A 70,308-nucleotide genomic window follows, 5' to 3' on the forward strand; every position below is an offset into this window, starting at 1 on the left:
GCGCTCGCTAAATTAGACTCCACTTCTTGAAATCGGAGCTCTCTGCTTTCCCTGCCTGCTGTTCTATTTTTCACTTTCTTCTTGCAATTGCCCATATTAAAATGAAGATTTTTTTTATTTAAATTCATTTTCATGGTGGAGCTGTAACCGAATCCAAAACTCACACTTCTGGGAATCCAGCACCAATGTTGTATGAAGGTTTTAAAGGTGTGCAGTTTTTTTCTCTCCCCTGAATTTTACTTTCTCAGTAATTTTTATGAAGTGGGTTTGGGCTTGACACAACTGGCACGGTTTGGGATGTAATGACTTGTTCTTCTGGTTTATTTGGGAGCTGTTTAACCATTTGCTCACCTTTCTCACGTTGTAGGCTGACTTCTAACTGAAAAATCTCATTTTGAAACAAAACCAAACCTGAAAATCTTTTGATTCAGTAGCACTGAAATGCAGTGCTTTATTTCCCTGTTTTATTTTTCAGCTGTTTTTCCTGGCTTAAACCACTCACCAGATTTTTTTCCAATTTAATGAAAAGTTTTGGCATTCCGAAATGGCATCTTTTGCAGGACTGTTAACTGATTTTTTTTCCCTGGTACTGTTTACTACATTGACTTTTTCACATCAGTGCAGACCACGAACAACCATAGCTACCCCTATATATTAGGGAAGTGATTTTTCATCAATATGCAGGCCATTCAAAACTTTACAGAGAAAACGTAGATCCATGGATATTCAGTTTCAGGCTGTTAAGGGCTGAAACCTTTTCTCCTATCTCTGTGGACTCCCTGAAGTCTCCAGCCCCCCAGGAGTTCACAGAGCACAGCTAAAAAACGCTTTAGGTTTGCTCCCACTTGCTCACATAATGCAGTAGTTTAGCAAATACGTGCTGCCCCATTGGTGTTCCTTCAGTGGAGCCAGCCTCAGACAGAAATAAAGGCAGGCTCTATTTTTTTTCTTCTGTAAGTATGTTCAAAACATGAATTTCCATGAGTTTCCAACATAAGACCTACATCTGCATGGTAAGTAGAGTCACTTTCACTTGCAAATGAGGTTGGATCTGTTAAAAAAATCTGCTAATTTGCAATAAAAATAGCATCCATCTTGCTCGGCAAATATAGCCTATTTGAAAACTGTCCCATTTTCAGAACTGCAGCAGCTTGTAGGATGGGAGAAGGAGGAAGGAGGAAATACCTTGCATTTGAAGTCACTTCGCATTTCTCCAGGACTATTTCACACACCTTTAGTCATCATGTTGCGTTTTGTGTTGTCACATTAATTTTCCCAGCAACAGATTGATATAAACAGTGTGACTGCACTGCAGGAGCAAGGGAAGCTGGATTGACTGGGAGGGAGAAGGATTTGTTCAGACATAAATATCTCCTGCCATATTGAGGGGAGTTAAAAAATAGCCAGCCAAGAAATTGCTTTTTTGTAGGAACGTTCTGTTTCTCTATCTTTTTTTCTTTCTTTTCTCTTTTTAATGTGTGCTTCAGTGAGAGACCCAGAACAAGGGGGAACCAAGTGGTTTAATGAGCCTGGGATGCAGAATGCGGCTGCTCTTTCAGGAACTGCAAGGAATGGAAGACAAGGCAGGTGAATGTGTGTGCAGAAGAGGCCTGGTCATGTAAGGTCTTGTTGGGGAAACTGCTGACTTTCTTGCAGGTTAAATGCTTGAAGGAATTGCAGAGTCAGGCTCTAAGAAAACGAGGGCATGCACCAAAAAATCAGCACCTTGGAGCACAAACAGGTGAAAATACCAGGTGCAGAGATGAACGGCAGTGCTGAGCTGCTTCTGTCCCAATCTTCCTGCACCCAATGAAGGATGCAGAGAGAAGAGCAGGTATTGTTGTACCTAAAGAGCAACACCTACCTGCCCATCACTGTCTTTCCCTAGGTATTGCATGTCTCTAGGCCTCCAGACTTCCAGAAACCTCTCATGAGGGCTCAATGAAATTAATTTCTTGCTGTATAGTTTTTCACCTCACCTGTTGGTGATTTTTTCCTATGAGGAACTCAGTGCTTTGGGGGACTAGAAAACACGTGGCATCAATCTAGGATGTAGCATAGAAAGTGTCAGTAGTATCTTCTGAGGTGATGTTTGTAGGACTAAGACCTTCCCTGTTCTAGTACCTCCATCTGCGTGGCTTGGCAACGCTGCTTGTGACACCCAGTGCGGGCTGGACACTTGTCCTGTGCTCCTGTGGCTTTTCCTGTGAGCTGATGATTTGATGATTGAGCACCCATCAGTCCTTGACTGTTTTGGGGTAGAGCCTGTGGACTGGTGCGAGAAAATAAATCAATCAGTAAGGAGGCATGAGGAAGAGTCCCAGTATCTGAGCGCAGGTTTTGCCCGTGAGGACGGGGTGGATGGGCTGCAGCTCTGTGATGCGGTATTCCTCGCACTGCTCTCGCGCTAAGGCCAGCTGTGGTGGGTCACACCAGGCTTCACGCAGCATCTGAGCCTTGAATTGAGGTTTCCACGTGGTATGTCCAAGTTTCTGACACCAAGAGCCTTGGGTGGAAACTTTTTATGTCTGGATGGTTTGCAGCAGGCAAAGCTCTTAAAAGAAGAACAGCTAATTGCATATTCATAATGGCATATACAGTACTTGAAAGAAGCCATTAATTTCTGCTGTGGTGGATCTGGAAATTCATCTCTGGCCACACTCAGCAACATCTATCCCCAGTCTCTGAACAGGGTGGATCAAGAGGAGCTTTTTGGCCCTTTTTCCTCTGAGAAAGAACCACCAACTTCTTCAGTTTGAGCACGTTATTTTTTTTAACAAAAGAGCATGGTACAGCTCTATATACCAGTTGGAAGCAATGCGATTTGTGTCATGAATACTAATATGGGTTTGACAGTATCCTATAAATTCAACGTGTTTTGAAGATCATTAACAAGAGTTGTAGGAACCATACTTAAATTATTCCCCTACATTTTTTCAATTAAAAGGAAGCTAGCAAGAGTCTGTATTTGTGTCCAAAACAAATATGGCTTGGGTCACAGCAAGACTTCTGCATGTCGTGCTAGACCTGGGTCTACAGCACATTCATTGATTATTGTCTCCATGAATCACCCTAAAGCTATAGGCAACAAAAGCTGGAGCGATGTAGATGTGATTTCTAGTTCATTTGTTGTTCATTAGAAATATTTTCTCTCTCTTATTTGCGGCACCCCTGCTGCTGCGTGTTCATTAGGAGAATGGAATGTATTCCAAATATTTCCTAGCTCTGGCAGGGCAGATGGTGGAAAGTAATTTTCCAAACTCTTCTGGAAAAGGGGGGAAGAAACCACCCAAATAACCCCGAGTCACCCCTGCACATCAGAAGGATTTGGTATTTGTGAGTGCAGACGTGCTGTACGCTTTCTGTCTCTCTGGTTGTACAGTGCGGTGTGTCAGGGTGGTGGGAAGTATGTATGAATGGGAATGTATCACGTTACATGGGGGATGTTAGCAAGGCTGGGATTTTTTCACAGGAAATGGCTTTTGCAAAGAACACACGGCAACATGCAGTTCCCTGGAAGATGGGTGTGAAGGAGTGAGCAAGATTCATTTCCCTAAGTCTTCTGGGCAAGCCAGTGCCTCAGGGAACCCCGGGGAGGGGGGACAGAGCCTGGGCAACGCTCTGGTTCCTCTGTCCAGCCCTGCAGAAGCACCAAGCAAACTGGAAGCTCCTCGGACGCCCCATCCCCTGCAGCAGCGCGGGCAGAGGATGTCCCAGTGCTCACACAATGGTGGAGGAAGCGGCTCTGGCTGCGTTTCTCTCCCGCTCCCTGGGGAATCGGGGGAGTGCACAAGCCAGGGCCAGATTTAGTTCTTGGATCCACATGAAACGTCTCTGTGCCGACTGCTCCCTTCCTTCGTGCTCAGCCTCTTGTCACGGGAGTGGAAGTCGCGCGCACACGCACACAAGGGGAACAGAAAAGCCGAGTCAATATGCGGCAGGCAGAGCTGGGAACACAATGTGGGTGAAACAAAGAGCGCGGCTGTATTTACTGCCTTCCTGGTGGCATTCGCTTCTCGTGCTTGGAGCCGCTTTCCTCTTTTCATGAGCCTCTTGACCTGCAGATCCCTCTCCTCAGCAGACAGACCCCAAAGCCCGCAGCTGGATTCTTGTGCCTCTTCAGATCAAACCAGTAAACACTTTGGATACAGAGCCTGAACTGTGTGTTTGCATCCAGGCTTTAAGCTCCTTGGCGCTGGCATCCGGGGTTCCTATTTGTTTTCTGATTCCTGAGAACAATGCAAACAAACCAAGAGAGGCTTGGAGCAGCATGGCAGAGCTTCCCAAGTGCTGCCGGCTCCGGCCCCGAAGGTGCCTCCGGTGCCGATTTGCACTGTTGGCTCAGGCCGGCACCCCCAAGATATCACACACAGAGACCTGGCAGAACAAGGAGCTGCCTCAGAAAAATGGCATTGCATGTCTTGTTTGTGCCAGCAAGACACCTAGCTTTGGAGGGAGGCATTTTGACAGCTGCTGTAAAACCCCATCAGATTTTCAAAACCCGCTCGTAGTGGTGGATTTTCAAGCCCCCTCTTTCTCCAGGCACTCTCGTGTTGCAGAGTGTGTGGGTGGAGGTGGTGGTGTTGGGACCTCTTATTTGATTAATTTCTATAGCTGGGCCTTTGGGTGCAGACGTATGAGCAAGAGGTTCATGAGACATTTAAAAAGGCACTGAGAAAGGGAGCCCGAGGCAGGAGACCCCTCCGAGCCTGCGTTCAGCTTTCAGGCAACTCTATCCCGCGGCATCCGCCCTTGGGGCAGGCTCGGTTAAGCGTCTGTACCGCAGGGCCGTGCACGCTGTGTGACGGCTTTGCGGAAGCGGGGTGGTGAAGCGGATGCCTTCGGTAGCCACCGTGACCTTAAAACCCGGCGCTCGGTCACCCAGCGGAAAAAATGAGGAGAATTCCTTCCGAGCAGCCGAGTGCCGGTGCTCTTCAGAAAGGGCTTTTCCTCCTGGGCCAGCGGGATCTGCCGCCAGCCGGGACCGTCTCACCGTGCTCTGTCTGCTGGGATTCAGCAATTTGTCTGAACGACATCTAATCCTAAACCTGCATTTTTCACAGCCTGATGGAGTTTTAAGCTCCTCTCATCAGCTACGGCCAGGAGCCTTCAGAGAGGAGCAGCGGCTATAATTGATTCATCAAGACTCCTGTTAATTTGTTTTTGCTCAGTTTTGCAATATATTTGATTCCCAGTTATTATGCTCTGGAGTGAACTTCCTTTAGGTAATTTACAGTGAAGACTACATATGTCTAAAAAAATTATAACAATCATGTTTTTAATTAAAATGCATATGATAATACCAAAAGGAGAGAAAGGGAGGAAGGAAGGGAACCCAGATTAAGTTTTTAATTGTTTTAATAGTGAGATTTGGTTCAGTAAGAACAGGGCATATTGGTTTCCTTGGAAACATTGGCGATGTATTAGCTGTATAAAATCTAGCATAAAAGATTTGTGAAAGTGAAGCCTTTAGGTTTTAACTGATATTATAACTCATTTCATTAGGAAAATCAGATTCACCCATGGCCCCTGGAGTCCCAAAAAGGTGTCTTTTTTGTGTTTTCTCTTTAGCCTTAGAATTAATAATTTCACAGATTATCAGAGTCATTAAGAATCTACGACTGCAATAACAACAACCAAAAAAAACCTTCAACAATTTGATACCCCTAATTCATACTATTTAATTAGATGTGCCTGTAAATTCTCCTTGTGCCAAGTGGTACCAAGCTCAGGCAAGACTTCATGTGATTTGAGAAAGAAGTATAAAAATTTGGCTTTTAAAATGTTCCAATAAAACTACAGATTATTGGTAATGGAGCAGTAGCCGATGTTGTATACACATCCCATGTTCAGCTATTTCACTGTACATGACTCTGACACCTGGATATACAAAGTACTACGCTCTCTAGCCAGCTTCAAGTTCAGAGAGTTGCTGTAGCTGCTGCTCATGATCTGGCCTCACACAAAGTCAACGATGCCTCTGTTTTTCCTGGCATGTGTCTTTGTAAACAGGGTATCCCCCAAGAGCCTCGACCCCAGAGACAGCACACTGGGTTTGGGGCCACAGCACCCCAAGGCGCCACAGGAGGTCAAATGTACATTTTAAGGTTGTTCTCATCTGAAGTTAAAGCATTTTCTTTTACTTCTCTTTGAAAATTGGGCTCTCAAATTGTCAATTTTGTCTCTTTCCTGTTAGAAAATAAAGCCTTGTGAGGGAGGATTCAACTCTCTGCAGTCGAGTGGGATTGAAACAACTGATTTTAATATCTGTGATTCACCTCTGAGCCCAAACTGTGATGATGATATCGTGCATCTGGGGATCAAATACTGCAGAAACTCTCTCTCAAACAAAAGGGGGGAAAAAGACTGCAGATAAAGTACCAGATGTAGGATTTTGGACTATCAGAGAAAAGAATGGATGGCTTGGTTTTAGCATGTAAGACTAATCACTCAGTTGAAATCATTTCAGCAGCTGAGTAAATAGACTTATGGAAAAGGCATTTATGGGAGCATTTGTATTCCAGGATCCTCCCTCTTTCCTAGTCCTCCTGTTTGTTTTTCTGTCTCTTTGGTGTTGAAGCGTCTCAGTTAACAGGTTTATTAGGTAGCAATGACGATGTCAAATGTGCAGCTCAGGCAATCCACATGGCCCCTGGACCGACTGCGCCGCAGCCGCGCGGGCTGAGCAAATGGAGTGCAAGTTCAGCCGCCCGGCGGGAACAATGGGCCTCTCTGCGGCAGCGGGGCCTTCAGCTGCGCCTGGCTCAACGCCACCCGCAGCCGGGACCGCTCCAGCTCAAGCTCAGCCTGTACCACGCACACCAATTCCGACGACTTTTTGTTTTCTGCCCCAGGGCGGTTCACACCAGCAGCCCCGATGTCGCTGTCCGTCCGTCCCAGGTGCCGTTCCTCATCGGTGTTCTCCGGGGTGTCACAGAGAGATGCTTTGAGGGTGTAAAATAGCTAAAGCCTGAAGGAAAAGAGTTTAAGGGCAGGGTAGCTGATGGCTGTGCGCAGAGAGGGCCGCGACAGGATCCCCTGAAAAGGGAACATGTGAGTTCATGGCCAAGGTGGGTGCAGGCAGAGCCCTGGCCGTCCTGCTGCTGCTGGGCACAGTCACAGCTCCAGAGTCCCCAGGAGATGCTGGTGCCCACTGTGTGCTATGGACCTGCGAGCTGGATTTATCACCCTGTGCAGGTGGGTGCAGTGACGCCCCCCTGCACACACAACGTTCGACTTGCCCCCAGTGCGGGTGCGACAAACACCCCAGCTCTGCAGCTCCTGGCGGCCGTGACAGCCCCGTCACCCGCCCGCGGACCCGAGCGCCCCGGGTTCTGTGTGTGGGTGCGGGGCGCGCCACCACCGGCACTGGCCCTTTAAGGCGGCGCCGCGGGAAGGCGCGAGCTGCGCCTTTGTCATGGCACCGGGTCACCGCGCGGTCACGGCCCCGCCCCACGTGGAGTTGGAGCCCACATGGTCGGGCGCGCCCCGCCTCCCTCCGCTGATTGGCTGTCTTGCCCCCGGCGGCCGGGTCCTCCACTTCTGACTGGCTGACCCCGCGCGTCATTTACATGCAGTGGGCGGGGCAACGCCTGTCCGTGACACCGGGCGCCGTCTGGAGCCGCCCCCGCGACGTCTGGGGGGATTTAAAGGGCCAGAGCCCCGCGGAACGTGGGGTACCCGTGGGAGGTGGTTTCGGTTCTGCGGGAGCAGGCTGCCAGGAGCGTGTTCTAGGTCGCCCTATTCCGCGGGTTTTCGGGGGGAGCCTCCATTTCAAGATCTCTCACGGGCATGGGGGGCTCCATGGGGCGATCCTGGGGTGTCAGGCTGCGGTGGCTGCGGAGCAATTGCAGCAGTTGGGTCTGATCGGAGTCGTCCCCGTGTGTCCCCCACAGGGCAGGGCTGCCCGGCCTCCCCAGAGCTCAGTTCGCCTGTGTCAAGGCAGAAAAATGCAAACCAGAGCCCTCTCTGATCGCACCTTTTATGCAAGAACCAAAAGCGACTGAACGTAGAGCAATTGTTTTGGCAAATACGAGTACATTCATGTGTATGTTTGTATCTAACCACGTATGTGGGTCTATATTGGCATCGTATAGGGAGAAGTCAATCTATGACCTGTTTGCAGCTGCTCCACTTCCAAATGGCCCTACGGAAGGATCCGGGCGCTGCGAGGGGCTCAGAGCTGGTGTCCAAGTCACTCGTCTTCCTTGGATGAGCTTGAAGTCTTCAGTGTGTCAGCTGTCTGCTCAGGAGTTCAGGGCCACCTTTGTTTGCTTTCCAAAGCCCCATTCCTCTCTCCAAAACCTCTCTTGTTCAATCACAAATAGTCAGGGATTATTTCATGTTTATGCATTTAAATCTCTTCCCTTAGCGCTGCTTTATTTTACATTCGCCATCCTGGGTTTCCTAGCACAAGAAAATGTTTTCAGCTGGGGACCTGTGAATTCAGAGGGTGATTATTTTTTGTTAGCGAAGTGATATATTTCCTACCAGTGCCTCCCATAAATGTGAAGGCAGGGTGGAGTCATTGCAGTGATGTCAGCTGGAGTTATATCAGGCCCCAGAAGAGGCAGAATGGGTTGGAATAACATTCTGGTGGCTTCATTAAAAATTTTCATTACAAACAAATACTCACTGACTTTTTAGCCTTCCTGGTTGGGAACAAAACCTCCTAAATGGACCCAACCCAGCGCTGTGCAGAGATGGAAATAAAACCACTTGGGAGGCAGCAGCTCCTGCCCCAGGTCCCAGTCCCCAGGGAGTGGGTGGGCTGAGGAGGGGATTTCGGAGCCTTTTAGGTGAATATTGTTTGAGGTAGGTTATTATTAACACTTGGCAAAGGGGATGAAATCTCAGAAGGAAAGTGCTTCTGCAGTTCTAAATGAGGATTGGAGTTTGTCTATGGAAAACTTAATTCACAGCATCTCATAGAAGTTAAATCATACCTGAGAGGGAGCTGTACTAACTTTCAAAGGCAAACGAGCCCTTCGCTAAAACCAGCATCCCTGCTGGCAATGTTCTCCTCTGTCGTGGCACAGACCTTGTTCAAATGGTCAGGGAGAAAATGGAGTTTCTGGTACCAAACAGTTAAAAAAAAAACAGCCTAAGAGGTTAGTCACCAGAAAGTGGAAACCATGTCTGGAATTGTTAGAAATAAGGCTTGCTTGAAAATAAATATAGAATTATTCACCATGGTAACTATTTCCCTATTGCGTTAGTGCATATCGATTTAACATTAATCCAAAGACTAATGCTGTGAAATATTTGGTCTCTTTAATGGACAACTGTTTAGTTAACAAACCTTTAGGGAGTTGTGGAGTTTTTTGTTTTGTTCTTCCTTAGGTAGCCTCAACTGCTTTTGGAAGAAAATCATTTGACTCTTAGCGTTACTTATTTCTCACACGGACCTCTCTTTCCAATTACATTTTATGAATTTACCCTTAGTGTTGCATGATACTGATTACGTGGAGTCACTCAAATCTTTAACTGATGCTTTAACTAATGCTGTGGCGTTGCAGTGAGGAATAAAAGCAAAGATTTAAACGTGACCGCACGGGCAAATGCCTGACTTCTGGTCTGGCTATGAGTGAAGTTATAGTCCAAAACCAGACTGATGGTTCATGTAGTTCAGTTTGTCCAGGCACCTCAGATATTGTAAAGGTCCTGTGTGTCCTTTTCCATGGATGAAGAGCCTGAGGCCCAGTGAGCAGCCCCAGCTCACCCTGAAATTTTGTGGCAAAACCAGGAAACAAAGGGAGATAGTGCCAGACTCCTCCTGGGGCCGTCAGAGGGGTCTCCAGGCAAAATATAACAATAAAATGAAAAAAGCTGATCAGTGACGGAATACAGAAGCCAAAACCAACACAAGTGTATTCTGAAAGCGTCCCACCAGCCAACAGAAGCAGCACTGACAAATGGCAGCGGGCTGGAGGGTGGATAGCATTATTACGAAGAACAGGGTGAAGCATTTAAGGTTAGCTGATGTACTTCTAACTTTTACAAGCCCATCCGGGATGACTTTAATTATTTGTTCTTAAATCATGGTGGAAAAATGCTGATTGTTCTTAAAGCCACATGAGTTGTTCAGATGAAATTGAGATGGCAGTAAACAGTGCGTTTTTAAACCAGCATCGACTTGCATACAGTTATTTTTTTTCTTTTAAGGATGGTTAGGACGAGGTGTGAGCTTGCAGCAGCCTGCGTCTGAAACTGGAGCCTTTATCCACCAAAGCTTTGCAAACTTGCAAGAGCTGCCCCTAGAACAAGCCCCTAGAACAAGCTGGCTGATCCTCCCCGCCAGAGCTGGCTCTTCCACAGCTCCGTTGCAACATGGGCACCAGGTCCTTGCAGCCGGTGGTTGCTCCGCCACCAGCACATTGGACTGTTCTGGTCAGGGTACATGAGATACCTCCAGCAAGGCTCCTTCTGCCACAGCCCCCAGCCCCAGCACGTCCTGCCTGTGAAATACGTGCTTGCTGCAGCAGAGAAGGACTCTGGGACCCACCAGTGAAGGAACTGACCTGCCACAGGAGAATAATATATTACTTAAAGTTACACTTAGTTGCTTAAGAAGGATGTAGAATGCCTGTGTCTTAAAATACAAGACTTCTGAATAAAACATGAACTATTGCTGCATCCCCACAGCTGATGAACTGGGAGGGCTGGTGTTGGCAGGTATCCCCCGCAATACACGGACGTGTGCACTGTTCACCTTGACTGATTTATGGAGCTGCGACATATTTTAAGTGCAAAGAACTGTTAGTTGCAAGCTTGTGGGCTGAGTTTAGCTTACAGGCGCCTTTTCTGCCCAGTGAAGTGAGGCCCATTGGAAAAGGGTCTCTAATATTCAGCTGCCAAGTGTTTTAAAATAAAAAAATATATATATATTTCCGGCTACATAATAAAAGTGGGTTGATTGCTAAAGCTATCTGAACTGGCATTTGTGTTCATTTTTGACCGTACGTGTGCCTCGCTGTAACTTTCTGGCCTTTCTGGGGCTTGAAAGCTCAAGGCCCACATTCCCATCACAGGGGTGATGTTGCTTCACGTTTTTATGAATGCTTCTCATTTCATTTCTAGAAACTTGCCTGGCACAAAGGAAACTGAAACTCCAGGACCAACCTGAAGGATTCAACCGACAGGCAGGTAGGAATTACCCGTGTTACTGATGAGGAAACCAAGAGTGGGAACAAAACATAAAAACAGGGTTGGAAACGCTTTATTTCCAGTTCTAGCAGAGCTTGTCTTCAGGTAATTGTCCCTCCTCTCCCGGCCCTGCACACTAACCCACATCTCTGGTGTGTGTGGGGGGAACAGCACTGGTACAATAATTTGTGTCTGCTCAGCTCTGGGAAGCACAAACTTCTCCAAGCTCGTTTCTGTCCGAGCCACAAGATCCTCTTCCGTGTTTCCTTTGGATTAGTAATTGTTGGGAGTTACCATCTGTTGAGTGGCAAAGAGTAAAAGATTAAACAACCTGGCAATTCCTTATTCCTTCTCTTCAGGTGCTTTCACAGGACTGGATAGGGGCACATATTTAATGTTAGTTTGTAAATAATCATGTAGAAAGAAATTCTTTTTTTGGGGGGGTAAAGGTTAAACCTTGCCAGTGAGTGCCACCGTGTCTGACCCGACCCTCGACACCATCTGTCCGGTGCCATTTCTACAGCTCTGTGTAAGATCTGGGGTCTCGCGTGGCGTTTGTCCCTGTCCCCTGCTCAGTGCCACCTTCCAGGCAGCACAGGTCCAGCTGGGGACTCCTCAGATACTTCCAAATCCTAGATCCGAGCTATTATGAGAAAATATGGTTTCTTATAAGATAACTGAAGCTGTCTTTATCTCCCAGTAACAGGATTCACCAAGTATTATAACAGCTGCTTCGCACCACTATAGTTAAGCTTGTTTCAGCATTTTCATTATAAAACCTCTGTTTTCACAGGTTTATTTCCCAGGAAAGAAAAAGAACAATCTGCCAAACCTGGCACACTGAGCACTCAGGAATGATGGTTTTTTCTTTTACCTGTCTAAAAAGTGAATGAGGTCGCTCCATTTTAAAGCGGGCGGTTTGAAACAAAGATGGGAATTTGTCTGAAATAATTTTTCAGCTTTGCAGAAGCAGCATCGTTGTTTGCAGTAGCACTGGAGCAAACAATTTGCAGAGGTCAGCCATGGACAAATATCTTACAGGATTTCCCCCACATTTCTCTTCCGATCCTCCCCATTTTTTGTTTTGAAATGCTGCATTGGGGAACTGTCTGTGCACAGAAAGCCAAAGGCTTTGTAGCTCCTGTGCTGCTACCTGGGGCTGTGCTGTGATTGGGACCAAGGGGGTCTCAGGGCTGTGCTTGGGTGGGCGGCGTGGGCCTGACCTCGGCCTGCATGTGTTTTTTTGGGGGGAATGGCTGAATCCAGACGGTTTTGGGGCCGATTTGCAAAGCGACCGGGAGGTCCCAGCAGGACGGGCGCTGCGAGCCCACGCACACAGCAGCACAACCATCAATGAAAAACTCAATGTGAGCGCGACTGGGGCGGGCGAGACCCCCCCAGCGCTTCCCGGCGAGCTGCCGCCGGGGTGACCGGGGCCCGCCGGGGTGACCGGGGCCCGCCGAGCGCCGGCTCCGCTCCCCCCCCACTCCCCGGACAAAGGGGCTGCGATCGTCCCGACACCCCCCGGGGACACCGGCCCGGGTCGCGCGCCCGCCGAGCGCCCTCCAGCCCCCCCCGCCCCCCCACCGCGGCGGCGGCGGCGGCGCGAGGAAAGGGCAGTCCCCGTCTGGCGCTGACGTCACGGGCCCGCCCGCGGCTGGCGGCGGCGCGCGGCCGCGTCCCCGTGGCCGTGAATGAGCGCGGGGGGCGGGAGCGGAGCGGGAGCGGGCGGGCCGCGCTCCCACCGCACCGCACCGCACCGCGCTCCCACCGCGCCGCGCTCCCAGCGCACCGCACCGCGCTCCGCCGCGCCCCACAAAAGTGCGGGGCTGCCGCGGCCGGGCCCAGCACAGCCGCTTCCCCCGGGCCGGAGGGGGCGCGGAGCAGCCGCCGAGCCGAGCGGAGCCGCTGCGGGGGGCGCTGCGCCGGGCTGGGTTTTTTATTTCCAATTTTTGATCGCAGCTGCATTTCCCTCCCCCCGCCTGCCCCCCCGCGCCGAGGAGGAGCCCCGGCTTTATGTGGTGCTGCCCGGAGAGCGCTCGGCGGCCGTGAAGTTCTTTGTGTCGCCGTCGCTTTCTTTTTTTTTTTTTTTTCTTTTCTTTTTTTTTTTTTTTAAATGTATAACTTCATGGGTCTGAACAGCACGGCCGTAGCTCTTCAGCCCAATGTGTCCTGCACATGCAACTGCAAAAGGTCTTTGTTCCAGAGCATGGAGATCAGTAAGTACTTGTCCTGCTGCTGCCGTGGGGGCGGCCCGGGCTTCCCCGGCTGTGAGTGCGGGTGGGTGCGAGGGTGCGGGTGTGCGCGGCGGCTCCGGCACCTCCGCCGCGGGCAGGGAAGTTTCCGCGGGGGCTCCCGGCATCTCCGGGACCCTGCGCTGCGCTTTCTCACTGATTTTATTTATTTTGGTTGTTTTGCCCCTCCGTTTGCTCTCTGATCTCTCATCTGTTGCTGTTGAGGTGTCCGGGGCGAGTGTGACACGGCGTGACAGTGAGCGGCACCGGGGGCGGGCGGGTCCCGGCGGGACGGGCTGGCGGGGCGGCCCGGGCGCAGCCTCCCCGGGGCTGCCCGCGGAGCGCGGCCGCTCCCGCGTTCTCCTCACCCCGCTCGCCCTCCCAGCATCGGGCTGGGAAATCCCGGCTCTTCCCCGTCTCGGCTCCATCCCTTCCCGCAGCTCGCCCCTTCCCCCGCCGGTGCTCCGGCTGGTCCAGCCCCGGTGTCTGCCCCACGCGTTTCCCTCCCCTGATGCTGGGGGGCCCCGGCTCCTGAGCCTCCACTCGGGGGTTTTCACCAACCCCGGTGTAAATCACCTTCCTCCCGGTACTGGGGGTGGCGGGAACACTGCGGTTCAGAGAGCCGAGTAAGGCTTATATTTGGGAACCTGTCCCCCCTGCCTCCAGCCCCTGGGGCATTTTTGTCGTGAAGGGCTATTTGCCTTTTTTTTTTTATTAATATTTTTCAACTCTTGCAGAGTAGCAGTGAGTACAGTGCCTGACCTAAATACCCACTACTTTTCTGTTTTCTCGGTCTGTCTTGGAAATGAAGTACATGGAGGTGAGAAAGAAAGGATATTTTTGCTGAGGAAAGAAAAATGAGTTGTTTTCTCTGGCAATTTAAAGCGAGTGGTCTTTCCTGTGAAGGCTTTTCAAGGCATCCCAGGCTGGGCAGCTTGTCAGGATTGCACCCTGCTTGACACCTTGTTCTCTGCTGTGAAATCTAAACCTACACAAAGTAATGCAAAATGGCTCAGAAGGAAAACTTGGGAAAGAGTCTTAATTTTGCATATATTCCTGGCACTGCGATGGGGCAGACTCCCGCTCGGTGCGTGTAGGGGAAAGTCAGCAGAGCTGTGCCTGTTTCTGCTAGCACAGGGTTTGCCCCGTTACCTCCAGCGGGGTTGCAGAGCAGTATTTTAGAGCCAGCATCTGTCCCTTGGTATTTTGGATGGCTTTTGTCCAGTGTCATCTGCCTTTGCCTTCTCCAGTTTCATCGTTGTTTAATTCAGGTGTCTGAGTCCTGGAGAAGGTCTGTAGGCATTTGTATACTGGGTACTAAAATGTGTTCATTCTGAATTTTGCCATAAACCATACCCTTTGTACTGCATGCACATTTAATCTTGATTTAATCTCATTCGTGTTCAGACAAAACTAAGCTGGATTTGCCTGATTTTATTAACACTACCGGTACTGAATAGACCATTATTCTTTCCTGACTTTAACAGGCCAGGCTAGATGTGCATACCAATAGCAGTGTATAAATAATGAAGATACAGTTCTTTTCTGTGTCAGCCTGTTAGAGAACATAAACTGAGTCCTACAGAATTACAAGGATGAGAGACTTTACTTTGTGTCTGATCAAGGCTCATGGTTATGATAAAAGTTGTGAATTAAAATGTGTAATGTCTTTTGAAGAAAAAGCTTCTCTTCCAGTCTAACTCTTGGCATGAGGTTTCGTTGGAGCAACTCAGGCATTTAATTCCTTGACTTCTTAGAAATAGCATATTTTATATTTTTTCCCCCATTTTTTCAGTGTGTGAGTGGCTTGGTAGGAGGCAGGTGCCGGTTATGGGTGGGGGAGGGTGAGAGGCTGGGGACAGTGAAGTACACGGAGGGCACCTTGCCCGAATTCAACCGGCTGTTGTGGGAGCCCCGTGCCTGATGCCACACGGCTCCCGGGGACCTTCCCCAGCTTGTCCCCTGCCCTTGTCCCTGTGTCAGCCGCTCAGCTCCAGGGTCCTGACACTCAGGAACTCAGTTCGCATTAGCTCCTGGGAGCCTTGGATCGAGTTCTCTTAATGCTGCCCTTCCTCATTTCATTTTCAGATAGGTTTCTTTATTGCCAATGTTATTTATTTATTTCCTGCCGATGCCGGCGGCGTTAGCTCACCTCTGTGCTATGGGAGGGCTTTGGTTGCACTGCAGGGTTGTTACCTGATCGTTTCCTCCACCTGGGTTCAGTGGAAAGGACAGAGTTGAGTCTCCCTGAGATAAATTCATTATACAGCTTTTTCCTCTCTCCAATCACTTGATTTCATTTATCTTTCTAATACGACTTTGAGTGAACCTCAGAGCAGCTACCACCAGATGCTATTTAATTTTCTCGCCAAAAGTTACCATGCAGGAATGCTTCGGGAAAGTGGCATAGCTGTAAACTCTTTTAATTTCACCCTCTAATTAGGTTAACTGTACAACCGATCCCCAAAAATATTTCTTTGCAGGCTTTATTCCTTATGGCAGGCTGCGGCGCTGCGGTGGAGGAAGCAGCTGGTTTCTGTGTGTGGCGCTCCCAGATTAGGATTAGAAAAGGGCTTTTTGGGGGCGGGGGCGCGGAGTCTCGCCCGCCGCGGGGCCGCAGTGCCAGCGTGCCGGGCGGCGTTAAGCAGCCAGACGTCTGTGGCAGCGGTCTCTAATCGCTCCGGCTGGGTGAAAGAGGTCAGGGGTGGTTGTCGTGGCGGAAGAGTCTGTAAATAACTAATTATTTGGCGCAGGGAGCGGAGCGGGGTGGTGTGCCTGCCTCCCTGCTCGCTTGCCCGGGGCAGCTCGGCTCCCACCGCCGGCTGGGCCAGCGCCAACCGCCCGCTCTGGCCAACTCCTGCCCGCTCCTGCCCGCGCCGTGGCCCCGTGGTGGGGGGGTCTCACACCTGCACCAGGGCTGGGTCACACCCCACGGGGGCTTCTCCCAAAGGGTTTGGGTGCCGGGGATGGGGATCGTGCCTCCGCGGGCATCCCTGTGAGAGGATGACTTCAGCCGCGGGGTGTGAGGGCAGGTGTCTCCCTGGGCTGGGCGGCTGTCGGCAGAGGCTTTGCTGGTGCAGTGACCTGAGGCGAAGTGTTGGGGAGTTTAAGGGGTGTCGTTGCTTCTCCCTGGGGAGACGGGGCCGTTCTCCTCGGCTGGCAGCAGCGCTCGGATGCTGGTTTCAGACTGCGTGCCCGGCTGGGGTGAGCGAACCGTGAGAGCGGGTTTCTGTCCAAGCGAGGACTTCTAGGTTTTCACATTCTTTGGTTTAATAACAAACCAAATGCAGATGGCTCAACCAGGGATCACTTCAGACTGCTCTTTTGGCAAGTACGTTTCTTTCCTGACACTCTGTCAACAGCAGTTACGGCTTCTTCCAGGGCAAAGACGATAATAACCATGTACTTCTTTATTCCCCCTCCAAATTTTCCTCCAGGAGACAGGGACACAGAGGGACGCCAGGGCTGCTACCAGTATTGTAACAAGCTAGAGAGTTTGCACAGAATATGCTCAGTTTGTGGCACCTCAGTTTGACTTTAGCCAAGCTGAATAGGTCACGGTGTCTGGCTGTGCCCGTGTCTCCGTGACAAGCGCGGCTTTTTGCCAAGATCAGCGTCCCAAGGTGTGACCCAGGAGGAGTGGAGCACGGATGGCTTTTGCTTACAGTGGCGCAAGGACTGTGTGTGGGGGCCCTTGGCCATCCCCAGGGATGCTGATGGTCTGCGGTCCCAGCTCTGCGGGTCTCACCTCTCGTACCAAGGGCAGCAGGGAAAGTCCTAATTCCCTGAGCCTGGAGAGCACAGGGGTCTTAAAATTACAGCTTATTTTCTGCCCTTAGGTAGTGATTTTTAATCTTAGTATTTTATAATCAGTGTTGAATGGGAGAGTGAAAAGACGCAGAGGAGGAAAATAGCCAAACTCTTTTTTCCTCTGGCTGAGCACCCGAACTGCGTTGTGCTGCGCAGTGGGACACACGGCACCAGAAGTCATCCCGTGTAATTGGAGGTGATCCCATGTAATGCAGAGTGAAGACTTCGCATGGCTCATTCTTACTTTTCAGTCAGGGTGTATTCAGAGCAGGACGTGTGACACAGTAAGCCCTGTGACCTCGTGCCATCCCTACCCCCTGAACGAGCCTTTGGATGCCTTCGTTTTATTTAGTAGTATGTTTTCAGATCCTGGTTGTGAGAGGACTTTCCTTAAAGCCGGGAATTCCCACGGCAGGATCTGGGATCACCTCTACATTTTCAGGGTATTGAATCAGCTGAACTGCTGCTGCTTGCTTTGCAGATAAAGAGTACCCACAAATGTATGTTCTCACTTATTTTCATTTGCTGTCGTTCACCAAATATACTAATGATTTTAGATTTCCCAGGCTGAAAGTTGGTGGCTAGTTAAATCCAGTTTTAGAACGAATTTGTAAACCTGCCTTATAAATGGATAGACGTGAGGAAGCCTTTCCAAGGGAAGTACCAAAATACATGGTGTCACTAATAGACAGTAATTACAATCCAACTCCTTTCCTGAGTAACTCAATGTACAGTCATTTCTGTTGGTCCTCTTTTGGGTAATAGCAACTGTCAGAATTTGGTAACCCTAATTAGCTAAAAACGGTCATTTATTTGCAATGGTGTTGCATGTAAAGACTGACTACCAGCTTCCTTCCTGCAAGGAGATCCCATGCGTGATGTGCGGTTTGTCTTATCAGATCCCTCAAGTTCTCCCATACGTGGTGTGTCTGTTGTTGGCATGTTCCATTGCAGTCATAAAACGTGTCTGGAGAGCTTGTGAGGAGGGAGGTACAAGGGCCACTTTACTGCAATTAAGTGGAAACTTGGTTCACACCATGAGCACACTCCCAGATGTCCATAAAGCAAAGGAATCATTAATGTCGGCGGGGATGTTTTGTGCAGCACTTTTCCTGTCTGTGTGGCTAAATTGCTGGGTGATTATTTTATAATTATTTTGGGTAGGTCACTCGGTGAGAAAACACATCAGAGACCTGCTCTGGCTGCGAGTAGCGCGGCCCCGGAGAGGAAGAGGGAGGATTTTCAGCCTGAGACCCCGCGGGAGCAGGTCTGACCCATCGCCTCCGTCCTGCAGGGCTGAGGGCGTGGGGGCTGCGTTGCTGCTTCCTCGCTGCGGCGGGTCTGGGGGCTCCGTGGGGAGCCATGCGAGCGCAGGGGTGATGGAGCGCAGGGGTGAGCTGCCCGAGCTGCCGCGGCGCTGGCGGGGTGAGGACACACACCTGGGCACCCTCAAAGTGCCGGGGTGCTGGCTGAGTGTGCGTACGGCACATACACACGGTGGACATCAATGGAGTTAGTAATATAAGAAAGTAGTTAGAATTTAACTGGTTGATGAAGTAGTTGGTAACCAGAGAAAGGAGTTGTGAGGTTTGGGATTTTTTACCTTTTTTTTTTTTTTTTAAAGCAGATAAATTTCGGCTGCAGGAGTTTATCATCCAAATCAGAGGATTTGGGGAGCTACGGAGAGTAAAGAGAGCTTTGATGATTTGGCAAGGAATACAGCTTCTAAGGCAGCACTTTGATCTGCATTTTAAATGCTTCTTTGTAATGGCAGTTTCACAATTTCTTTTCTCATTTTAAGTCAGTCTTGCAGAGGTATGTTTTGAGAGAAAATAGTAACAGCACACAGTATTCTTGTTGGCTTCAGAGCCAGCTAGAACTTGTAGTTCATCCCAGATTTTTTGGCTACTACAATAAATTTATGATTACACCAAAAAGGAAATTAGTAGAGATGTTAAATACTATGAAAGCTTTGCAGATCTTTTGAAATATCTCCAGTGTGAAACCTAAACTTGCATTAGCATTTTTGCTGTGGTATGTTGTACAGCATTTATCTAAGCATGTACCTAATATTGCAGGTTCCTGATTTAGCTTTTTTTTTTTTCCTTCTAAAGAACATGTTTAGCACATGCATCCTTTTAGTCTTATGTTGCACCTGAAGACCTTGATTCCGGTGACTCAAGCTTTCTAAACACAACCCGGTGCTGCTGTAGTGTTGCTCTTGGGAACCTTTTCATTCTCCTTCTGTCTGCAGCACATCCTCGGATAAACTCTTGTTGGAGGAAGGAGGTTGTTGTCACCTGTGTATTCTTACACAAGAGTAGTATGGTTAGAGTAGGAGAGAGGGTAGGAACTGGGAATGCTTACCAAGGTTTTCATTTAAATCTTGCATAGCATCTTTCCTTTTTGTAGCCAGTTTGGGGTAGGGTTTATACCTCTCCTGGGAAATCAGCAGCCTTAAGGGTGAGGACAAATAAGTTTTTCCAAGTTGATTTAGAGCTGCGTGGCAGCTCTTCTGGTGCTGTTTTTGGCCTCTTCTGTACCAGGCTGGCAGCCCTCTGCTTGTGGACCAAGTTCAGCTGGTGCACACATTTCATTTGCAAGCTAAACTAGCCCATGAAGTTGGGTCTTCGGTTACATGTAAAGGGTAGCATCACTGGAAGGCCTTAGACAAAGAGCATTGTGTATGCATTTAACTTAAACTGTCAGTGACTTCATGCGGTTGGAGGTTATCCTTATTATTCTGTATATCTCCCTGGTGCGGGATGCTGGCACTAGGACTTGTAAATCCAGCCATCATGCTCAGAGATGCTACAACCAGTGCCCTGGTGCATATTGCAGGCTCAGGTTGGCACCACATCCACCATCACCTTTATTTTTTTTAACTTAACACTACTTTTTCACCGCATTCAGCAAGGCAGCATTGCTAAGGGTGTAATCCACACAGTGTCCCCTTCTTTCTCCAGGTAGTCAGACTTCCAGTTTCTCATTGATACAAGATGAGGCTTAATGCTCCATCTAGAAGAGGGTTTATCTCGTTTGTGTTGTCACACGCTGTGGTGTTACATAAAGATACCGTGCACGTCTTCCGAAACTGGCCTCACACATTGTCACTGTTGGTGGATGTCCACAGTGCTTTCGAATGGTTCACACATTTATGCTTGGCGTATTTGGTCTCGCACATATCTTTAATAAAATGCCTCAGGCTGGCTAATTTTTCACTTGCAGTGTACATTCCAAAATGCACATTGAGAAAGGCAGGTGCGTTTGCATGTGGCTGCGCTCTGATCCGCGGGTGAGCCCCGTGCCCGCGGTGCGGAGGAGTCGTGCCCGCGATGCTCTGCTGGCCCGAGGTGTCTGCGCTTCAGCAGGTGCAACAGGATCTCCCGCATTTGCAGACTTGGGCTAAGCAACCCAGCAAAGCACAAGTTAGCCTTGGAGAAGGAAAGCTGATTAACTTCCAGGTGCGGAGCATACCAAGAATAAAGAGACGTACTTGCACAAAAGTCAGTACTGCTTTTCAAGAATATATGCAGGACATAGTTTGGGGATTTTTTTCCATCTCTTCATTCTGTCCAATATGTTAAGTAGCTGGTTTGTTACTCTAACCCCCTACAAATGATTGTTAGTAATAATTCTGTAAAACTATGAATCAACTCTGCATGACTTTGTGCAAATAGACTGAGTAATTTCTTTGTTCTTTTCTTCTTACTTTGTAATTGGAGTCTGTAAAAGCTCAAAGGTTTGGTCTTGTGGAAAGCATGATTCATTTATTGGTGTCTGTGCCGACTAGTTATCTTTCAGTAATTCCAGAGTGCTGCTACAAGCCAAGAGTGATTCATACATGGCTAAGTGCACAAACAAATGGGGTCATGGCCATCTGTGAAACTTTTCTAATCTATTTATGGTATCGGAGAAAGAAGTGGGTGTATTAAGGATGATGGAATAGGTGTCAATTACATTAGTGAATATAACCGGTTAAGTAACACTAACCATTACTCAAAACCACATCTGCTCATTGCTAAAGATCACGACAGTAGGTCCTATGTAAATGTTAGCATAGGTCTGATATGAGAGATGGATTGAGTGTCTAGCTTTCCTCAGAAGGAGCTCGCCATCATAACTGCTATGGTAGTCTCTTCTATCTTCCTTGAGATTTAAATCTTAACTTGCACTATAAGTATTTGTAGTAGCAAAGTCTGTCTCTTTGCTGTTGCAGACCTCAGTCATTATATGCTTTACATGCGGAATTTGACCTAATACTTGGTTAACTTGCTTTTTATGATCAGCGATAGCGTTTCTCACTTGCACATGGGGCAGAATTGCTGTGTAACATCTCAGTAGAGGCAGTGAGTCAGTTTTCCTTCCAAATGCATCTTCAGTGCTTTAACATCTCAGGGAGATGTCGACCTGCGTCTCATGAGGTAGCCTTCCTTTACCTCTGTCCCGTTTCACTAATTGAGAGAATAATTTTTCCTCTTTGTAACTCTGCTAACAAAAGCAGCCCTGGCTGCAGCTGTGTCTGAATTTCTTTGTTCACATGTCAGCCTTTTGCTTTGGGGGGGGAGGCGTTGGCCCCTGTTGGGCCCCAGGGCTGGCACTTGGGTGCCCGAGTTGAATGTGGGAAGGGGGCAGTTTGGGACTAGCGGGGGAAAATCGCGGGGCCAGGAAGCGCTCCTGGCGCAGGTGGGTGCGGGAGCTGCAGGCTCGTCCCAGCCCGCTGCAGCTGGCGTTCGTTTGCACCTGAGAGAAGACCATCCAACAACATCTTGCACTTGCAGAGCACCTGGTGATCTCAAGGTGATTTAGAAACGTCCCGGGTCTGCAGGATGGATGAGTGTTACTGCAGAGGTGAACTGGAGGCACAGGTGGACCAGCACCCTGAGGTTTGGAAGCGGCTATGGCTCCATCTCCCCGAGCCCTGGGAGACCCGTGTGGTCACTGCTCGGTTACGTTTGATTTCTAAAGGACTCGACTGGAGCACAGAGGTGGTGGACTCAGATTTCTGTAAATTGAATTTAAGCATCAGCATTGTCCAAAAATATGGAAGAGTTTGGCAACGTATCATTGCTGTTCTTCTGCTGGCAATTTGAACGCTGTGACCACTATGCTGCACTCTCCCGGCATGGGCTCTCCCGGAGGGAGATGGGCCCCTGGCTGACGCACACAGCACGCTGCGGAGCGGGAAGTGACCCAGACTTTTGCCCAAAGGACTGATGAGCCTCTCCTGATGTCTGAACAGCTTTCTTCTTCTGCCCTTGCTTTATTTAAGTCAACAGATTGTGTAAGCCACATGCGAGATTTACCTGCAGGGCAAGTGGGAAGGAAGCAGTGCCATTTGGATGAATTCCCAAAAGACGTCTAACCGCTGAGTGTTGAGACTAACATTTCCAAGCCCGAGTCCCTACAGTCGTCCTGCTGAATCTGCTCGCTGTGAATCTCCATCCGTGTGCGATGCACCCGTGGCTTCAGCTGCCGAGGACGAGTCCCGGGGAAGCTGCTGCAGCAGCCCCTCGCCAGTGGGTCTGCTGTGGGCTGCGCTCTGTGCTGAGCGAGCTTGGAAATTCTCCCCTTTAGTGGTTTCTGGTTCATATTATGATTAATATTGTTATTTTTTATAAAACCAAAAAATCCCCCCCAAAGCGAAGCTGTGCCGAGCCTCCCGTCCTGTGTTTCCCATGGTGCTGGCGGTCCTGGCTGTTAGAGCTGTGGGGATGAAACCACCGCTCAGCAGCTTAAATAGCCCTGGGCTGGGTTTACTCTTCATGCACACTCCAGAGTTGAAACCTGGCTGCATTTGCTTGTGCTCTTCCCAAGCATTGGTGCCATGAGACCCAGTTCCTCCAGAGCTGGAGAGCATCCGTGTCCCCAGTGCTCGCCTGGGCTGCGTGGGCTCAGCTTTGCTGAAGGGAGATGTCTCTGCTGCTTTCCTGGAGGAGCAGATCCTGCTCTTCCCATGTTGTTTTTCATTCTTTCCACCATTATTCCACCTTACCAGGGGTGGTCTCTTGGTTTCAGTAACTTAGCCCAGCATATACAGATGAGGCTCTTTAGCGCTGAGCTCTAAAAGTACTTTGGCCTGTTAGATGCTGCCTTTAGGACACTTAAGGAACAAAACAATTTATGGACACTTTCTTCACACAATTCTGAGTAAAATTATCTTAAATTGCAACAACTTCCTATATAATAAACAGGAATCTCACTTTTATTGTTACACTTACATTACTGTAATGGGACTTTGCTTGAATTGGAAGATGCGTTTTTGAGTGCAGTGTCTCCCTCCCCGCCGTGCTCAGACACACACACACGAGGTGTGTAACTTACCACTGGTGTGTAATGCAGTGAATGTTTTACATGTCTCTAGTGTGACTTACTCCCAGCAGTATATACAAGTTGCACCTGCTCCTGCCTTGGCTGTGAATGCAGGTGATGAGTGTCCTGTCGACTGATGTGCCAGAGATGGGCTCAAAAACAAGGAATGGGGGCAGAGGTCTCTGACCCGTGTCCCACGTGCCCTGAGCGAGGCACAGAGCAAACCATACAAATGTATTCTGTTTTACTCGTAGCTTTTAATCCTCATCATTCTCCTGGGCTTTCTTGATAAATACTTCTCAACATCCATTGACTTGCCATCCAGGCCTGAATTGTAAGGAACAATAAACATAATGGACAGCCTCAATTTAATAGATTCACTATGAGCTTTTTATTAGTGCAGCTTTTTTTTTTTTTTTTTTAAGATGACTGCGTTTATTTAATTTAAGTTCAGAAGGCAGCTCTTTCAGATCTGAGGGAAGCATGCCAGAGTGGGCTCGGTTCAGCTAATTTGGTTACGCGGCGAGGGAAGGATCCGTCCTGCCGTGCCGCCCGCCGAGCGCTGCCTGGGCTCAAGCGGGTTAACAGCCGCCAGCAGATGTTCGGGAATTTCTCTTTTGACTTGACCGTGGGGTTTTGCTGCTCTTCAGACCACAAGTGCACTCCAGTCGCAGCAGGTTCGTGGCTCTGGAGATGCTTTTCATCCCCTCCTTTCTGTTTGCTCGGGACTGGATCGCGCTGTATCTTGCAGCCGTGTGTCTTCCTTGGTTACGCTTCTAGAGGTTTGCAGATCCACGTTAGGCATCTATTAAATTAAGCTAAATGGCCTTTAGAAATCTACACTTCAAGTGGAAGAAATGCTTTATGTAACGTAAGGGTATGTGAGGGGACCTAAATACAAGCTTAAATTGGCTGTTACGAAAATAGGTGTAATTTGGTTTTTGCACAGTGATTTTACAGCTTCTGAGTTTAATGTCCTGGTGGAATCCTGCATCCAGTCCACGTGCAGCCCAGGAGGTGGGGGCGGAGGAGCCCAAGTAATGGGACCGGTTCTAGAAACAGCCTCGCCCTCGTTTGCGAAGTCAGACGTACCTGTCGTTTGCCGAGGCTGTTTGTAGGGAAGGTGTCTGGAGCAGGGGTTTGCTCTCACCCGTGTTTGCCCTCCGGTCTCTCCCTGCGGCACTCGGCCGCCCAGTGCTGGGGCTGGACAGGGAAAGGGGCCTCTCTTACTATGGTTGTAACTACTCACAGGTGAAAAATGCAAAACTCTTGCAGCTGTACCTCCTAGCTGTGCAGTTAAAGTCGTTGGGTAATTTAGTAGCTGGAGCTGGTTCTGTGGGCTTGGCATGAGAGTGGCTGCTGTGGTTCCCCGGCAGGGACGGCTGGGGAGCGTTTCCCTCCAAACCCCGGCTTCCCCAGTCCAAGCCGGGCCAGGCGATGCTGCGGGGCTGTCACCCGGCCCTTCTGGGATCGGGAGCCTCAGGAAGTGCAGGATATCGTGTTTTGACCTTACATCCTCGTATGAATCCAGATAGTCTTTCCTGTTTCTATATTTGAAGCCTTTCCGTTCTGTCTGGAGAGACAGCATCGTCTCTCTTGGGTAAAGATTGACCCGTCCTCTTCTGGAAAGCTGGTCCCTAAGTAGCTTTTCTCCACAGAAAGTGAAGCCTCCTCCAAATCTTGTTGGGAGAATAGATTTTTAATCTGGTGTATCTTCAACCGGTTGGGACTTAGCGTAGGTTTTCCTTCTAGCTTACCAAAGGTCTTGCAAGGATGAAAACTCGCTTTCCTAAGAGTGTCTTAGCCAACACATGGGAGGAAAGCTTGGCACTGTGAGACAGGGCGGAAAAAGCTGAGATAGGATTTGCTGCTGCTTTGAAACTATCCCTTTTTAATTGTCCAAACAGCATTTCAAAGAAAATCTCTGCTTTTCTCTATCTTCTTCCAGCATTATAATTCTATATAATCACTTTTCTTTCTCAGAAAGAATAGGGCGTGATTTTTTTTTTTTCAGAAGAAGGAAGGGATAAATTCCAGATGTTGCTGGGATACACTTTTTGCCTCTGTTTAATGTTTAGTGGTTTTCAGTAAATATGCTGTGAGAGGTGGGGCCGATGTTTTTATTCCAGCACGAATCATCTGCAATAAATCCCATCTGCCGATGGGCGAGCATATCTTGGGCGTGACTTGGTGCAGTTAGGAGCTGATCCTGGCTTTGCAGAAAGGCAGCAAAGGCTGAGGCTTTCTTAGGTGTTCCTTTGGGGTCTTTGCCCTTGGTCCTGTGGGGTACTTGCCCTTCCCACCTTGCTGCCGAGCTCCATGGGTGAGAAACGCTGCAGGGAAGGTCTGGCTCCCTGCATGGGAATGGGCACTTGGCTCTAACCTGCCTCGATGCTTTTTTGGCAGCAGCTTTCATCTGCCCAGTCCTGTGTGCCGTCCTGCTTGGGATGCTCAGTTCAGCAGGACTCTTCTGGCTGTGCTGCTGGCAAACCAGGCTTTTCGGTGCTGTTACAGCCCAGTAAAGATAGCCATGTGTCCTGTACCACCCTGTGAGGCCAGATCCTGAGCTGGGTCTGGGGATGGGCAGTCTTCTTCCCTCCTCCCGCAGCAAAGGCTCATCTTTGCAGTGCGGGCAGTGCTTTTACCTGCTTTTGGAGCCTTCTCGCAGACTAAACCAAAAATCATTTTCCACCATGTGTTGCACACAGGTGTTGCGGGACAAACACGGCAGCTCCATTCGCTGTTTCATGTTTTCACCTGTTTAGACTAAGTACATCTTTGTTTTGTTGGCAGCCTGTTTGGTTGCACAAACAGTGTAAGACAAAACCACGAGCAGGTGTTGGTCCAGCCAGTATAATTACTGGTTCCTCGCGCTGCTGACAGCGTTCCTGGGCAGGCAGCGTGAGCCAGCCTTCACATGGAGGCGTCTGGCAGGACTGTGGCTGCAGAAGGGCTCCGGGCACTGATCCACAGGGAATGTGCGCTGACTGCTCAGACACTCCTGTATCTCTTCCCTGCTGCTGATTGCATTAAAAAACCCCGAAGTTATGCATATATGAAGGAAGGGAGGAGAGCTGAGGGTGGCTCTGTTCAAGTTTAAAGCAGTGACTTTAAGTGCAAATTCTCATTTGCATTTAAAAGTTGGCAAAATGCATGGCTAAACCACAAGGCCAAATGTGAGCATGTGAGCGCCAGGTGAGCTCAGAGGGAGACGAGACACCCCGTCCTGAAATCCCGCCTGACTTCAGAGGCTTCAGTCTCGCTTCTCCCACACATCCCAGGCCATTGCAAATACGTCGTGGGTGAGACATTGTGTGACACGGCGATGTGTCCGTGTGTGCCCAGGTGTCATGCCTGGGGTGTGCACAGTGCCGAACACCGGCAGGGGCATTGCTGTTGCTTCCTACCCTTTTGGAAGTTTAACCAGGCAACAGCTGATCCTCAGCCGGCCAGCTGCAGGCATGGATGCCATTTTCCTCAACCTGTTAACTTTCCATTGGACTCCTACACCTTTTGGGTCTTCCAAGCCTTTTGGGCATCCGTTTATTCTCAGCTTCTACTTTTCCCTTGGCCTCCCACCCCTTTTAGGGCTCTATGCAGCAAGCTGGCTGTGGAGGAGCGAGGAGGAGGAGGAGGCCACAGCTTGTTGCCACATGTTGGTGTTTGGCTCGGCAGAATTCCTCTCTTTTCCTACCCGTCAGGACTGATGCCAGTGCCCGTTCCCGCGGGGTGGCCGTGCTGTGTCGGCCGCCCGTGCGAATGCAGGCGACGTTGCGTGTTTGCGTCGTCACTTCGTAATTCCTCCTGCGGGCGAAGCATTGATTTGTGGTGCATCTGAACTCGTGCCTCTAAATCAGCGTGACTTAAAATCAGGGAGCTGACTCTGAGCCTGTGTGTCCCACGTCGCTTGGCTGCCGCAGTGATTTACAGCAACTCCCTGACCCTTCATCTTTTCCTGGGCTGAAGAAGTTGGTTGTCTCTGTCTTCTCGGGTGCTTGGAAAGTAACTTTTTAAAGCTTATTTGGGAGGAACGATGTGTTAACAGAACGTCTCCAGCTTCCCAGCCTGTTCTGCACCTGAACCTGTTGTGGGAGCAGCAGCCTGGGCTTGGTGTGGCTGGAGCCTCCTTTGCTCCCGTTTTAAAGGCCACTGTTATAGGCCGGTAGGACTCTTTCGGCATCAAACTGTGGCACGCACTAATTACTACCAATTAACCATTATCAGTGACAGACAGTTCTTTTGGGCTTCATAAAAGAACAGGTTTTCCCTGGTGAACTCCCCCGCGGGGCTGCAGAGCACTCGCCCAGCCTGGCTTGCAGCTCGCCAGGCACTGAGGTTGTGTTGGGGGGCCGGGGGGAACCCATGTCCCGTCATCCCATCAGTTTTCCAGACGATAATGCACTGCTCACTGACGGGTGAGAGAGAAGGCACAAGTTGTCTTGTGTTCCCAACTTCTTGCTGCTTTGTTTCTTCCTTAAAAACACCTCTGCTGGGCATTGCAGCTGGGGCTTTGCGCAAGGCATTGCTGTGGGTCTTCCTCACTGTTGGCTTGGGGGGGCCTCTTCAAGAATGAGTCCCCAGGAGGGGACAGAGCCAGTTGGAGGTGGCTCCTATCACTGACGGATGCTTTCTGTTTTTCTTTCAAATGTCTCCAGGCACTGAATGTTTAGGTCGCACCTTTCCAGGTAAACTGGGTAAGTGGAGTATTTCAAGAGTTGCCAAGATCTAATTACGAAGGCTGATTGCATGATTGCAGCTGCTGTACTATAAACACCGGGGTTCCTGGCGTGATGGAGCGGGTGGTGCGGTGCCTTGCCCTGAGATCAGCGGTACCCGCTGTTTGGGGGAGGATGCTGCGGCATCTTCAGAGCCCGATTGTGCAAGCCCAGCGTTTGTCTACCGATAGCTGGCTGCACTTTGGTAATCTTGGGTGGGATGTTTTCTGTTGCTGTTCAATGTAGGAACATCTTCAAAAGCTGTATGTCTTTTTAATCACAAGTGCTCTTCCATTCGCTGTTGCTCTAGCGAACTGATGAGCAGTGTTACATCGAAGAAAGCAACTTTCAGTGTATTTTATGGAAGTAGTTTGACCACCTGAATTTTTTTTAAGTCATGACGTGTCAGATTTCTCTTGAGTGTGGCAGGAGCTGCTCATGCTCAGGACACAAAACCAGGCGTCAGGAGCCCTGTTGAACCAGGATTTGAGCTGAACCTGTTTGCAAAAGAGCCTTTTCTGGTTTAAAAAGTCATTGTCGTAACATTTATGGGTCTCTCTCTCAATTTAGAATTGAATTTATGAGAGTATCTGGAAAGTGAGGCCTCTTTGCTCACATGTGGTGTCCCAAGCCTGCTGGGGAAGAACTGGCTAAATAAAGTATTAACAAGTGGTGAATAAATGATTTTAATAAATGTCTAATCAATTGTTATAGAGCCTGGGAAGTCAATAGAACATATGACTTTGGCTTACAACCATGCTTAAATCTTAAATGTGCTTATAATACCTACAAATCCTTAGGCTTTTATCAAGCATCTATTAGTAAAAGTCATAATCTAAAGACAAAAAAATAATTATTTCAGTTGCTTTATTTCAAGCCTGATGGCACGATTCAGTTGCACAGCAAAATAATATTTTCTTAAGCAAAAAAGACACCACCAGTCCCACCAGCAGCGTTTGTGGGGTGAACACCGGGCAGGGGCGCAGCCGGAGCCCGAGGGCAGGGCAGACACAGCCCCGGGGCTGCCACACTCGCATGGGGAAACTGTACTTCAGCAGTCAGTCATTTATTTATATTGATTTCATATTAATGCCTTAAAACAACAGATTTCAGCAGATAAGCAAGGAGGGTGGAGGGAGCCCCGGTGTCGCGCTGCGCCGAGCAGTGTAGCTCAGGGCGTTTGCACTCGAGCAAAAAGCATTTGTGGTTGCTCGACTGTTGTAAAACTTGCACCGTTTTTCTTGTCCTGTGATTTAGGAAGGCGTGTGAGCAGGGATGTGTTCTGGCTGTGCTGCTCTTCTTGCTTTCCCTGGTCTTCCCTGCCCCATTTTGTGTGTACATTTGTACTTCAGGGAGGCAAAGATGCAAGTGAAAACATGCGGTTTTCTTAGAATATAATTAACAGAAAATTAAATATATTTTTGTTGTTGTAGAGTTGTTCCCTGCAGTCTCCAGTTGCTTGCTCCCTTGTTACACACTTGTACTCTTTGGGGATTTTTGATCTCAATAGATGGATACTTGGACACTTCAGTGATGTTGCTGCTGGTTTGTGTGCCCAGCGAGGAGCCGCGTTTGCAGACATCAGCGTGTGCCCAGAGAGACGGGAACGTCTTCCCAGGCTTCTGAACGCCGGGTCTGCCAGACGCGGCTGCCTCTCTGGGATGGCTTCTCGCCTGTCTTTGTTGTCTGGGCCCTTGTCTGCAGCTACAGCCGGATGGGTATCGCCAGACATCCCCACCTCCCACAGCCGCTTGCGCCGGGGCCCTCGGGGAGAGATGCCCGTGCCCGTCCCCAGGCTAAAGCTCTGGAAACTGGGGTCAAACACAAACCCTGGGCAGGGAGCATCACCCGAGACTGACCCAAGGGAGGTTCAGCTTTCATTGTTGTTTGTTTTTTGTTTGTTTGTTTTTTTCCTTGGGTTTTTAAACTCTTCCGCCGTCTTCTGATAACTCCTGTGTGCCTCCGCTGTGGATGGCAGCTTATTGGAGTTTCTGTAAACAGGTTGTGGATCTCTGTTGCGTACTAAGATGGGGTGGGCTCTGCCGTTCTCCCCACGGGGAGCAAAAAGGGGTGCAGCAGTTTCTGTTGGGTCTTGTGTCTGCGGTCCTGCCTCTCACAGAGGGTGACTAGGAATGGGTATGGAGGGTATGGGAAGAGGAGACTCATCTGATTTAGGAGGAGACACAGTCCTTGCACTCCTTAAAATCAAAGGGCAGGGCGGAGTGTTTGCACAAAAAAATCACAAAGAAAAATACTTAAGTAGATGAAAATGCAGTGTCTACTGATTTCTTAGAGGTCTGGGCGAATTCCGTCCAAGTGGACACACAGACCTCCCCTGTTTGCAGAAGGTTGGTCACGCTCTGTACTGGCTGCAACGCTCTCCTGTGAAAATGCCGATGTGCATCGTTATTTATTTTATTGTTGTGGATTTGGACATTTTGTTATATTAGTCTAAGTGGGTTTGTTTCCATAGCTGCACGCTGCTGATAAAAACCCCAGTGCAGGATCTCTCAGTCTCCCTGTGCATGTGTACCAAAAATAAATCACAGGCAGTTGTCAGCAGAGGAGCTGCTGCCATGGCAGGTGCCACCTGCGAGGAAGTTTGTGCTGGACCTCGCTGAGATGGCAGGTACGTGGCATCTCTCCCAATGCCACCACGCAGGGTCCTGCAGCAGCTCCCAGCTCTGCAGGCAGTGTCGGTGCCCCGGTGGCCCTGGGGACCCAGAGCACCCAGGGAAGGAATTGCTGCAGGAGGGATGATGTTTTGGAAATGGGGAAAGCAGTGATGGAGGCAGGCTGAGAAGAAACTCCCTGGCCTCACCTTTTCTCTAGGTCAAAAGGGATGGATGCAGTATGGTGTGCTAACGAAGGGTTGGCACCAGGTGACTGCCAGGATAGTTAAACTTCAGCTGTTAATATTTCACATCCCGTCAGAAGGGGGTAGGCTTTTAATGACTACATAAACCATCTCAGCTGCTGGGGCTGGTTTTGCTTGGCTTCAGGCTGTGAGGGGAGGGGACCCTGCAGCTGGCCGTACCCTGGGTTGCAGGTCCCAGTGTGCCCAGGCCAGTGGCACTGGCGATGCCCAGGGTGCTGCCCTCCTCTCTGTGCGTGTGCGTTCCTCTGGTTCCAGCGTCCGTGCAGCTGGTGTGGAACACATCTTCTGGCAGAAAACCCAGTTTCTAAGAGGTAATCTTCCCTTTGGGAAGAGTGAAACTAGTGATTTTTGCTTCACATCAGTTTTGCTGGAAGTTCTGCTCTGCTGGCTTATGATGGCGTGTTTCGGCGTGGGACCAGTCCCGCTCCTGCTCCCTGCAGCAGCACGGCCGGGGCCTGGGGACAGCCCTGTCCTGGGACACAGAAAGGGTGGCTGCTTGGGGTCTGCTTCCCCTGCTCTGCCAGGGGTGTCTCTAAAAACCCTGGATGCTCTCTCACCTTTAATGCATCTCTTGAAGTACTGAGTAAGAGTGTTTTATTCTGGCAGAGATGAAGGAGAGCTTTTAATAGGTCTTTTGTTTTCTCTGTGTGCAGTTCCCTGGCAGTAACCTGCCATTAGCTCCAGGGTTTATTTAGGGTATTCGTATTTTTGTATGTGGGGACCTACAATACAAAGAAGCCAAAGGGCTTGTCCTGGGTCACACAAGCAATATGTGACAGAGCTAGGTCTCCAATTCAGCGTTTTTAATGTTGAGCTGATCTCCAGGTCTGGTGGAGAGGAAAATCTTGGTTTGGCCCCTTCTAACTGAGATGGACGGGGAAAGCAAAACATAAAGGGTCTGTGAAAGAAAACACTTTTTTTGTTCTGTCCTGCTGGTGATCTGCACAGAGCCAAAATGCAGGATGGTTGAGTTTGGGAGTGTGAAGAGGATGTGTCTGAAATACACAGAGGGGAAGGGAAACCCAGGCTGGAAATGCAATGGGCTTCTCCATCTGCACTGGGTCCAGCTGTGCTGGGAACCGGGGGCTCCAGCGAGGAAGAGTGGGCTGTGCCTGGGCTCCCTCCTCCACACCCGGCTGCGTTTTGGGGCGATGCCGTGGGTGTGTGCAGCTGGGGTTTGCATCGCTCCGTCCCGCAGCCCGCGCGGTGCCGTGTCTGCGGCAGCACAATGCTGCCCTTCAGTCCCGGCAGACTGGAGGTCTAGACGCTCTCCCTGCCTTTTGTTAGCAGGGTCACAGGTTAGGGAGTGTTCCCAGCTCCTTTTCCCTCCGCCGGTCAGGAATGCTTCCCAGAATCAGGCGCTCTGCTGTGGCCTGAAATGGGGACCCCTCGGAGGGAGTCACCCCGCTACCCAAACACGCCCAGGCTTAAAATTATTGTGACAGCTCCCAAAAAAGAAATGTGCTTTTGAAATGCAGTTGGGATCACCCCCACTCCAGTTCTTGCAGGCACAGATGCTCAGCTGACACCAGCTAAACAGAAACCTTTTAGCCCTTGCCAGTAAGTCTGGAGCGAACTGCCAAAAAGCTTCGAGGACCAAGATACAAAACGAAGTCAGGCCTGAGCAAAGTACTTACAAATGAAGGATAGAACTGATGTGTTCTGTTTCTTGATTTTTAGCACACGAGATGCTTCAGTCTCAGGGTTTTGTTAAAATATAGTGGTGGAATTTTAAAGGTTCTTAGCAGATACAAAGCAAGTAACTCCCCTAGCAACAAAGGAAGGGTGTTTTTTTTTTCCCTTAATGCAGAATTTTTTTGACATGAAGCATTTGTGAAATTTACTCTCCCCCAATTTAAATCAAAGATGAGTTTTGCTGAAGGAGACGTTTTTAATGGCTTTTAGCCATATTCGGAGATAGGACTTGAACCTTTGATGTGCATGTTTGTTCCCCAGCCCACCCTGGCTGGCTGGAGCCCCTGGGTGCTGTGGGGGAGAGCAGCCCCTTGCCTGGGGGTGGGTAAGGAGCAGTTTGAGAAATAAGTTCATAGCAAGTTTCTTGCGTGGTTTCTTTTTTTTTTTTTCTTTTTTTCCTTCCCTGGCAAGAAGACCTAACAAAAAATTGGCAGGTGTATACTTTTTATTATTGAATTAAAATCTATTAAGTAATAACAGTGCGTCAAAACCTGAAATCCCTATTAGGCAGCGCTCTTGGTGAAGTGAAATCCTTCTGGATCTGGCTCACTTCTGTGTTTTGTGTATATGTGCATGTGTATTATGTGTGAAGTATGAGTGTATGGAGCTCAAATAGAGGGTTTAAATAGAAATAACACTGGCAGCTATTTCTCTGTGAATCCAAGGCTGTTATATGTCTGACTCTCGCCAGCATGAATTGCAGAGGAAGTTCATGTAAACTCCATGGCTGATTTGACAGCTGCACAACTGTGGTCGGTTTGAAGCTTGGACGCCGTTGAGCAGAAGCAATGGTGTTTTTCTGTGTCTGGTGATTTATCTCTTTGCAGAGGGTCAGGGGGACCAAGGGGGCCTGTTTCCCACCCCAGTGCTGGGATGGGCACCAGCCTTGGGGCAGCGGTGGCATCGCCTCCTGCCCTGCCGGGGTTTGGTGCTTCCCCAGCACGTCTGCAGCCCCCGAGGGTAAATATGCACTTTTTACCCCTGCAGAAATCCTAGTGCGGCCTGGGGAGCAAAGTGCACCTGCAGCAGGGGCAATTTGGGGTTAATTCCTCTGTGAACCCGCAGTGATGCTGCCTGTATGGGGCGTGGGGGAAATAATGCTAAATTAAACTCTCCGTAAGGGAAGAAAAGCATCCAGCCCCATTCTTTACTGCTCATTTTAGTAATTTCTTCCAGATAACCTACACATCTGTGTCAGTGCAATTAAGGCAGAAATTCTGTCTAATGAACAGTTGTAGCCCTTGGGCTATTGCAGAATGAGCAGTGAAGTTGGAAACAGTCTTATTAAAATAATAATTAAGAAAGAAGGGTGGGGAGGCAGAGGGAGGTGCAGATGAGGTGATGGTGGTGGGATGCTGTCGGGTGAGGAGCGGAAAGGAACTGCAGTTAACCTGGTGTTGAACTTCCAGGGGTGACTCCCCGCCGTGCCCGCCCCCAGAGGTGACCATATGGTGGGCCTGGGCCCGGGTGTGGGCCCGTCCCAGCCCCTCCCGCGCCAGGGGCTTCTGGTCGTGTCACAACAAAATAAACCCTTTAAAAGTCAGTCCTGCATTTTGTTAAAAGCGGAGCCTGCAGGGTGCCTATAGGTGCTCGCTGCACCACGGGCAGTGTCAGCCGTCCTGCTGAGCCACATCAGCTATATTGCATTTTTTTGGGGTTTTTTTTTGAGAATTTGTTTCTCCAACAGCTGATAAAGCTCAGGATGGGAGGAGAATGTTTCTTGTCTGAGGCAAGATTTCATCTGTTTTCCCCTTTTTCCAGAAAACAGCCCTTTCTCAGTAAAAAAACCCCACGTTGCACACACCCACATAGTTTGCTTTAACTTTCCTTTCTCTCTTGCTCTCCTGGGGACAGTGGCTGCCCAGGCTGAGCTCCAGCAGTGCTGGAGACTGGCCAGTTTCTCTCATGTGAGATAGTTTATTGTTTTGCTTTTAAGTAAATTTTAAAAAATCGTTTTCAAATGTTAACCCCGCAAGTCTTCATTTTATAGCAATAAATCAATTAATACTCAGAGCTGGCTTTTCAAACGTAATACACTCCTATTTAGAAATGCATGTGCTGCAGAAAGCTAGTGACATCTCAGATTAACAAAATTTAAAAAAAACAAACAGGCAAATGCTATTAAAAAAAAAAAGGCCAAACAAATCCCACTGGAATGATACATTGGAATGATTTTAGTGGGATTTACATCTATGAGCTGTGGGGTTTTTGTGGTTTTTTCTTTTGAAATGGTTGTGAACCAGAGTGATTACTTATCATTTCCATTTTAACTCCATCTGACAAATCGTTTTAGATGGAGAAAGCAATACTGCGTCTTTAAATGGCTACTCTGTCAGCGCATCTTGCAGGGCTTTAAATGCCCTTTGTTATCGCAGTCTAGACAGGACGCAGGCGGAATATTTGATATGTTATAAGGCAAAGATTTGACAAGGTTGAATTAATTTACTGGCTTATTTAAAGCTGAATTTCAAAACATTTTGTTCCTTACAAACTTGTCTTTCTCTCTCTATCCTATATTTTTTTTCTCGAAGTTAGTACAGTATGTTTCAACTGTTTAGACTGGGAGAGGAGACATTAGCTTACTGCAGCCTGCAGTACTTTAATTGCCCTTTTTATGACTGTCTAGACATCATGCAGATGCATGTTTGTGGTGAGAAGACATTTCCCCCTCTGGTTATACGATAGTCTGAAACCTTTACATTGCCTATCTCCTTACCCCCTCTGTCTTGGAATGTGCTTTACTCCCTCCATCTCTGAAAAAAATAACTTTTTCCCTTTATTTTTTTTTTAAGGATGCTTCAGCCCCTGTTTTTTGGTTCTTTTCTGCAGGCTTATTAGCAAATGCTAATGCTTTCTGGGGAATAAAGGTATGTGGAGCAGATCTGTCCTGGAGCTTGGGGCAGGTCGGGCTGCGGGAGCGATGGCTTCGTGCCGCAGTTCTGCGCCGTGTCCCGTCTGTACCTGCGGCTCTCTGCGTGTGCAGCGACTCATCCGTGTGGCTGTGTTTGTTTGGGTTCCACTCGCCATAAGAGCGCAGCCTTGCAGGCCGGGTTTAAGAATGAAAATATCAGCAAGGTTTGAATGGGTTCAGAGTTTTAGTTATGCAAATGGGATGCATTAATTAACCCAGTTGCTATAGCTACTGCTTTATTGTTAAATGCAGTGAAAAGGGGACAAGCTGTGTCCATGGATAATCCTCCTCTCCCTGCTCTTCCCCCCTTCCCCAAGTCACTCAGTGTCCCAGTGCAGGGGCAGCTGCCGCGCTCCCCCGCCCGGGCTGCCACCCGCCACCGACTGTCCCTGTCCCTGCAGGCAGGTGGCGAGTGGCTTGCAATCGCCTCTGCCGAGGGGGCGGGCGAGCTGGGGGGCTCCTGCCCTCCAGCCGCCCCCAAAACCAATTGTCAGGACTGACCCGGCAGGTCGTCTCACCACCACCGCTCCCTGTCATCAGTCTGGGGGTGCTGGGGACAATGGGGTGGGCAGGAGGACACAGATGTGCTAGGGATGGGGATGGGGAGGGCAGGGGAACCCAGCCCTGTTCTCCACACTGAAAACCATCTCTGCTGAGCAAGCGCTGCTGGGTTTTGCATGGGGGAACAGCTTCTCGTTTTGTGCGTGCTTAAAAACTCACAAGTGCAAAACATTACAGCAAAGCTTAGACTTTCCAGCATATCTGCTGTAGGAGTTAAAGCCTTTTGCAGGCTGTTGCTACAGCTGAGGTGGAAGTAAATTTATTACCTTTAATTTTGTCAAATTTGGGGTGTTTTTACTCACCTCCCCCATTCGCTCTGGGGTATGTGTTTCTATATATAAATATATATTTTTTTTGCATCTCTGTGTGAGAGTATGCACATGCATTCTCTCCCATCTGGTGGTGTTCAGACCCGTTCAAGAACTGAACTTGAATATTGCAGTGACCAAACGCAGTGTGCATGTCTGGGCATTTGCATGCATTTTGCATATTTTTTTTCTGCACTGCATAATTATGCCTGTAACTTAAGATTGTCCTTGTTCCATGGGAATAACTTACCTTGTGAAGGTCACTCCTTTTGGAAGCAAAAGCTGCAAAATGATATAGACGATAACAGCATGTAAGAACAGACAGAGAAGGGAGAGGTGTCCGGCTGAATGGCCCTGGACAGGGCTGAGGAAATCCGGTTGCAGTTACAGCCCTGTTGTGACCCGTGTGGCTTTGGCCAGCTTGCCCAATCTGTATTTCGACACTTGTCTGCCGGCTGTGCATTTGGGCAGCCTCGGGATGGGGCACGGCGGGTTCCTGGCACCGCTCACAAATGCCGATGGGCCGCGCTGGTGGCGTGGGGGCAGCAGTGCTGGTTCACACAGGAGAGATGCTGGAGGAGCCAAGGTTCCCCTGCCACAGCTTTGGGTGTCTCCTGGCTTCTCTGTGCCTCTGCCGCATCCCCGGGCCAGGCACGGGGTGCGAGTTGATGGGTGCTGTGCAGCAGGGAGGCACAGGCATTGCTGCTTGTCCCCGTGTCCCTTTTGGGATGTCTCTGCTTGAGCGCTGGTCCCACAGGAGTTGCTGGGCACTGTGCTGGCAGCTGAGCCCGTTGGGAGTCAGCTGATGAATGGTTTTCCCAGGAATAAATGGAATTTGAGAAAAAACTTCTTCTCAGTAAGGGTGACAGAGCACTGGACCAGGCTGCCCAGGGAGGTTGTGGAGTCTCCTTCTCTGGAGACATTCAAAACCCGCCTGGACACGTTCCTGTGCGACCTCACCCAGGCGTTCCTGCTCCAGCAGGGGGATTGGACTAGATGATCTTTTGAGGTCCCTTCCAATCCCAAACATACATACTGTAATTGGGAACTTTCTAGAGGACAGCCAGGGTGGAGAGGAGTGGAAAGGGGGAGAGATACCTAGTAAAAGCTGGTGTATACAGCATTCAGCTGGGAGAGGCTGTGGTCCATGCCAGTGACAGCCATAAACCTCCATCTCTGCGCCCTGTTTTGCAGTGGGGTGTCCCACACGGGGCAGGAGAGCCCGTGCAACCTTGCTGCTTTGCAGGCCAGGAGAATGCTTCGCTGCTGCCTTCCTTGCTGTGCAATCAACAGATGCAGCATAGGGGATCCTCGTGACCTGCAGAATGGAAGTTGCCTTGTTTTGATGGGCTCGGTGCTTACTGAAATGCGTGTTTCTTGGTGTCTCCAGCAGCAGGAGCAGGGACGGTGCTGCGGCATGGCGGCAGCGCTCGGTGACCTGCGCCAGGTGACTCTGAAGCTCCAGGTGTCCCGCTGGTGCGAGGCAGCTCAGCTACAGCGAGACATGGGGCTGAAGTGCTGGCGGAATTGTGAACCCGATTGCTTTAATTGCTGCTAGCTTTCTGGAGAAGGTGGCAAAGCCCTCCCTGGATGGAGAGCTTGCTCTCCTTGGAACATCCGTGACTGGCATTTTGTCTGTCGAAACAGATGTGGGCAGCAACAAACATCTATTTCTATAACTAGAAACAAATTTGGTAATTGCCTCTTTCAACAGGACTTGCTCAAGCAGGAAATGAAATTCCTAAATGGCAGTTAGCAAAAGTATTTATAGCTAAGTTCATAAATGAGATGTGCTTTCCTTTGTCATGAGTTTCTGCTGGGTGGAAGGGAAAAAAAAGGCTATGGTAGCGAGCCACATATTGATCATGAGTGTTTCCAGGGTATACCAAAATACTTATTTATTAATGTGTTTATTTTTACTAGCTGTAGAGATACCCCTGACAAACAAACCTCTCCGGTCTTTCAGGGTCAGCTGGCAGGGTTTGATCCTGATATTGTGTGCCATGGTTTTTTCACTTGTTCTTAGGTAGATTTTATTGTTTGTCTGGTTCGTGCTGTTTATGATTGCAGACTGTAAACTCTTGTTCCTGTGTCCCTCTCCGGATGCTCGTGTTCAAGGGGGTGAGGTGACGCGCTGTCCTGTCCCAGACATCGTCTGGGCCTGATGCCATTGTGCCACCTCTTGGGGAGCAGGAGATGCTCTGGTTCTTCTCAGCTTGGTGGGGGCCGTGAGCCTTGCTCAACATTTTCTAGTGAGCAAGCAAATTTACCTATCTTTTAAGTGCAAAATCAAAATTACTTTATTCTTTTAATCCAGTTTAGCTGTCCTTACCCTTGGGAGTAACTTCACAAGCAATGCACACCTTCCAGTCACCTCGGTAGGCTGGGATCAGGCTGACTGTGCATGAAATGTCTCAAAACCCTGGAAGAGGGTAGGGCGAGAGAAATGGGCACAAAAAAAAGAAGGGAAGGGCTTGGCCTATGCAAGATTTCAGAGAGTCTGAGTGTCCCAAAGAACCTGGTTAGTTCTCATCGCTACGAGGGAGCTGGTTAGTGTCTTTTGCAGTTTCTCTAAACAAGTCTCCAGTTGACAGGTCTCTGCTCAGAGCCAGGAGGTGTCCCAGCTGAAGGTGCTGGCCCCGATGCTCTGGTTTGCAATGTCCATGCCCGTCCTGCCTTCCCGGCCCGTGAACACCCGTCCTGCTCCCCACAGCTGCTGCCGTGCCCGTGCTAGTTTGGGATGGTCGCCTTCTATAAACGGGCACAGTGGTGTGATCGGTACAGTTGCTGCTTTACAAGGACTAAAAAGTTTTCTGAACGGTCTGATGCTTCCATGGCTATAATCATGCAATGGAGCCATTTCCTTTAAAACAAACAAAAAAAGGGGGTGGGGGGTGCAGGATGAGGCCATCCTTTGTCAGTGACTCAGAGGATGTGATTCTTGATGACCTCGGGTGACAAATGAAGAAAATGAGCTATATTAACCACACAGTTGTGGCCAAAGGATTGACACTGTGAACCTGCCTTCTTGAGGCCCTATCACCTGTTTTCCAGTAATGGTTTTTCTCAGTCCCACTTGCTCTCTGCCCTCCTGCATCATTCTCAGATGGCCATCACTAGCTCACACAGTGTTATTTCTGCTTTGTACATCAGAACTGGCCATGTTGAATCTAGGAATGCAGTTTAGCTGTTAACTGTACTGATGATGCATGAAGCAGGACCAAATGCCACTGGCTCTTTCCAGCTGTCCTGCCTGTTGTCACGGGCCTGATCCTCCTCTCTTTGATGCCTCAGTGTTCCTGCTGCAGCTCTGGCTTCACGACTCTGCTGATCCACGCCAGCAGCGGCAATATCAAAATCACACTCTGTATTTATCTCCAGTGCTTCCTGTGCTGCCTTGTAAACAAATGCAATTGTTGACAATCTGATGGGCCCTTTGTATGTAGTTTTATGGAGGTATTATTTAGAAGGTAAATGTAGCAGATAAATGCTAATACACAAATATTGCAGTAATGACTTTGCCTGGTCTGATTGTTTCTAAGATGACCTAACAGATGAGCAGTGAAGAGTGAGTAATCTGCCATCTGAAGTTCTTTGTTCTTTCATCTCTTCTGCATCCGTGGTCTCTGAGAGGGAGGACATTGGTCTCTTTAAGGAGTGGAGCTCAGCATCTGGTGGGTGAAATGGCCTCTGTAAACCAGGAGCAGCGTTTAGTGCTGCACCCTCTCTGACAGCCTTTGGATTCCAGCTGTTGCCTGGAGCTGTTTTGGTTCTTGCTTAAATTAGAGCAGTTCAAATGTGATGTTTAGCATAATGGGCATGTCTCCTTTCCAGGCAGGGCTGGGACGGATGGGCCAGGGCAGAGCTGCTTGCACTGGGCAGTGTTGCTGGCGTGCCAGGGTATTTGCTCCATGCCATGTGATGAACAGAGGAGGGTGAGGGGCCATGGTCAGACATGGTCCCAGCACTGGCCCTGCTGCCTCTCCTAGGGGATGCTATGAAGTCCAATCCCCACAGCTGCTTGTTGAGGAGTTTATTCCCTGCTAAAATCGTAGCTCTGGTGGGTGACTAGATTCGGATGGCTCTTCTCAAATTCACATTCTTTTCCCTTGAGTAGAAAAAATGAGGTCTACTCTTTGGCTATGTTGTTTAACCCACATCCTTTTACAGAGGCTTTGATGAGCATCTGGCATAACAACTGCACTTCTGCTGAGTTTAACCCTCCGGTCCTTGCAGGGAACCATGTGCTGGTCCAGCGTGTGCCCAAATTGTGGTATAACATCTGTCCCCTGCTCTCCAAAAGTGAAGTTGCAGCCAGCAGGTACAGATGCAAGGTCTTGTGGCAGACAAAACCTGCTCTAAACCGAGCTCAGGTAGGTGTGCACAGGGACTGGGAAGACCTCAGGCCAGCTCTGTGGACCCCTCTTTGGTCCAGGTCTGCTGCAGACCAGTATTGTCAGCTGCTGGCCCTTCTGGTTCTCTGCTTGCGAAAGATGGCATGTTGGTATGTGTGAGGCAAGACTGTACGGGGTGTCCTCAGCTTTCATTTTCCGAAAGTGATTAGGACGTGCTTTATGCCCTGATTACTAGGACATGCATGGTGGCGGTAGGCTCTCAGCTGTTCGTGGCAAGGACTGTCCTTGCACGTCTCCTTGTTCTCGCCGGTGCCTCTGGGCACCGCTGGAGCTGCGTGTGGTGCAGTGAAATGTCAGCGGAGGCCGGGGAGGGAGTGGGTCGGGCTGTCAAATAGCTGACAGAATGGATAAGGGTGTCTCTCCTCCTCTGCAGCCTGCTGGTGCCCAAGCCCCTGCCCTAGCCGCTGCCTTCAGCTGGAGAAGTGGGTGCTGAGAACAGCTGAAAGTCAGACCCATCACTTCCAGTTTAGGGCAGCGCCTCTGCCTACCCATTGGCAATAAGTTTCGTGCGAAGACGGCAGCCCAGGTCTGTTGGAGAAAATGCTGGGTCATGTCCTTCTTCTGCCTGTCAAAGCCTATGCATGAGTGGGTAGAGGAGCAGGCAGGGACCTCTGGACCAGCAGCCGACAAGGTTGCTTGCTGTGGGATGGTGATGGAGCAGCCCAGGCTTTGGGTGCTGACAGGCACTGACTGATGCTGGAAAAGGGGGAACTTTGCTCCTATTCCTTGGCTTTTTTCCATTTGCTCTTTGAGGAGCTGCACAAGCTTGTAAAGAAGTCTTTAAGGTTCCTGGCCTTAAACTGCTTTTGGTATCCTTGCTTGGCCTCCCACAAAGCTTGTAAGTGCAGAATTTGGGGAGTCACGGATAGAAAGGAAGGATGAATGGATGCTCTTCAGCTCCAAGCTTCATATTATTGCAAGTACCAGTCTGATTTGGGCTTTCATTTCTCCTCACCACCTTCCTGATTACTCTTGAATAGCGTCATCTGCACATGCTCAGCTGAGAAGTAACTGTACCTTTATTTATGTCTTTTACATGCCTTTTTTTTTTAATGTAACTAGAGCGCTGCCATCAAGGGCTATAAGGAACCTGTTCAAACAGAAGATGCCCAAGGGTGGGGGTGGATGGAAAGATGAGAAAATTGGGAGGAGAGGGAACTGCTGTCAGGACTGTGCACATCTCTGCTGTGTCTTGCTCTGAGTCACGCAGCCAGGGCAGCTCTGTGGATATCAGAGGTGTTAATGGAAAACAGGGGATGAAAGTGCTTGCTGCAGATTTGTCAACACTTTTCATTAATTCAACCGGTTAATTTTGCCACGTCTGGAAAGACTCTGTGTGTGTGTGTGTGTAAGTGTAAAGACCTTCCTTTCTGGGATATAGGGGGGTTGCATAGGGACGGGGCATTGCAGTCAGTTGGTCTTACCCTAAATCCCCAAGGATTATGGAAGAAGCCGGGACATGCAGTGTGACATTACAGTGCCACTCTATTTAGCCGACAGTAGGCAGCAATTCATTTACGGATTTCATAACCTTCAGGACCAGACGTGACTCGACTGTCTGTGATCCCCAGGGGCTGTGCCTGAGGGCTGCAGTGGGACGGTCCCCACCGAGGTGCCCAGCTCCATGTCACTGTGGGCTCTTGGCTGGGATCTCTTGAGTCACGGTGCTGTCACCTGCGTGAACCTCTGTAAATAACACTAGGTGATCCACAAAGTCGCCATCCGCAACAGGGAGCGGGAAGTCCTGCTTTCTAGTTAGAGCAAGGGCTACAGGGACAGAAAGTGAGATGCTCTTCTTGACTCTGCCACCACCTCTTTGTGTCACATTACTCTTCGGCTCCGTGTTCCTTCTGCAGTTCCTGGAGGGACCAGGGTCTTCAGTGAGGCTGAGTCTGAGTACACAGTGGGCTCCTTGGTTCTTGCTTTAGGTGCTCACAGGAGGTTTCTCTGGGAAAATAAGTGACATGTAATTAAAAGTAGTTCCTATGTATGGTGGAAAATGGCCAGTCTAGAGATTTCCATACAGCTGGATTATAGAGTCACCTCCCAGCATAAATGGGGACTCTTTATCTCAGGTTGCAGGTGTTTGCAGAGGGTCTTCAAGTCAGTCCTTGCATTGCCCTGGGCTCAAACCCAAGGCTGGGTCCAACCTCGTCCTGCCCAGCGAGCAGCAGTGATGGCACAGCGGTGATTCAGAGGGAAATGCCATTTCCACCATTCTCTGAAACTTGAAACAGCCAAGTCTGCGTTGTCCCCAACTGCTTTTTAGTCGCCCCAGCTCTTACTCACTTCCTTTTGGGTTTTTCTGCTACTCAAATTCACATCAGTTTCTCGATTAGGGGAAGCCGCTGCAGTTATGCTTTCATTTTAAATCCACTTTTTTTTTCCCCCCTTTTCTGTGACCTGCGCTATTGTAGATGTCAGGGCAATGCTGAAAGTTTCCCCATAGCGATGGGGCTGTGCCCAAGGCTGTGAAGGCTTTGCCTGCCTTGCTTTCCAGCTCTCCTGTCAGGCACTTGGAGCAACCTCAAAACACAGTTTTAGATGTGTTTTCTCAAATAATGCTGACAAAATTAGTGATGATGGTCCTTCAGCATCTGAGCCCCATCACAAGAGCACCCAGCAGCTGAGGTGTATATCACATCCACCCTGGGTAAAAATTAACTGATGGTTCATTAACTTTTATTAGCGAGGCTTGCTCGGGAGGCATCTCGTGTCTGGCTTGAAGAGGGCATTGGGTTCCCTCACAGCGGACAGTGTCCACCAGAAGATGAAATCAGCAGCAGGAGTGTTTTCTCCACGCCCTTAAGTGCATATTTTCAATAGTCTGTGTGAGCTTGTGCTAGGACTCATTGTGCTTGAACTGTCCCAGCAATCTGTTTCAAGTCAGAAAGAAGGGGTTTTTAATGATAAAAATACCCAGAGGAAGTGAAAGTGAACATAGGAGAAGCAGAGTATTCCGCAGGGGATTCTCTGCTTGCTTTAGTTTTGTCTCAGCAAAACAGACTTGAGTTTTCTGTGCACCACAAGCATTTATGATGACTGGCATCTTTTTTTTGAAAAACTTTTTTTCCTTAGGAATTGTGCCTGGTGCAGCTACATTTCTTCAGCTTGCCCATTATCTCTTGAGTAATTTCACTTCTCCTTCTCATCACTTCTCACACGATACTCAATTCCAATATATATAGGAATCGTAGTTGAAGCTTACAGATAACTGGTTTGACCTACAGATGTGTATTATAGGTGACTGAAAGCAAAGGTCATCTTGGCTGAGACCCTGTCTGAAAAACTGTTCTGTTCACATGTAAACGATAGCTGGAGCACCCGCAATTATTGCAGCAAAATGCAGGTGTAATTTTTCTTCCCTCTTTGTGTTTCAGAGCGTTTATCTTCAGCAGTCATACTCTGTGGAAGGACGAGCATTAATAAAGTTTATAGTAAGCATTTTATGAACTGTAGAATAGCTGTAAAAAGTAAGGAAGCGCTTTTAAAGTATATGGTATCCTCGTGAACCCCGCGTTGTACCTGTGCAGAGACTTGGCACTCCCAGCATCACCCTTGACTCAAATAGCGCTCCCTCCTTGCAAGAATATTAATACATTCAAAACCTGTGGGTGCTGAGCATTTTGTTCTTAGGCACTCGAGGAAGCTCCGACCTGCACATTTCTGCAGCTGCTTTTACTGAGCTGTAAATGTGTCTTTGGAGGGAGGATGGGGCTGTGCCGGTGAGGTGCCCCCGTGTCAGCACCACCTTCCATTTTCTTAAATTTCAGACGCTTTAGAGCCTTCTCACCTCCGTGTCCAGGCAGCAAGATGTTGCCATCCTCCAAAAAGCCTTCCGAGCAGAGCGACTGCAGCCTGCGTGTTGTGGGGTCTCCCGGCTTTGGGAAGTGGTGGATGCTCCCATCATTTATTAATATAACACTATAACCTACTGTGAAACCCTTATTTAAGGCCACATGGGATTTAAAGTGGCAAACGAGTAACAAGCTTGAAGAATGAGACGTGACAAGCGATTTTTTACTTGATCACGAATATCCAGTTTCAGGATGGTGAGGATTTGGGGGAAAAATGCTTAGTTGCAAAACGGTTGCACGCATGGTTACTGACTCCCGAAGCTGCAGCGTCTAGACAGAATATACAGAAAAGCAGGTTGTGTCACTTAAATGTGATGTCTGAACCTGTTAGTTTGAAACGTATTCTGGAGTAGAAATTATGCAAAATTAAATTAGTGTGACCTTACTTTGCATTTGGAGGCTGAATATGCCCATCTCGTAAAGCCTAGTGCATTTGTAACACTTCCCCTGGGGAAAATTACAGAGAAAAATGGAATGAGGTCTTTTCTAATTGAAAAGTGACAATGATTAGGAAGCCAAATACAAAATGTGTTGAGTGTTTTTTTTTTTTTTCTTGTTTTGTTGTGTGTGTGTTTTTAAGAATACCAGTAGAATTTAAAATTATGTGCTTTGCAGTTTGGCTTGTTTTTCATTCCCCAAAGTCTTTTTATTAGCATAGCAGCTGAATTGCACTTGTATAATAACGTATTAACTCAAAGTTTGGGTTTTTAATGATCTTTCTTCATTAGTTGGACTGAGCTGCTTGGATAAAATCTTACCGAGTACATCCAGCTTTCCAGTGTTTGGTTGGTTGGGTTTTTCTTCCCTTTCTGCGAACGAAGGCCACAAAGACAAGTTAAAACAGGGAGAGCTGGCAGAAACCTTAGTGCCTCGAGTGGGTATGAGTCTCTTGAAACTTGAAAAGCACAAATTAAGTGTGTAGGGCTTCTTTATTTTATTTTTTTCTTCTCCAAAGGCCACATTGGGCAACATGAGTGTTCTTGGGATTAAAGCTCACATCAGTGTACCTGATGTGTTTGCTCTGAGGCTGTGCTGGTCCTCACGGGCTGGGATGCTGTGGATGAGATGCTGGTGTGTCGTCCCGGAACCTGACGGGATCTTCTGCTTCAGGCTCCGCTTCTTATGTGTGCAGGACACTTGGCGTAGGTCATTTGAAAATGACTCATCCTGTGTGTGTCCTTCCTTGGAAGGAATTCGGACAGCACTTCCCAATGGCCAAAACTTCACCTGGTCACCAACGTACCGTGGCCAGTTTAGCAAGGTTTGGTTCATATAAGGGACCTCTCATCCTAGGAAAGTAACTTTCCTTTACAACTACCTTGATCTTGTTTTTCTTCAGAAATATAACCTCTTCTAAAAAAAAAAAAAAAAAAAAAAAGGAAGTTTTCCATCGGTGGCCTCACTTATTCTTTTTTTCCTTGCATTTTCTTACCATAGCCAAAGCACAGGCTGTGTTTTGAGGATGAATTCTTCCTGAAAACATGGGTTGGGTTTCGTTTCTTGTCTTTTCCGTGATGAGTTGTGCCAGAAGCAAGCGCGGCACTGGAGCTGGGCTGCTCTGGGGCTGCTGGGGGCACCGGAGCTGGGCTGCTCTGGGGCTGCTGGGCTCTGCCCGTGTGTCCGTGGGGCAGAGGGCTCGGGGGCCTTGTGGGGTCTGGCTCTTTGTGGGAGACCTGGAGAACACCCCGGGGGGGTCTGTGTGGCCGATAAGGTTCCTGCTTTCAAGGCATAATTCTGCTTTTCAGACGTGGTTGGCAGAGCTAGTTCAGCATTTTGGGCAACAGCAGAAATAGCTGCTGTTTAGCAGAACGAGCTCCGAGGTAACTGGCAGCACTTACCACCTGGAGTCTTTTCTTGACATTTATTTCCTTTTACTGGCACTTAAATGCCACGTGCCAGGAGAAAACTTTCCACGAAAACAGAAAATGAAATTTGCCTGATTCAGCAGAAGCCACCCCAGCTGGCATGAGCGGTGTGACGCTGGCCTTTGAGGCACAGCGGATCTTCCTATGTATGCATAGATATATACGTGTGTCTGTATGGATAAAATGCAGATGGCAGCATCCGTGATAGCTTAGGGCACAGCTTTCCAAAACTGGATTATATAGCTGTCCCTACTGAGACGCAAACAAAGTTTAAATCCCCATAACCATTGAATTTTGCTGCTCTGGCCCCTCCTTTGCGACGGGACGGGAGTTGCTGCTGCCCGGTCCTGGGCACGGGGAGCCCAGGGCAGGCATGAGGGGGATCAGGGCGAGCAACTGAGCAGTTTGGGGTGGCATCTGCTCTCTGGGTTTCAAACCCATGGAAATAATGACCCCAGTGCTGTTTCCCTCTGGTGCTCAATTTTCCTTAGCCTCAGAGAGGTGTGAGGAATTATTTCCTTAGGAAATTTTAGGAGCGGCTTCTTACTGCCTCCTGCCAAATGTCTCCGGAGTTAACCAGATAGTCTGTTGTTTGCTTGTTCTTGTTTGTTTGGAGGATTTTTGGCAGGTTTCCTTTATGGCAGTTCAAGCCGCTCAAGCTGCCGCTGTCAGCTGGCAGAGCCCTGAGCCCAGGGCTGTCTGGAGCTCCGGCATCGCGCCCGGCTGCCGTCTCACCAAGAAACACAAGGTCCCCTGCCTGTGCCCTGTGGCGGATGGGCCGGTGCTGGGGAGCAGGGGGCTGCGTTCTTTGAAGTAGCCTCTTTGAGATTCTTTTGTGACACTGAAAAAGTGAATTAATAAGTTTTTTTTATTAAGTAGCTGAAGTCAAAGCATGCAGAGCCCACGAACGCGTGTATAACAGCTTTATGGGGGAGGGATGCAGCGGTGTCACTGGCATCTTGGCAATGTTGGTTCTTCTTGCACTCAGTTACCTGCTGCTTTTTCACAGTGGCTTAAAGTCTGTCTGTCTCTCTTGCAGCGGAGTTGGAGTTTGTACAGATAATCATAATCGTGGTGGTGATGATGGTTATGGTGGTGGTGATCACGTGTCTGCTGAACCACTACAAACTCTCTGCGCGATCCTTCATCAGCCGGCACAGCCAGGGGAGGCGGAGAGACGAGAACCTCTCATCAGTAAGTCATGTCCTGCTTTTCCAACCCGGGTCCTGCGCTGTTTGCCAAGTGATGTGATATTTGGGAAATGTTAGAGCCAAAAGCATTTGTCTGGGTCATGTTTGCCCATGTGCCATTTGGCACTGCGTGAAGAAACACCCTCCAGGTTGGGTCTTGGCATCATCTTCTGTCTCTCGGTTATGCGGGGACCTTCTAGGGGTGCCTCTGCTCTTTAGGGTGCTGTATGTTGGGATACATGGGCAGCTGTAGCCTCGTGTCTTTGCCCTGAGCTTTGCAATTTGGACTTCACATCAGTCAAGTAACTGCATGAGGCTGTTCTTGGTGTGTCCTGTTCCTGAAGCCACTACGTACCCTCAGTCAGTTGGGTTGCACATGCCTTGCCTTTGACAGCCCCAAACTATGTCCTTTGCAAGCTCCAGGTGGAGAGTCTCAAATGACTCTATAAAAATGACTGCTTGCCTTGAAGAGAGTAGGAAATACTGAAAGGTTTTGTCCAGTTTTCAATAGTACCTCTGACCAAGACTCGAGGAGGAGCCTCTCCAGCCTCAGGCAGATGTTTTTTTATGCACAGCTGGAGGGTTTCCTCAAATACAGCAGCTTGGAGAGACTTAAGAGAACATACAAAGACAGCACATTTTCTTGGAGAGTGAGCATGTATTATATACTATTCACTGCTGCCTGTATGGCTCTGTCTTCAGTGCAGTGTATCTTGTACTGATACTTTTATTTTTCGTGTTCACCCTTAAAATCTTAAAGCTATTTAAATGATAGGGCTTCCTCAAGGGGTCACTGCTTTGCGCGCTCTCCTTTGCAGCTTTCCAGGGCTGAGCACGTCGCTGCTGCCTTGTGCTGGTCGGTGTGGGGCTGCAGGAGAAAAACCAATACTGGGATTGCTGGGTTTTGTTCTAAAGGGAGAGATACCTAACATCTTTTATTTAACAAGTCTCCAGTACAGCGCTGTTGCTCAAGCAGCCACCAGCTCTGGGGCCAGCCCTAAACTCCCGGGGTTACAGAAATCTCACGTCTCTATTGTCCCCTGTACCTGCTTTCAACAGTGGCAAAGTCAGGGCACCTGAGCCTGTGAGTTTTTAAACACAGCAGAAAGGTTGTTTTCCCATTTTCCATATTTTTTTTTTCTCTCTATTCTGTTTTATTCAGAATGTTTTACTTGAACAATACCAAAATGTTTCATTTTACATTTTCAAAGCAAATATCAGATCCAGTCTTTTAATATACTAGTTTCTGTTTTGTTAAATGGCCTCATTGTTTATTTTCTTTAAGAAGAGGGAAGAAGGCTGACTTGGAAAGAGAAAATCACATGGAGATGGAAGAAAAATTTGGGGTTGATGCAGTCCCTACACCAAACCAGCTCTGCTGTTTAGTAGCCTTCAGTCACATCAACGATTAAATGGCTTTTTAGCGAAGGTTTACCTGCACACCTGTGCTAGACCTGAGTGAGGATGCAGAGTCTCCAAAACCTTTCTCAGAGCTAAGGAAAGCAATGCGAATGTACCTGTTTGGGTTCTCCCCCTGCCCCTGTATGATTCTTCCCCTTCCCTGCACAGCTCCAGTCTAAACGAGCATTCAAACGAGCAGACGGGCTGTGCTGGACTGGATACCACTTTACTTCATTCATTAAACTTGCACTGAACTGGTGTTGGGCTTTTTTAGATCTCAAACTAGATCTTGCTGTCGTGACCACAGACAAGCACTGGAGCCGTGTCCGTGCTTTTCACCTTCTGCAATATTAAAGTAGCTCATCCCATGACAGGATGCTTCTGGGTCTGCCGGAGTTGTCCTCCTTCACTGTAGCTCAAAAATTACAACTGAAGGAGAAATCAATTTCCCTAAAGGTTGTTCATTTTGTTTTGTTGGTGGTTGTTGTTGGTGGTTTTTTTAATGTGTTTCTTGCTAGCAACGAATTCTTACATTACATGTGTGTTTCTCCATCACCGTTCTTGCTGTACTTAAACTCTGTCTCCGTATAACAAAGAACTTGTATTTTTCCAGAACTAAAAATGTTTAAGAAATACTACTGAAGAGTTTTTTGCACTAAGAATGCCACTGTCCCTGCACCTTTGAAACAGTGATGTCCCTCTTCACCAAGAAAAATGAGTTTAAAGGCAATTTCCCAATTACCTTTGTCCCTCAAAATGGAAAATATAAGTCCTCTTGAAGGCTTGGAGACTTAATCTGCACCATGCAGCTTTACAGAGAAAATTCTCTGACATTACTAAAAAAAAAAAGTGGCTCTATAAAAGTTGAAGATCAGTCTCTAAAAATAAATTAAAAAATGATTTTAGGTTCTGCAGTGAGTCCTGGAATACTTGCAAAGGCTTTTACAGCCACATTGCTCAATGGACATTGGAGTCTCTGCTTTTGTTTCAGAAAACCGTAGCTTTAGGCTCAGCTATTGTTGAGATGAATTCAAGTCCTAAATATTCCAAAAATGAGAGGTGAGTGAGGAGAGCCCCGAGGACAAGGATTTACAGGGGCGATGCTTCCCCAGGGCAGCGCAGTTTTGCTCAGCTCGGTGGGGCTGTGTACCTGTCCCATGGCCAAAACACAAGGGCTACAGGTGTGTATGTTTTCTGTCTCTGAGGCACTATCTCACTACTGTTTGCTTTCCAGCAATTTTAATCCCCCTGCTGAGTTTTTAGGAGAGGTGAGCCGTGACCCAGGTGGGCTCACAGTGCTGTGTGAGACGAAGGGTCCGTGTCGGTCAGCTCAGCGCAGGCTGAGCGCTGGAGTCCCAGGAGATGTGGTTAATAAAGCTGCAGAGATCCGGCTCCTACAGAAAATGGGTCTCCTGTCTGCTCCTTATCCCTCTGTGGATCCAGTTTTAATGGTGTTTCTACCCATTTGCTATTCTTGCAACCCTGTGTTGTGCCTGGGGCATCTGTACAAACAGATGAATTAATCTGTGAGCTTTTCTTCTGAGCACCTGAGCGGGATACTGGGTGCAGGCTTTGGGTAAGTGGGTACTTAGGGGTAGGGGATGTTTTGGGGTGCAGCAGCTGGCGCAGGGGTGTGTACGTGCCCCCCCATCGGCTGCCGCAGCGGGAAGCCCCGGCCGAGCGTGGCGATGCCGGGTGCTCGGCCCGCCGGGGAGCGCCGGGCTGCAGCGCCCTCGGGGAGCCGGCTGACATCACTCCCGGGAGCGGGGGAGCAGATGGGATATTGCCATGGCGCTGCCCACCGCCAAGTTAAATATAAAACATCTAGCAGAAGGCAGCGGGGTACTCGCTGCTCAGGAAGTCTGCCACGGGGACATGGCAAAGTAAACACCATTTTTTAAGTCCTTTCCTCTCCTGCCTGCTGCTTGGGCATCCTTCGGCGTGAGGGGAAAGGCTGGCAGTGCTGGAAACCCTCTGCATGCCCTTTGGTGTCAGCGCTGTGGCTGAGCAGGGGTGTTAGAGGCGAGGATTTGATCTGTGGCAGATGCAATTCCTCCTGGGTCTTTTGGCTGCTGGGGAATTTGACTGTAGACTATCCCTGCCGGCAAGAAATACATGTAAAATGGACCAGACTAAACAGTTCATGCCTATGTAAACTGTTGCGTATTGAAGTCTGGAGGTCTGTATAAAACACGGTGTTGTCTTGCTCGGGAAGGGCTGTGTGGACACAGCTCAACCATCAGCTACCGCTGGGGAGGATGCCGGTGCTGCAGCACTTGACCTCTGCTCCAGGGAGATGCTCCCTGAAAACACCAAGAAATGGGAAGAATCTGGGCCGTCTCATCTCCATATAAATCACTTTTCCTTGCACTGGCAACTACTGCCTAGAGATTTATGTGCAGAGCTTCAAAAACGGGAACCTGATAGCACATGCAATGCAACAAGAGAAAATACATTCCAAAGTTGGGGGAAAATAAAGAAGAAAAAGGCAAGGGGAGAGAGCCAAAGGGGTGGGGGTGTAACTGGTGGCATCTTCGGAGATTTTAACGCAGTGCTGGTGCTGTGTTTTGGGCAGCGGGATATGTGGTGTGGGATGGCCGGGTGCTAAGGCTCCTGCCATGGGGCTTGGGGCTGTCTCTGCTCATGGGGACACCCCTGCTCTGTCCCCTGCCCGAGGCGCTTCTGGGGGGAGCGGAGATGCTGCTCAGCTGCGTGCTGGGGTGTTTGCAAAGGTGTGCAGCAATGTTTTGCCTTGCATGCTGCAGCCTGGGGTTAGGCCAGATGTGCTTCACAGCTGGGTGAGTTCCAGGGAGCATCAGACATGCAGGATCCCTTCTGACTTTATCAGCAAAGGTGTCTGTGGTGCCGCAGCACGCTGCAGATCTTTCCAGGCTTTCACCGGGCTGCCCTGACCCCCACCAAGGTTATTGTAAAAACAGTATTTTTCACAGCAGGAAAGCTTGTGGTTTGCTCACCCTGCTGCATAGGCTGGGTATGGCCTTTGGATGGGACACCTTAAAGGGGAAAAGGGGAAAAAGAAACATATTTGGCATTTTCTTTCCACTGGTGGGAAATACTCCTGCCTGTGCCAGAACTGGGGATTCACCTGCAAGGAACTGAGAGGTGCCAGCTCTTGCAGGTTATAATTATGAGCCTTCTGGCTTGTGTTCCTCCAGCCCTGCCTGCCGGAGGGATGTTGCTATATGTGAATATTAGCAATATTTAAATATTTTAGTTCTTAAGGCAAAAGTGTCTGGGGTGAACTGTGTATTGCTCAGAGTATCAGCAGCAAATGGGAAGAGCCTTTGTTTGTGTGTTTTGATCATGAATTGTAAACTAATCTCATGGTTTGGGAGAAATTGGCTTGCGGCTTTATCATGCCTGGGGTTGTTGGCGCCTGGGTTTGGATTGCAGGATCGGGGTGATGCTTGCAGTACAGAAGCCTCTAGATCACAGTTCCTCAGCCTGTTTAAACCAAGGCCCACTTATCCTTTTTGGGGAAAAATACTCTAGAACCATCCTGTTGCTACAGATTTCTGTGTTTTTAGCCAAATCAAAATTAGGCTTAACATTTGGTTATTCACTTATTATCTTTATTTTCCCATGATTTCCTTGATTGTGTGCATCAGGATGTGGGTGTGAGGTTTTTCTTTAAAAAAAATATCTTGTCATTATTTCATGGAGCATTTTCTGATGTCTTGTGAATCACCCACGGCTCATGGATCACAAATTGAAAAATAATCCTCTGGCATGTTTGAACCAGGGAGAGAAACATGCTGGGTGGGTGTGGGCAGGAGGGGGGAAGTCTGCAAATGGGAGAACGTGTTGTTTGCTGGTGTCATTCTCATCATTCATTCTGCAAGTGGTCTGTGGAGGTGAAAATGAACATAAATTTTAATCAGAAGTGGTTTTGGTGGTAATACTCTAATAGTTTAGCATATATCCATATGATACACAGTATATATGATAATCGCTAATACTCCTACCAGAGCTGGTTGCCTGTTTTGAAGAACTGTAAAATACCAGATTGGAAGGGACCACGAGGATCGCCTGGTGCAGCCTTTCTTGGCAAAGGACGGTCTGGACCCTGTGCCGCCGAAGGGCTCGCTGCCGCGCATCGCTGCAGCTGCAGCAGCGTCGTACCTGGGACGGAACCTGGCACGAGCCATGTGCAGAGGGAGTGTAACCACCGCGGGTGGTCGGACTCACCGCTCTCTCTTCTCCTTTCCAATGCAGGAGGGAAGCCTGTGGCCTTCGGAAAGCACCGTGTCGGGGAACGGCATCACAGAGGTGAGGGCGACGCGGGTGCCGCTGCCTTTCCCGCCGTCCCGTCCTGCAGCATCTCACGCCTCTCGCCCTCTTTCCTTTTTCTCTTCCCTCCAGCAGCAAATCTACACCCCGAGACCCAGCGACCGCCTGGCCGTGCCATCCTTTCTGCAGAGGGACCGCTTCAACAGGTTCCAGCCAACCTACCCCTACATGCAGCACGAGATCGACCTGCCGCCCACCATCTCGCTGTCGGACGGCGAGGAGCCCCCCCCGTACCAGGGACCCTGCACCCTGCAGCTGCGGGACCCCGAGCAGCAAATGGAGCTCAACAGAGAGTCGGTGCGGGCCCCCCCCAACAGAACCATCTTCGACAGTGACTTGATAGATAACTCTGTGTACGGGGGGCCGTGTCCCCCCAGCAGTAACTCTGGCATCAGTGCGACCTGTTATGGGAGCAACGGGAGGATGGAGGGACCACCGCCGACCTACAGCGAGGTGATCGGGCACTACCCCGGCTCCACGTTTTACCAGCACCAGCAGAACAACAATGGGGTGCCCTCGATCTTGGAGGGCAGCAGACTCCATCATTCACAACTCAATGGCCTTGAGAGCACAACCGCGTGGAACAAAGAGAAAGAGAAACAAAAAGGGCACCCCTTTTAAAAAAAAAGAAAAAAAAAAAAAAGAAAAAAATCTAAAAAAGGAAAAAAAATAGAAGAAAATAACAAAGTAAATGAAACACTCTGCACTTCTCATTAAAAGAAAAAGGAGAGAGTGAGTTGAGGAAGATGAGCAAAGAAAAAGAAAAAGCCCTTCCCCATCTCTCCATGTATAAATATTTACTTGTTATGTCTGGTCTGAATGCACAAGCCTACCAAGCTTGCAGAAACATTTCTTTATTGAGCTGTGTCTAGACGTTTAAAAAAGGAAAAAAAATCAACTGTAGTCCATTATTTTTGTTTCTAGTTGAGCTGTGTGTGAATGCTTTTTTTTTTGTTTGTTTATTTCACTTATCTTTAAAGACAAAATATTTGCACAAAAAACATTTTGTTTAAAGATCTGCAATATAAATATATAAATATATATTAAAAATAAGAGAAAGTGTATGTGTAAGGAGCAGGAGTATTTTTGTATTAGAAGAGGCCTATTCAAAAAAAAAAAAACCACAAAAGTTGTTTTCTGAACTAGAAGAAAAATGGCAATTTTTTTGAGTGCCAACTCAAAAAGCGTGTATTACATTGTAAAAAAAGAAAAAAAAGAAAAAAAATCAAAAAAAAAATCAAAAGCAGGGGTTTAGAGTTATTTATATAAATGTTGAAATTTTGCACTATTTTTTAATATAAATATGTCAGTGCTTGTGTTGGTCAAAGCCTCTATCATGTCTACCATGAACCTGTCAAGGGATACATGTCGAAGTGAAGAACAAAGTAGCTGGAAGGGGCGGCACGCGCTGCGGTGGAGCCGCCAGCCCTGGCGAGCGCTGGGCGAGGCCGCGTCTTATGCAAACCCTTCATCCCAGAGTCCCCGCCGGCGTCATGGCTTCGTACATTCCCTACAAAGCACGAGGAGTTGGTGTGTGTCTGTGTGTCATCCGGTAAGAGCTTTTTGGAGTAAAAAGGTAAAATGCAAAGCCTCCCCGCTTCTGAGAGTCAGTAACGACAGAAGCAGACAAAAATTACTTGATTTTTTTTATTTTGGACAAGCTCTGGCTTCTTGGAGGGGGGTGGTGGGGGTGAGAATAAACTTCTGTGTCTGAAGGAACAAAAGTGTTTTTTGGTTTATTTCTTTCCATGTTCAACTGAAGGGGCTCTGTTGGGAGCCAAAGCGTTAATATGGAAGTTAATGGGAGTAAATGGTAACGTCCCCACGGGCTGCCTCTCAGCTGGGGTTTAAATCTCGCATTGAAAGTAAGAGCTGAAAAGTGTGGTGGTGGTGAAAGTAATTTTCATTTTGTATTAGACTCCGAAGCCTCTATTTGGAATTACGGGGCGCAGCCGTCTCGCAGCTCTGCCGTCCCCCGGGCTGCCTCTGCTCATCGCTATATTTTACTTTATTATCCTGGCTAAAGAGGCGTCGGATACAGTAGATGGATATGAACCTGCTCCTGTGATGTATTAATTAAAGTCTAAAGAAATATGCTTAACGCTTTAGAAGCAAAACCCCCTTTACCTCTTCTGAAGACGTCCCCATCCACAGCAGCACGGTCCCTCCCGCCCGGCCTTGTGCGTCTTTTATTTGTCTTGGTTTTGGAAGCGTTTTTGTCTTACTATGCTATTGTTTACATTTTTTTATATTGCGTAGGTGTCTGGTAGGTGTTTTACCCTCGTGGTGAATTTGTATGTGGTGGAGTGAGCGAGTGGGAAACCTGAGAGCGCGAGAGAGAAAGAAAAAGGGAAATAAAGCCCATTTTTGGTCCCGTCTCCCTGGCTGGGTGAGCATCTCTCCGAGTGAGGAAGGGTTGGTAGGAGAACCACAGAGAGCGAAGATTTGACGAGGAGGCGTGATTTAATTTTCTGCAGGATGCTATCTAGTAGAGTGACATAAATGAAAGATATAAAGGCAATAACTATTGTATTTAAGCAACTTTTCTATTACTTGAAAAACAAAAAATAACCCTGAGAACGGTTTTGAAGTTCTGACCATTTGAACAATATTTATATATATTTTAAAGAAGATGATGAATAGCTGAACTTGAAGTTTGGTCATTACTTTTTGCCTTTTGTTTTTTAATTTTGCCTAGAAATAGTCCTGTACCTTCTCAATATTTCAGGCTGCTTTTCCACAGCTCTTGAAATCTTCATAGCTTTACAGTCGTGTAACCTAAATTTTGATGACCTAAAAAAAAAGCCACAAAAAAATCAACCACACAAAGGAATAAATCTAGTTTGTCATGAAAGGTACAAAAATGATGAATTTATACAAGTTTTTAAAATGTATCTTTCCTTTATGTAACATGTCTATTTAGTGCCTTATTAAAAAAACAGTAACCCTCCCTTTTTAGAGAGGGGAAAGCAAAATCATTATTAGCATCACAAGTAACCAGCGTCTGGTCTCTTGCTCCTTCGGACCTTGCAGTTGAGTTTTCCGGTCCCTTCTTTCCCACGGGCTGTAAGGGAACTTGAACGCATTTATGCACATTTTCTTACGCAGGGAGATAGGAAACTCCGGTGGATATTGTAAATGAGATACCAACCAAAAGAGAAACCGAAATATAATATCTACTGCCCTCTTGAGCCAAAATGCGTGAATAGTGTTGTTGGGGTTTTGTTTGTTTGTTTGTTTTTTGGTTTGTTGTTCGTTTGTTTTTTTGGGGGGGTGTTGTTGTTCTGTGATCTAAACTAGTTTGTTTGCTACAAAAAACCCTGGTTACCTCAGCAGGTTTTGGGTGGAATATGCATCACACATCAGAGCCTGAGCAGCGCACAGGGCGGTGTGGTGGGGAGCAGGGGTGGGTGGTGACGGGATTGTCTTGTCACCTGCCACCAAACCCCAGGGAGGTGGGCAGGGTCTGGAGAGGTGTGGATGGAGGGGTAGTGGGAGAGGGTCTAAAACCCAGTGCAATTAACCCAGCTCTCATGCTTTGAAGTCCTCAGAATTTCAACTCATCCTCCTTTTTTCCCCCCCTCATTTTTGTTTGTTTTGTCCTGTTTTTCTCTCCCCAATCCACTCCCAGTGTGAGCTTTTATTTCACAAGCATCGCCCCAAGCATCTGCAGCCGCGTGGTCAATTTGTTGAGTTCCTGGGTCCGGTTTTATTTACCTCTGTCTCTCATTTGGGGAATTCAATGAGTGTGAAATGCGATGCCTCAGCATCACCAAATTTCTATTGCAAATGATGCCTTTTCAGTTCATGCCCTGCACAACAAGGCCCGAGCTGCCCCCATCCCCACTGCTCCTGTGGGTCCCTGGGGAGCGGCTGCAGATGGGGGGAGCCCCGAGTCCCAGGCAGCGGGTGCAACTCGAGTCCGTCTCGACAGAGCCACGTTGTCACCTTCTGTCCTTTCTTCTGTCCTTCTGTCCTTTCTTCTGTCCCTCTGCTTTGCAGCCCCAAGAACTGTGTATTGCAAGTGCAGATACCAGATCAGGGGCTCAGATCGACTCCAAGTTCTGAATGGGTGTTTAGAAATGATGGTCTGTTTTTTTGTTATTATTATTATTGTTGTTGTTCTCATTACTATTTAATGTTACTCTTTGCCTCGGGGTCCATTTCTTCCCAGTTCCCACATCCCGTACTGCCACCAAGGCAGAGCATTTGCTTTGCACACCCTTGCTGATGTCTCTACTCGTTTCCTTCTGACCTTTGTGCAGCTCAGGAGAGACTTGTACCAGAAGCTGGACCCTGGTCCTGCTCTGGAGGAGTTTCTAGCATCTTGCAGCTGTCAGCAGAGAGGTTCAGGCCCCTTAAGAATGATTTATTTTTAAACAAATACAGAAGAAACACAGCATTGCTAATGCTTAGCAACCTCTTGTCCTAACCTGCCTTTTTGCTCGGAGTTCTAAGAATCACGTTAGCTTTAAAAGAGGTTGTTAATCTTGGAGAGTTTCTTAGCTTACAGTACGGCAACCAGCATCCTGAAAGTGCCCCCAAATCTTACTGGCCTGGAATGGGAAGGTGATTGTGTCGATCAGGATGGTGAGGAAGGATGGGTTTTGTTTGAGTTTGGCACTGGTAAAACTTGTGTTCACAGCCCTTGGTTTCCCTGGTTTGAAGATTCAGCTTTACTAATCCAGTGCATTGTTTCCATTGGTGTTACGAAATTCATTCTATCTTAAGTGGGGGTATAAGGAAATCCAATTGCTTTCTGGAGAATCACCCTTTTTTATATGTATTGAACTACGAAATTGCACTAACTGCTATATTAAAAAATAAAGAGAAAAAAAGCCCAATGTTTTTACTAAGGATTGGGAAAAGACTGAATCCAGATGTGTAGCATTAACAGTGCTAGGTGAGAACAGAATGAATTTTTAATCTCTTCTGTCTCTCGCTCAGAGATTTTCTATGTACAACACATAGCTACAAAAATCAAACAGAAGTTTTCCAGAAACTCTGCATCAGATTTTTGCTGTACTATAGAAGCTCATGAAGGACAAAATTGAAGTCCTAATTTGCCTGCCTTATAGACACATTTCATTGTATTAATATTTTCTTAAACTTCCAGTTGCATTGCTTTGCCTTTGGAGTTTGTTATAGGCAGTCCTGTATCCTGAGTTCTGTTCAAGTTTAAACTTATGTAAACTATTGACAGCACATGCAATGCAGTACTTATCTATATTTTGCTGTTTTAGTATGAATATGTACTCTGATGCCAATTTACAAAAATCTGTTGTAAACGCTTATTGTGTAACAGTAACCGATAGTGGCAATTATATGTCATTCTAAAAGCTGCAATACTTATACAATAAATTTTACAATACTTTGGAAAATTTGCCTTCACCTTTTGCTTTGTTACCCAAAAATCAGGGTTTGCCAACACCGTGTAATTTCTAAAGCTCTTCCTATTTTCAAATATTGGAAAATGAATATTCTCAGTTCTTGACATTTGTGTGGTTTTTCCCCCCTTCCTTGTTAAGTCGCCTTCTGAATAACGGGCCGACCTCTGTATTGCCATGATGTGTTTTTTCCCATGAAGCTGTAGCTGGTTCCCATGTATTTGCATGCTCAGTCTGTGTGTGCGTGCACAATTCTGTTTTCTTCTTGAGTAGATCAGGTGTCGCAGCTTTAATCCCAGAAGAAGCATTCCTGGTTTGCACCAGTATGTCCAACACTTGCGATCCTGCCTTTCAGCCAAGAACATCACTGATGGTCAGAAGGTCTTAACTTGAATAACCGTCAATCAACAAGAACTGTGTAGATTGACTCAAATCCTAAGCACAGATAATTTATGTAACTTTCTCCTTTCTGAGACTGTGGTCAAATTGCAGTGATCACATTAAAATGATTGAAAACTTTACTGTTTGAAGGGGTTTTTCTTTTTGTGTTTCTGAAGGATGTCCTGTAGGTTCACCTGTCCTGGCCAGACCTTGGGTTCCCTCTCGGGACTAAGGAGTGTGTAGTAGTTAATCCTTGTGCTTTGCCTGGAGGCTGTCAGCCCTGCCTAAGCCCTTGGTCTCATCAGCCCTGCTCTCTTGCTCATCACAAATCTTCGTTCAAGGTGGCAGCGTTTTTGAAAGTGGTCCCTGGGTTTTCCAAGCGTCCCCTCTGGCTGATTTGGATGGGCAAGTGGTGGAAACTTGGTTTTAATTCGAGGGAGTCATGAGCGTGAGTTGCTCCTGTGGGCTTGAGCCAGATGCCTGGACGCTCCGCACAGCCCCGAGCTGATGGCCACTTTGGAAAATGTCACTAGTAATGCCTGAAAGCAGCTTAATTTAGCCCAGGAATGAGAATCCCATATCCAACCCTCTGGCTCTGATCCCAGGACTGTGCCACTTGCCTCCTGCTTACGGTTTATTTTTACGGATTGCTGCTGGAAAGACAATGTAGTGATACGAGACTGGAAAGCAGCTGCCTTGGGGGGGGTGGGGGAGCACTTTTATTTTTCCTCGTGGCAAGCAGTCGGCTGCTTTTCACAGCATGCCGTTGCCTGACCATCAGCAGGGCTCTCCTGGCTCCAGGGAACGCTCACCAGTAACTGACCACAGGCTCCCATGGGCCGAATACCCAAATGAGCCCAGGTTGGAGCCCTTCTACCTTTACAGCCAAATCACTCAAAACACCCTGGTATCAAGAGCTGTAACATGGCTGGGGGGTGACACAGGACTGTCCCCACCTGCTCTCAGGACTCTGACAAGCAGTGGGGCTTCAAGCCTGGCACTGTCTCCATGCCCAGAGGGATCCAGAGGTTCCAAAGAGCTGAGGTGCTGCTCAGAAGAAGAGCGCAGTGCCGTGCAGGTGAGGTTTGTGAGCAGCACCGTGGGTTAAATCGCTCTTGCTGCCATTTTAGGCTGTGGGACGCTGGGCTCAGCAGTGTGGGCTCCGGGATGAATCCCTGAGTGATGATTTGGAGGTGCAGGTGGGCTTCTCAAGGTATCACGGAGCACCTGAGGTGGTGTGTCGGTGCTGGAGAGCATGCCGTACACAGTGCCGCTCTGTGCTGCCGGCATTCCGTGCCTTCCAGTCCATTTACAAACCTCCGGCTGTTAGCCAGGAAGCCTTTTTTTCCCTCTAAATCATGTGTTAAATGAGCAGAACCCTGACCAACTTTCACATGAATGTTTGGAGCTATAATTTTTAACCTGTTTGCAATCAAAGAGTGATGCTTTGTCCCGAGACGGGCTCTCCAGGGCTGGATTCCTCCTTTCCTTTTGGGACGGTACCTTTGCAGCCCAACCAGGCTCACGAGGAGGCCGGTGGCAGCAGCTGGAGGGCTGTGCTATGGGATAGCTTTTAGGGAGCAAAATCTGGATTTCAGCATGAGCACATCGACCAAAACAAGCAACTCTGCCTGTTGCATGTGTTTGAGCAGGTAAAGACGTGAGTTTTGTCTTGGTTTCAGTCTTCATCAGCCCTGCTCCTCCTCACCCTCGATACGGTGGGAGCTCCGCAGGAGCCGACATGGCTCATGGAAACCCAGGCCCATCCTGAACAGACACAGATGTCTCATTTTATGCGCTGTGAATAACACAGATAAAAAGTCAAATGGCTTACTCAGTGTGTAACAGTGCGCACGGGAGTCTTGTGGGATCAGGGCCGGCAGGAAGAAACGAGACGAAAACCCAGGGTGGGGATGAGTTGATTTGCGTTACCAGCACAGAGCTTTGATGAATGAACACGATGCCGTGGGCTGCACGAGGAGCTCGGTGACCGTGGTGGGATCCTGGTGGTGCTGGTGTTGGCTCGAGCAGCTCCAAACACACTTTTCTGTCCTGCATGCAAAGGAACACCAAACCACCACATTGGTGAGAGGGGGCAATGTCCCTGCCCAAGCCTCGGGGTCACACATCCAAATGGGAAACATCCACTTTAGTCCAGGTGTGGCGAGGCGGGGGAAAGGGCAAGGTTTGGTTGAGTCACTGTTTCAAAATGACATTTTTCATTTTTGGATTCATGGCTGAAACCTACATCTTCCCACAGAAAAATGAGAACTCAGCTGAAACCACATTTTCCAAAATGGAATTTTTTAAAATTAAAAAAAAAATAATAATAAAAAAAAGGCCAAGTTCAACCACCACAGTGCGTGGGAATGGGCAGAGAAATGTTGTTGCTAAGCTATCTTTCCATGGCTAATGAGGTGATCTGGGGACACTGCAGTGCAGCTGATTGGCAAAAGACTATTTTTAATCATTTTTTTTTTTTTTTTCTCACAACTCCAGTGGAAGAAAAAATTTTGTGACTTTCGGAAACCACGAGTGGCAAAGCCTTTGATTTTAAACAGATTTCTGTGCTGCAAATGGAATAGGACTTCAGAAATCAGATTCAGCTTTCCCCTGTGCTTCCAGCATCAAAACCCTTTTTTCAGCAGTTCTGGCCCTCCCTGGCTGCGCTTGCTGGAAGGTAGAAATTCCAATTTCAAAGTATCTGAATTTCACAAGAGCTTTTTTTTTTTTTCCACTTTTTGTCTCTATATTTCATCTGCTTGTCCTAACGCAAACTCTTCCCCTCTGTCTGCTGGTGCCCCCTCCATCAGTGCCTCCTCGGGAGCCGTGTTGGTCCCTGTTCCTGCTCATCCCAGCAGATGATTCATTTCTCGTCCAGTCTCGGTGCTGCCTGCGCCTGCGTTTCATCTGGTTTGTGCCTGGAGGGCACGAAGCAAAACCTCCCCAGGGCTTATTCAACTCCAGCCCCAGGGCTCAGGGATGGTCCCTCCAAGTAAACGTGAATGAGATGGCTTGGGGTGCTGTGAGGTGGGGAAGGTGTGAAACCTGGACTCAGCTCTTGCCTTTAACCTGGTCAGGCTGCTTTTCCCTTAGACTGATTGACTGGAGGGTTTTTTGCCTATGCTGCAGGCTGAGACCTGCCTCACTGTGGAGAGAGGGGAAGCCTTGACCGGGGACAGAAACCCCTGAGTAAGATGCCTGGAAATACAAATTCTCCCTCCTAGCGAGTGTTGCAGTGATGGGTTATACTGAGATTTACTAAGAAAGCAACGTGGTCTCACAGGAATCCTTGCTGTTGACTATCCTGACTGTAATGGGAATTTACTCCAAACACTTGCTGCTATCCTTTTTTTCCTTAAAAAAAAAAAGAGTCTAGAAATTCCCACTGCTTTGACATGAAACAGGACTATGTAACGGTGCTAACAGCAAAAGCAAAAACCTGGATGGGAGAAAAGAGGAAATAATTCTTGCCTTGGGCTTCTAGACATGATCAGGCTGGAAAAGCACTACTCAAGATTCACTTCATTTAAAGTCTGATGGGGTCAAAACTGGTTCCTCCTGCCTCTTTACCCTGCAGACAGCTCACCCCTCTCCTTTGAACCCAGTGCAGAAGGCTTGTGCATTTTGCTCGGTGAGCAGGCAGAGCAGCTGGCAGCTTTGACCCAGGTGGGCACAATCCTGCCGTGGTCCAGGAGGCAAATTTAGGCAGCTCCGGGGAGAATGGTGGTTGGCTGGGGGGGTTTCTCTGCTCTTCTGCTGACGAGGTTTTGAAGGAGGTGTTTCCTGACCACCCTTTGCGGCTGCATGTGGTGGGGTTGGGTTTTGGTTCAGTGATGCGCCAGGTTTCTGAAGCTGTCTGGGCGATGCGAATGAAAGACAAATCCTCTGAAACAGCAGCTGCTTTGGTGCTTACTCATTTTGAGGGGAGACTGAGATTTGTGGCACTTTTTCAGGGTAGCCAAAACTGGGCTTCAGGGTGTCCTAGAGCCACATGCTGCAGGAGCTGTAGATGTGCTTTTTCTGCCTCTGTGGCTGGAAGTGCATAAATCACTGCAGCTTGGGGGCCTCTTCCCTGGCTGCCTCCCCGCTTGGGGAACACAACCTGCTGCTCCCCAGGTGAGCAGGGCTGGCTGCTGCTGGAGAGCATCCCTGGGCTGCTCCCTCCCTGCCCTGTGCATGGAGAGCCTGTTGTCAGGTAAGATTAAAGAGTGCATAAATGGAATTTAGAGCTCTGGCTGACCAGACTGATGGCTCTGGACTAGGCAGAGGAGAGGTGACATGAAGCACTCTACGCAGTGTACTTGGAATGGGTTTTGCAATGCAGAAAAGCGGGAGAGTGTTGACTCCTGGTCAGGATTCATTAGTTGTCAGCTCTTGATGGGTGTTCGTTCCCCCTGTGCAGTCCTGACTCTCAGTTCAAATGCACACAGTTGCCTTAAGATTGATTGTTAGCAGCAGCAATAAATCACAATCACAGCAGCCGGTGGTGCGTTTTGGATGCCAGTCAAAATGCAGCTCCTTGGAGTATTTATCTCTTGCAAAGTCAGGGAACCTGGACATTGAACAATTAGATCAGTGTGGCTCTGTGAAGTTGCATTTGATTAAGAGAGTAACTCTGAAGTACAAAGCTATTGCTTTGGTGTTGATGTGCATTGCTTAGAAGCCTATTTAAAAAAAAAGAGACCAGACACTTAAGTATAGATCACCCCTGCAGCATCGCTCACCAAGCGACGCGCTGCAGCGCGGCAGGTGGCTTTGTACCAGGCTCCCACCTTCACTTTTCTGCTGTGGCCTTGCTATTGTCAAAATGGAGAGAAAAAGGTGGCTTTTGCTGCACTGGAAGCTTGGCTCAGACGTCATATCTTGTTTCCCAATACAGCAGAAGTTACTGGGATACTTTAAAAGACCTTTAAGATGGATATACCTGTCCCCGGGAGGGGATGGCTGGGCTGCTCTGGGGACCACAGCAGCTCTGCGGGGTCACAGCAGCAGGACATGGCACTGGCTGCATGTCCCACGTAGATGCTGTAGTGTCACAGGTGGGTATCCTTAGTTTGCTCCGCCATGTCCCTTCTGTGTCACCAACAGAGGATGGGCTGTGGCGACAGCCTCTGCTCTGATGTTGTAGTGTTAATATCTTCAGTACCAACTGCAGTCAGCTGCTTTTTTGCAAGAGATGTTTACGGCATTTTAGTACTTGGGCCCATTAAGATGAGTAAGAATTAGGCATCCAAAACGTTTCAGGAGCTCTGAAATAGTCACGCAAGCATGCAGTCATGCAAGACCAACCCTTCGGGATGCTTTGTGGTGTTTTGAGGAGAGGCTGTGTAGGTCTGGGCTTGTCAGCAGAGCTGGTGTGAGTGTGAAGAGGGAGCTGGGTTGGGTTCTACCTCGGTGTGAGTGCACACCGACGGCTTTCCCGGGGCTGATGACAAGCTGTAAGCACATGTTCACTCCAAACAACTTATTAATGTACTTGTCCATCATAGTGCACACAGAGAGTTGTGGGGGGTTATTTACTTATTTTTATTCCTCTCAAATCTCAAACCAAGGCTCTGCAAGGTTCGGATGAGGAGAATCAGGTTAAAAAACAAATGATGCACGACCCTGACAGGCCCCCCTGCTTTCTTTTTCTCATCTCTATTTTTTTTCCCTTGAGAGATCTGCTGTTTCCCTCTGTTCTGCTGAGCAGGTCTGTCAAATTTCTGTTCTAAGGAGGAAAGCTTGAGGTTCCCCAAGAGCCCGGCGCGGGTGCTCTGCCTCCCCACTCCCAGGGCAGCTCTCCCATGGGGATGGAGGAGCCAGAGCTAAATATAAGCTGGGGAGGGAAAAAATGGGGAGTGGGGGAGGGCAAGCAAGAGGATCTGTTTATTTTCTCTCTGATCTCTGAGCCCTGTTATGTTTTATTGCTTTGCAAACAGGAGGTCTGGAAAGCTTCCTTTCCTCCTGCGCCAGTGCAAGGTCATCTGGGTGCATAATTCCTGCACTTGGAGGGAAAAATACTAAATATGACTAGATTTACAGTAATATTGTAAAAGTAGCATGAAACTGGAACTCTATTTCTACTCTCCAGGCCAGATTTTACTGTAAATGTCCAAATAAACTATTTATATAAACAATTTCTGCAAATCTGCACGGTGCCTGGATGCACTTGCACCCTGCTGCTGAGAATTCCGATCCGATGAGTAACCTGTGGCAGAAGAGCAACTCTTATTGCAGAAAACCCCTGCGGAAGGTGATGCAGACAGGTGCTTGATGTGCAGCAGATGTTGAGGAAGGCAAGGCACCTCCAGCACATTTGCTTTTTATGTGAGCCCAAGGATGTGGTCGCCGTTGCCTATAGCCTGGCGATGCTTCAAAGGAAACTCTTCCGTTTCGGGGTGCGTGGTGTTTGAGTAGCTGTGTCAGAGAACAAAGAGAGAGTATTAAGGAATATAATCGAGACTGTTTGTGGTGTAGAAAAGCACAATACGAAGCAAAGCTTTAAGGAAGTAAACTAACTTCAAAAAAATGTTCAGGTTTATTCAGCTTTTCCTATTCGGCAGAAGATGCCTGACTCCTCGGTGAGGTTTCTGGGCTGAATCAAGGTCTTCTTGGACTGAGTCATGAACAAATGTAAGTGGTTGTGAGTAATTGCTGGAACCAAAAGTGAGCATGGAAAATGGGCTTTGTATTTTCTCCTAAAGTTCTGGTTTATGGGAAAAGCATTGGTTTTTCTTTCCTGCTCTGTCTTTCAGCGCTGTGTGTGGGTAAAAGCGCAGCTGTGAGCTGCTGCTTCTGTGTGTACTGCCTGTACATGGGGGTTTCTGACACCCCCAGGAGACTGTGCCCATCACTTACTTTCTCTCTTGGTCTTCAGATTCTGGACTGACTTTAGGACTTGGGCAAATGGCACAAATGTCAGCCAGCACGCATACATGTCGCTTTTAAAGAAATTCTGCATTGTGTGTCCTACACATTAAAAAAAAAATCCTATTCAGGGTCTGCATCATGTTGTCCTCCATCTTCATGTGCTGTCCTCCTTTCTGTTTCTGGGTTCCTGTTAACCCAGGACTCGTTCATGGCTTGAGGAACAAGGTTCAGCTGCAGAAACAGCCTGGTCCCCAGCCCTGTCCTTCGATACATCTCAACATCCTCATGGCAAAACAAGGGGTGGCACTTCCCACCACTGTGACCCCACATCTGCCTTTTCTGGAGACTCTCATTTCTCCTCCACATCTGGCTGAGATACACGGTAGCATTATAGGACTTGAGTGGAATCAAAATTACACTATAATTGTAAACATTTGTTCAGAAATTAATGTTTCTGAACTAATGTTTCTCTCCAACCAATGCGTTAGGAAACAAATTACTCTTGTTAATTGTTTTTTTTTTCTTTTCAGTATATAAGGGGAGGTGTACATGTAGAAAATCAGCTGTGTATAGCTGAAAATCCCTCTCTTTCGGCAGGTATCAGTGTAATCAGTCAACTGATGTATTTGCTTGTTCTCTGGCAGTTATCACCTAGGAGCTGCATGTCTGCCTGGAGGGGGTTAATTTTTCTCATTTTTGTTTCTTGAGCTGAATCAAGTGTTGACAATCACTATAAACAGGCTCCCATGTCTAATAAGTTTGCTTATAGTCCCAAAGAAGTGTACCCATAGGGGGAATGTTATTGATGGCTTCCTCTCTTGGTGGGAAGGGTAGATCTGATGTCTTCACACCTCTGAGATTGTTAATTCCACCATTTGCCCCAATATGTAAAACAGTTTAAGCAATATCCAAGGGGCTTTTAGCAGCTGATCGATGGCTTCTCTGCAGTGAAGGTATTTAGCTCCAAAGCCTTTGTCTCTGCTGTGCCAAACCAACTGCCCCCAAACCCTGGAAACCTAACACAGAGAACTGACAGTCTGAGCGGGAGCAGAGTATAAAAATAAGTGTAAAATAAGTTGTAAGGCTGAAAAGCTGTCTCTCATATAAGAAAGGTGAGATCTTGTCCTGCTGCAAACTAGGTCTCAAAGGTGACAACAGATTTCAGTTGCTTTAGGAGGGTAAAAAAGGAGAGCTGCAGGGTCAGTGTCCTGCCCAGGAGCATCCCTTGCCTCCCTTTGCTGTTCTGGGTGCCTTAGCCCAGCAATGCATGAAGCTCTTCTGCCAGCAGAGAGGGGTTTCCGCTAGGAGTTGTAGGAAATGGTCAAAAAGCAACAGCTAGGCTTCGTTTTGCAGCCTGTAGATGCCAAGGGGAAAGCAGGAAAGCCTCACTGGAAGGGGAGTGAAGACAAAAGGAGCAAACTGGCTTGGCCATGTCCCTGCAGGAGGGGAAGCAGCAGCTCCTGCGGAGCCGAGCGCATGGTTTGGCCCTTCCAAAGAGGCTTGTGGCCAAAAAGACCCCACCAGAATGGCACCTAGGCAGTGCATTTTGGAAAGCAGGGTTTGCATGTGGGCAAGTCAGCTGTTTACAGGAGCTGGGCTTAACTTCTGGTGTGATGGAAAAGGTTACTTGTGAAAGGTGCTGTGAAGTCCAAATTCTACCTGTATGAGACTCATAAGTGGCCATGAGATTACAGGACCCATCTTGCACCAGCAGTGACCACACAAAGGAGGTTTTTGGCCCCTTTGAAAGCTGGAGATCACATGGAGCAACTTCCCAGCCGTTGACCGATTGCTGAGCCTCGGAAACGCTGAAATCCAGGAGTGCGGAAAAGGGACCACGACCAGGGGCAGCTCAGGGTGAGTAGGATGGGGATACCTCCTGCAAGTGTATGGCAGCAGCTTACCCTGTCCATGCTGGTATTAGTCAGCTTTGCATCATACAGCGTTCTCACTGCACACCTTCAGTAGCAGCCGGTGATGGGTCCTAGCAATCCTTTAGTATTTTACAGTGATTTCCCTGTGTTGATTTGACTTCACTACTATCAGCCTAAACAGACAAAAAGTAATCAAAGTTTGTTCAGAAGTGATTTTTCATTAGAGTTTCTCTTGAGGAGCAGATAATCTGTTTTTTTTGTTGTTGTTGTTGTTGTTTTTAATAAACCTGTATAACAAAGGATTTCATCATTGCTGCAATACTGAATGTAATGTGCCTGCAATAATTATTGCCACTACTAATGGTGGATTGGAATTTTGCCTTAATTATAATTATATCATTAAGATACATTTCATGCATTTAATTGTTTTTGTAAAATGACAGCTAAGCTCTCCTGCCTCACATTTCCCATTTCCTGATTCGATTACTTCACATGCAAGGGCAACCTGCTAGTAATGGCCTTTCACAGCTTTTGCTTTCCAGGCAAAATCAAGTGGTTTTTGGTTAGATATGCCAATACGTTTCAGGTTAGCAAAGCTTTTCTGTGCTGTTTGTCAATGTTAGTGGTGAACAGATGCACTGAACTCCCTCTTCTGCCTTGCTGGCCTAGATTTCATGAAGAATAGTAGGGGGGAAAAAGGTGTCAAGACAAGCCTGGGAAGAACAAGAAGGTTAAAAATCGATCTGCAGGCCTTAGCACATCCCTTGCTGCACCAGCGGGGGGTTAAGTTTGGGTAAAACAGCCATGTCTGGCCCAAAGGCAGGAGCCTGGGGACCAGGGGCTCCAGCCTCAGGGGGATCACATGCTGATACAGGGATTCACTACCAAAAGTTTCTGGGTGTTGATCACGTGAAATGCAGCTGCTGGAGGGGAGCTGGGCAGTCCAGACAGGTCCATCCTCTGCCACCGGGACAGACAGAGCTCAGCTGTGCGAAATGGGAGAGGATCTTCTCTGTGTCCCCAGCTTCCAAGCCGATACAGCTTTCACAAGGTAGTGTGACCACACAGGATATCACGTTTGGGAAGGGATGTTTTTGTAGGAAGACCTGGGAGATCTGCGCCTTTCCTGGTTTGTTCTTGTGTGGTAGTGCTGATTTGTTAACCATGACGGTGCTGACCTCCGGGAGCAGCTCAATGATGGGAGATGGAGCTGAAACTCTGATTCTTCTTATGGGGCAGCACCAGCCAGGAGGCTCAGGGCTTCCCTTCTGGACACATGCAAAGTTTCCTGCTTGCTCTTTGAAATGAAGTTGGCTTGTGTTTTTGCATGGCCAGAACCAGTCACCCACAGCAAGCCCAGCCTTCTGGCAAGGCAGCTAGGAAGTATATGAATCAGCGCGGTCCATTGTGGTCCAAAATAAGACCTGGAGCCCTTGGCGATGATGATGTACATGGATTTGGTTTGCATGAGTAAATACAGTTTTCACTGGACAGGAATTTGTAGTTATGTTTGCAATTCCCAGCTGCTCAGAGGGATGGGAGTGGTGTGTACTCCCTACTTTGTGCCTTTTCTGATTGCAGCTCCCTCCCAAATCTAGAATCGTTGTTACATGGCTACACAGAAGCAAAATTCAGGAGGAAAGTTAAGAAACAGGGGAATCTCTGGCTGCAGTAATCACTACAGGAAATATCATTAAGTTGCCTTGAGGGTTAGATAGCTTTTTGCTTGTTTTTAGCATCACTGCTGGATTTTGGGCTGAGAGTGGTCAAAACTACCCCAAAGGCCGTCCAGGTCGCTAGTGCTGTTTGCATTGCAAAGCCAGAAGCCCACAGCGTTAGCCATGGAATGTAATGAAAAGCAGGTAAAGCAACTGCAGAAATGCAAGTGGATTTGTGCAGACCACAGAGTGGGAACTTCCATGGCAGGCGACAGACACAGCAATTGGTAAATACTTTGAAAACCTTTCCAAATTGTTGCTGCAACACTGACCGTGGGAAGCATTTGGGAGCGGGCTTTTGTTCTCAAGACTATAACCATGCTGCTGACTCAACAAGTCCTTGTCCTCGATTAGTTGTGTTCATTATTTGGAGTCCAGCAGGGATGGAGTCAATTGCCTCTTTCTTTCTTTCTCTTCTTTCTTCCCTTCCTTTCTTGCTTGCTGTATGACAGAGCTGAAACTGGGCTAAGGCATGAATCCCGTTC

General features: G+C 48.3%; 1 protein-coding gene across 5 annotated transcripts; it reads left to right on the forward strand.

The window, feature by feature from the left end:
- The first annotated feature begins 12,790 nt into the window (after positions 1–12,790).
- On the forward strand, positions 12,791–59,516 carry PMEPA1 (prostate transmembrane protein, androgen induced 1). 5 transcript variants are annotated; one of them, XM_082065089.1, is made up of 5 exons: positions 12,791–13,364; positions 28,157–28,195; positions 47,746–47,900; positions 53,534–53,587; positions 53,684–59,516. In XM_082065089.1, the coding sequence occupies exons 1-5, from the start codon at positions 13,262–13,264 to the stop codon at positions 54,227–54,229; spliced, it is 897 nt and encodes a 298-aa protein (XP_081921215.1). In that variant the 5' UTR covers positions 12,791–13,261; the 3' UTR covers positions 54,230–59,516. The 5 variants fall into 5 exon arrangements, with proteins under 5 accessions (XP_081921215.1, XP_081921214.1, XP_081921216.1 ...); XM_082065088.1 differs by having other exon boundaries at positions 12,793–13,364; positions 53,681–59,516; XM_082065090.1 differs by lacking the exon at positions 28,157–28,195 and having other exon boundaries at positions 12,797–13,364; positions 53,681–59,516.
- Positions 59,517–70,308: the final 10,792 nt, after the last annotated feature.

The sequence above is a fragment of the Streptopelia decaocto genome, assembly GCF_964273445.1.
Source record: "Streptopelia decaocto genome assembly, chromosome: 14".
Lineage (NCBI taxonomy): Eukaryota > Metazoa > Chordata > Aves > Columbiformes > Columbidae > Streptopelia > Streptopelia decaocto.

Coding starts and splice junctions, on each gene's coding strand:
- PMEPA1 (XM_082065088.1), top strand. CDS start 13,262: ATGTATAACTTCATGGGTCTGAACAGCACGGCCGTAGCTCTTCAGCCC. Junction 47,901..53,533: donor GAGACGAGAACCTCTCATCA/GTAAGTCATGTC, acceptor TTTCCAATGCAG/GAGGGAAGCCTGTGGCCTTC. Junction 53,588..53,680: donor CGGGGAACGGCATCACAGAG/GTGAGGGCGACG, acceptor TCTTCCCTCCAG/CAGCAAATCTACACCCCGAG.